At 55.1% G+C, this 55,062-nt stretch overlaps 2 protein-coding genes across 3 annotated transcripts; both read right to left on the bottom strand.

The window, feature by feature from the left end:
* Positions 1 to 5,126: 5,126 nt before the first annotated feature.
* LOC130031937 (general transcription factor IIF subunit 2-like) lies at positions 5,127 to 5,915 on the bottom strand. Its single transcript, XM_056123496.1, has one exon. It carries the CDS (start codon positions 5,913 to 5,915, stop codon positions 5,127 to 5,129), a length of 789 nt encoding a protein of 262 aa, XP_055979471.1.
* A 13,557-nt stretch (positions 5,916 to 19,472) lies between these two features.
* RIMS3 (regulating synaptic membrane exocytosis 3) lies at positions 19,473 to 53,994 on the bottom strand. Of its 2 annotated transcripts, XM_056123096.1 has the most exons (8): positions 53,689 to 53,993; positions 37,682 to 37,855; positions 31,765 to 32,012; positions 26,726 to 26,867; positions 24,207 to 24,319; positions 22,249 to 22,350; positions 21,842 to 21,981; positions 19,473 to 20,372 (listed from the first exon to the last, which is right to left on the bottom strand). In XM_056123096.1, the coding sequence occupies exons 3-8, from the start codon at positions 31,979 to 31,981 to the stop codon at positions 20,160 to 20,162; spliced, it is 927 nt and encodes a 308-aa protein (XP_055979071.1). In that variant the 5' UTR covers positions 31,982 to 32,012; positions 37,682 to 37,855; positions 53,689 to 53,993; the 3' UTR covers positions 19,473 to 20,159. The 2 variants fall into 2 exon arrangements, with proteins under 2 accessions (XP_055979071.1, XP_055979072.1); XM_056123097.1 differs by lacking the exon at positions 37,682 to 37,855 and having other exon boundaries at positions 53,689 to 53,994.
* Between the last annotated feature and the right edge of the window lie 1,068 nt (positions 53,995 to 55,062).

Raw genomic sequence — 55,062 nt, forward strand, 5'->3', positions numbered from 1 at the left:
CAGAAGCATTCATCTGCTCCCGGGAGCTATGCCAGGCATTCTGATGTACAAAGGCTGGTTTCCCCCCTCCCCCCAGATGCAATGCACCCCCTTCCACAAATTGTGAATTAGCCATAGTGGCCAGTACGATGTTGCTCATTGAAGCATTCTGGAACTACAAGAAGAGATATCAGTGAGGGATCTCTGACAAGATGATTTCTTTATTCACCTTCTTTGAATAATTAGAACACAACTTCCATGAAAGGCATTTAATAGGGCTGCCTTGGGAAAGTAGGTAGAAGTCTATGACTTGGACTGAAGAGAAGAGTTAAGGTGCTTGCCTTACATCGTGTCGACCCTGGTTTGAATCCCCAGAACCAAGCACTGAGCCAAGAACAGCCCCTTAGTATCACTGGGAGAACCACCTCCTTCCAAAATAAAATAGTCCGAGGAAGAGAAGTTTCAAAGCAGTGAACAGGAATCATGGGTTTGGTTTGGTTTGTTCACTGGTTGGCTTGTTCATAAGCAGTGCTTGGGGGTTGGAGGTCACTTGGGCCTCACTACAGAAGACACTCAGGGCCTCCACTTGCAAAGCAAGAGCTGCCCTCCAGCTCTTCATCTATCTCTCCAGGCTTTTTTTGTTTTTGGTTTTCTGTTTTGGTTTGGTTTGGGGGCTATACCTGGTGTGCTCAGGACTTACTCCTGGTTCTACACTCAGAGACTGCTCCTGGCATTGCTCAGAGGACCATACGGGGTGTCAGAGATCAAACCCTGGTTGGTCAACTGCAAGGCAAGAGCTGGACCTGCTGTATCATCGTGTTCAATTGTATTCAATTGTATTGGTCACGTCTGTTGGTGCTCTAGGGGAACATGATGACAGGGACCAAACTTGAGCTGGAGCCCAGGCCCCAGGAATCATGTTTTATACCAGTTTTTGGCGAAGGAGGGTAGAGGGTATAGTGGGTAGTGGGGGACACACTGGCAGTGGCGTTCAGGGCTTACTCCTAGCTCTGTGCTAAGGGATCACTCCTGGTGGTGCTCAGGAGTCTGTTTGGTGTCAGGAATCAAACCAGAACTGGCCATGTGCAAGACAAGCACCTTAGCCCTGTCCTGTCTCCCCAGCCCTACACCTGTCTTTCTAGCTAGTCCCTTTCTTCCTTCCTTGGTTGCTGATGTGTTGATCATGAGAGGTCATAGTGCTCACACATTTCCTGGAGTACTCCCCGTAGGTCGCACTGTGTTCAGTGGTGGTTCATGCACATACTCTGTTTGTAGTGCTCCCCAGGGTACCTGTGGTGTTCATGCAGGTGCTTAGCAGGGACCATACTTCCTGACTGTGTTCCTCACACACTTTTCTTTTTTTCATTATGGTGTTTTACCAGGGTTGCATCTCATTGTTCTGCTTATACATTGAGCATGGTGTGATTGGAAATCACTTGCCACTCTGAGTCCATGGACAGCAGAGCCTTCAGATTGTGCTCAGCACATGTGGTGGCATCAGAGACTGAACTCTTGGCTGTACGCTCTTAAGGCAAGTGTTCTGTGCCACAGGTCCTCTGAATCCTTTAAACAGGCTTTTTTTGGGGGCTGGGGGAGGGTGTGGTTGGGCTGAAGCAATAGCACAGCGGGAAGGGTGTTTGCCTTGCAGGCGGCCGACTTGGGTTCGATTCCCAGCATCCTATATGGTCCTCCGAGCACCGCCAGCAGAGCCAAGATTAACCCCTGTGCATTGCTGGGTGTGACCCAAAAAGCAAACAAATAAATAAATAAACAGGCTTTTTTTTTTGAAGGGGGCATTTGAGTATCACACCAGTTGGTACTCAGGGAATATTCCTGGTTCTGTGCTCAGGCATGACCCCTGGCAGTGCCCAGAGTACCATATGAGGTGCTAGAAATTTGAACCCAGTCAGCTATATCCAAGGCAAATGCTTGGACCCTGTACTCTCTCCAGCCCTATACCACATGGGCCACACCTGCAGTGTTCAAAGCTTACTACAGTCTCTGTGCTGAGGGGTCACTCCTGGCAGTGCTCAGGGGACTGTACACAGTGCCAGAGCTTGAACCAAGTTTGGCTTTATGAAAAACAAGAGCCTTATCCACTGTACTACCTCTTTGATCCCTACACCAAGCTTTACCCCAGGTGTGGAATAAATAAAATTAGGTTTTTTAGGTAGAAGTTTTGGCAGAACTATTAACAATATTTAGAAAGTAAGTGAACACTGCGGTTGCTAAGAAATTTAATATTTTATTCATGGAGTGATGGAGGCCTAGTTCTGCTGTTTTAGGCCTATTCTCTAAAAAAAGACTACAGAAAATAAGAAAGAAAATGATCGCAGCACATCCCTCACTTGTTTGACAAAGTTGCCTTGTTTTATTTTAAGAATCAGGCAATTAGAAAGGAAAATTCACTTCTTCCACCACCAAATCTACCAGCATGTCTGCACTACCAACTATACTAATCTTTCCTCTTCCTTTAAAAAAAAATAACACCCCAAAAAAGACTATGATCTGAGAAGATGCTCAGAGGTCAGAGGCGCATGCCTTGCATGAGTAAGGACTTGGGTTTGAACCATGGCACCACATACCCTACCCCAGCCCAACCAAGTATAACCCTGGTGGCCCCCAGCACCTCAACACCTCCAGACCTGAGCACCAATATATCGCTTGACCCACACAGTGCTCAGGAGTGGACCCCAAACCCCCGAGCACTGCTTGGAAAGACCCCCTTCAAGAAGATTTTATGTAGCTTTTATATATGCCAACTTCTGCATCCCAGGACCCAACCTAGGTCACCCTCAAGGATATTCCTGACTCTCCAGCTCATTCTTGTACAGTCGATTTTCCTGCTCTGACAGCATGCACTTGGCTTTTTCCTTTGGCAGGGCTGTGGGTGGAAGTCAGAGACATCTAGCAGGGCTAGGGCTGACTCTAGGCTCTGTGCTTGGGGATCACTCCTGGTGGGGCTCTGAGGACCATATGGGGTTCCAGCGATCAAACCCAGGTCAGCCGTATGCAAAGCAAACACACATCTGCTGTTCTCTCACTCTGGTCCCAGCATTAAAACAAGAACCAAAAAAGGGCCAAACTTCTCCCCCACCTCTGAGTGGCTCAGCAGCCTGTGCAGGATGGGGTTTCAGAGCAGGAGACGGACACACACTCTCTCTCTCTCTGGAAGACTGGAGCAGAAAAGGAGGTGGAATAAAGGACGTCCCATCAAAAACCAGCACCTGGCCTTGCAGCAAGCTTGGTAAGCACTGCCATGTTGCATTACTGTAAACTCCAACAGCAGTGCTTCGCTGCCCCGGAGTGGAGTCATTTACAAAGATATTCGGGGGGGCACAATTAGGAGTCCAACCTTAAGACTCAATGCACAAAACTCAACTGAAGTAAGGAAAGGCTGCCCAATTGAAAAGCTACTCCAGCCTTACCATCCCGATAAAAATACTGAATGCCCTGAACAAACAGCGTGACCTCTTAGCACCCGTGTTGCAAACCATAATGCACAAAAGGAAAAGGAGAGAGAGAGCAAGAAGGAAAGTGCCTCCCATAGAGGGAGGCTGCAGGTGGAGGGTGGGGTGTTGGGGGATGGTGGTGGGGAAATGGGGGACATTGGTGGTAGGAAATGTACCCTGGTGGAGGGATGGGTGCTGGATCATTGTATGACTGAAACCCAATTAGGAACAGCTTTGTAATGGTCTATCTCATGAATATCCAATTAAAAAAAAATTTTTTTAAAGTAATGTGGAGTTCATGCCCAATTCAATCAGCTTGATCAATGGCTGAATAAATAGCAGTACTCCTACGTTAAAAAAAAAAAAAGTAAGGAGGGCTGGAGAGATAGCACAGTGGGTAGAGTGTTTGCCTTGCATGCGGCCAACCCGGGTTCGATTCCCAGCATCCCATATAGTCCCCTGAGCACCGCCAGGAGTAACTCCTGAGTGCAGAGCCAGGAGTAACCCCTGTGCATGGCCAGGTGTGACCCAAAAAGAAAAAAAAAAAAGTACGGAGGGGGCTGGAGCAATAGCATAGCAGGTAGGGCGTTTGCTTTGCATGCGGCCAATCTAGGTTCGATTCCCAGCATCCCATATGGTCCCCTGAGCACTGCCATGGGTAATTCCTGAGTGCAGAGCCAGGAGTAAACCCTGTGCATTGCCAGGTGTGACCCAAAAAACAAAACAAAACAAAAAGTAAGGGAAGGCAAGTGTCAGGCAAGGCAGAGCCTGTCCCAACATGACTAGTGCAGTTCTATCACCCTGCCAAGCTTCTATGATCTCACGCTCTAACTCTTGACATTTTGTTCACTGACGCATCTACTTTAAAAAGACAACGTGTGAGCTGGGGAGATGGCTCAAGGGCTGGGGTGTGGGCTTCATGCGGGGCCCAGGTTCCGGTTCGATCCCTGGCACCACTTGGCTCCTCCAATCCCCAATCCCACCACCCCAAGACTGCTAGATCTGACCCCCAAACCAAATAAATAAACATGAACAAAGACAATGTGCTTTAAACACTTAAAATTTAAAAAAGTTATTTGGAACCACTCTTTGCTATGTGCAGGGGGACCCTATGTGGTGCTGGGGATTAAACCAGGGTTGGTCACATGCAAAACAAGTGCCTTCCCTCCACCTTCCCCATACCCCTCAATGTTATCTCTCCATTTTAGGCACAAATTTCAAACAGGTTAAAGGCAACTATATTGTTCTGTCATTTCAGATTGTTCTCCCAGTTCAGCCCCCAGAATGCCAGGGGCTTGTCTCTTTGTCTTGAGGGGTGCCACTTTTCCCTTTGGACTTTGCGGGTGGGGTATGTGACAAAAATGTACTTCCTAAAAAAATATTCTCTCTCTCTCTCTCTCTCTCTCTCATTTTTGGATCACACCCAATGGTGCTCAGGGATCATTCCTGACTGTGCTCAGGGGACCATATGGGATGCCAGGGATAGAACCCAGTGGGCCACGTGCAAGGCAAACACCCTCCCCGGTATACTCTCTCTCTCTCTCTCTCTCTCTCTCTCTCTCTGCCCTCCAAAATTTCTCATTTTACATCCTTTATCGTCTTTATTTTACAATCCAAACGTGAATCTTTGACAACCCCAAGGGCTGGAGCCCTCCGGCGCTATAGGAATACTCCCTGCCAGGCCTGCGGCCTCCCTCACTGCCCGCTGCCGTCTGGCTCAATCCTAGGAGCCGTCGGATAGTGCCGGTACTCAGGCTTCAGCTCCCACAGGCCTTTGTGGGGCCCCTTCATGTTCCGGATGCCTATTTCATTCAAGATTTCTTTCAGGTACACCACCGGCTGCAGAGTCAAGTTAACCAAGTCCTTGATGTTATAATACTGGTGTTTCTCGAAGGCAGCAAAGAGCACAGCCAAAACCTGCTCTTTGTCGGCCCTCACTCTCTTCCCCCTTTCTTTCTTCTTCTTCTCATGCTCAATGTTATGCTGATGGTCAGCAACAGGTCTGTAATTGGTGGTGACCACCTTATCCAGTTTCTGCGTGATTCTGGTGGGCTTGCAAGCCTCCTGGATCTGGACTCTCTTCAGTCTCAGGTAGTTGTCGCTTGCAGCTGCCCTACATTCCACCCGATGCACCACTGTCCCCTCCAAGGAGCACTTGTGGGCAGCATCCTCCGTGAGCACAGCCAGGAGCTGCCCTCTGACCCCCTCCAGGAAGAACTGGTGATCTCGGGGTGCGCTGACCCCAGTCGATTGTCCATGACTGCCCGGGGCATTTGTAAGTTCCTCACGCAAAGTAAATGATATTCTGGGCTTTTTTTGATTCTTGTCAATCTTTAGCCGCCCTACTTCAGTGCTGGAAGCTTCGGACCACAGCTGGGACAAGTACTTAGGGACCTTTACCAGCCACATCACCTGGTTCTTTTGGATGCCTTTCAAGTCCAGGTATGTGTGCTGGGTCTTGCGCCAGCTACTTCCAGAGGCCATGTGATCCTGGGCTGGGGGTGCAGAGGAAGAGGAGGAAGGAAGGAAGGAAAAAACAGGGCACCAGCTCAGGCCTGGGAAACTGGCCAAAGGAGGTGAAGCACATGTGATCTCAGAAACAGTCACCGTTAAAGATGAAATCATGCAACTTGCGGCAACCTGGGTAGAACAAGGGAAATAGCATGCTGAGTTGAGCCAGAGGAAGGACAAACACAGGCTGATCTCATTTATCTGTAGTATATAGAATACTGGGCTGGAATGATAGCACAGCGGCCAACCCAGGTTCGATTCCTCCATCCCTCTTGGAGACTTAGCAAGCTACCGAGAGTATCCCCCTCGCACTGCAGAGCCTGGCAAGCTCCCTGTGGCAATATTCAAAAACAGTAACAACAAGTCTCACAGTGGAGACATGCTGATGCCCATTCGAGCAAATTGATGAACAATGGGAGGACAGTGCTACAGTGCTATATAGAATACTGAATGGGGAACTGTCATGTAGTAAAGGAGGGGATACCTAGATCAGCTTTGACCCCAGAGTTTAGGAAGGACGAAGAAGGAAAGAAAGAAAGAGGTGAAGGAAGAAGAGAAAGGGACGTCATAGAGCTGGTTAAAGAAACTTTGGTACATTTACACAATGGAGTATTATGTAGCTGTTAGAAAAGATGAAGTTATGAAATTTACATACAAGTGGTACTACATGGAAAGTATCATGTTAAGCGAAATGAGTGAGAAAGAGCGGAATAGACACAAAGATTGCATTCATCTGGGGAACATAAAGCAACAAAAAGGGAGACTAACACCCAGGAATGGCTGAGATTAGTACCAGGAATTTTGCTCCATGACTGGAAGGCCAGCCACACGTGCTAGGTGAAAAGGAAGCTCAGATAGAGAAGAGAGCACCAAATAAAGGGTGTTGTGAAGACCCTCCCAGGGTGGGAGAGACATGCTAAAAGTAGTCTATAGACCAAACATGATTGCCACTCAATGCCTCTCTTGCAAAACACAGTACCCAAAAGAACAGAGAGAGAACAAGGGGGAATACCCTGCCACAGAGGCAGGATGGGAGGGGGGGGGGATGGGGGGTGGGGTGGATGCTGGGACCCGTGGTGATGGATGACGGGCACTGGTGGAGGGATGGGCACTTGATCATTGTATAACTGAAACCCAAGCACAAAATTTGTAAGCCTATAACTGTACCTCATGGTGTTTCACTAATAAAAAAAGAAAAAAAAAAGAAAGAGAAGGGACGTCATAGGGGAACAGGGGTCAGGGGCCTTAGTGGTATCAATGATGTGGGAGGGAGTGGTCGAGTTACACATCTAAAGCACAGACTCCACAACATTGAAAACACGAGATCTAAAGTACAGCCACAGAACTTTGAACTGTGCTTATCAAGTTGGTGGGGTTGGCGGGTGGGGGAGCATGGGAACGCTAGTTGGGAGGGTAGTTGACACCATTGGTAGGATTATTATCAGAATATTGTATGCCAAAAACCCAGTCATCAGTAACTTCACAAATCACATTTCTTTAATTAAATAAACATTTAAAAAAATTAAAAGAAATGGTCACTGTTAGGCTACGTCAGAACTTCCTAAACTTCTTCCTCCAGAGACCCCTTTTCACCTTGAGAACGTTTTTATATGACCCAGGATGTGAAAGAAAATAAAATCGAACATTTACTAACAAAGAAATTTACTTTAGGGGCTGGAGTGATAGCACAGCGGGTAGGACGTTTGCCTTGCACGCGGCCGACCCGGGTTCAATTCCCAGCATCCCATATGGTCCCCTGAGCACCGCCAGGAGTAATTCCTGAGTGCAGAGCCAGGAGGAACCCCTGTGCATGGCCAGGTGTGACCCAAAAAGAAAAAAAAAAGAAAAAAGAAATTTACTTTAGAGGTAAATCGATGGCTCAATGATCTGGTTCAAATCCTGGCATTGGGGGGTGCCCTGAATTATATCTGGAGTAACACACTGCCCCTGCCACAACCTAGCACGCAGCTGGGAGAATCCCCTAAACACTGCTGGGTGTGGTCCCAAAACAACAAAATATATTTTAAAACAAATTAAGCTATGATCTCTTGAGGGGTTGTGACCCTCAGTTTAAAAAAAACTAGGATTAGGGGCTGGAACAATTGCACAGCAGATAGGGCACTTGCCTTGCATGCAGCCGACCCGGGTTCAATCCCCAGTCTCCCACCTGGTCCCCTAAATCCTGCCAGGAATGATCCCTGAGCATAAAGGCAGTAATGAACCCTGAGCACAGCCAGGTGTAGTCCCGCCCAAGCTTTTTAATTAAAACAATTTTTAAATATAAAAATCTAGGGTCTGAGAGTACTGTTCAACAACTGCCAGATAATTCATAATTAATGAGGAGAATTTGGAAATCAACTGTGGTCCAAAAACAAAACGAAACAATAAATTAAGCGCTCAAATGTGGTCCATGTGTATACGTCCCGGTGTAAGTAAGGGGAGGTTCAGACCTCCCAGGGCAAGTTTTCTCAGCGATAAGAGCTTCGGGTTTTTACTTTCAAGCAGAGGCTGTTCTTCCCCATGGTCCCTTGACCTGATCTAATCTTAAATATTTTATGTATTCTTTGTCTTACAATCAACATAAAATATGTTTTTTTTTTATGTTCTATAGTCAACATAAAAATTCCCAGTTCTGTCTATTTTGATTGATTCTCCCATCTTCCCTGTCAGGATGAAAGGACTGTGTTGTGCTAGACTGTTACTTAGTGTTCTTTGCATTCAGTAAATTGATTCTTTTTCTTATCTCTTTTTTTTTATAAGAAATGAAAGATTTTATGTAAATTTTTTTTTCATGAATAGAGGAGACAAGGAAGGAAATTGGGGGGAGAGAGAGAAGGGACAGGTAAGGAGGACCAGCTGGGGTCTCACCACTAGCACATCACTGGGTTCTCAGGTACCCCTATCTCCAAACTCGGGTCCACTCAGGTCCACTTGAGTCCTTGCCCTCACGGGGAAAAGAAAACTACCACAAGAAAAGACAAGAGGCACAGGGTACGAATGGGGTTGTAGGTATAGAGGCACACATCAACCTGAGCCTAGGGGAGGGTCGGGGAGACACCAGCCACTGATGGCCCCGCAGGCCCCCAAGGTTAGTTGGCAGATTCTAGGTTTTAGGGGACATGCTGCAGACCTCTGCAAGGCACTTGCCAGCAAAGTAATTGTTCCAGCCCCTAAAACCTCTTGAAGGCTCCTAAGGCTGTTGATGAAGCCGTTCAAATTAGCAGTTGAACAGTTTGGGGTGACATGTCGGGGGCAGAGTGGGGTAGGGAACTCCCAAGCAGCACCTCAAGGGGTTGGGGGTTACTCTAAGCAGTACCTAGCCAACCCCGCTGATGTGGGGCGGTGTGTTCAGTAGGGGCCTCCCGGCAGGGGTGCCCAGCTTCCAGCTCCCCCATAGCTATTTCCTGGGTCAGCAATATTTCTTTTTTAAATTTTGTCTTGGGGCCCACCCGGCGGTGCTCAGGACTTATCCCTGGCGGGGTCGGGGTACGAACGCAGGCCAGCCCGCGAGCGAGGCAAACGCCCTACCCGCTGTACTATAGCTCCAGCCCCAGCAATGATATCTCTCAAGGCTCCCAAGACACCGTTTCGGGCCCTCCCACACCTAAGGCAGAGCACATACCTGCAGAGCCAGCCGGGTTTTACAAGGGACGCCAGCGGGCAGGAGAGGCAGCCGCCTCGCTGGACTGAACGCTCAGCCCTGCCCGCTCTATTTATTTGCGGCCTGGGAGGAATTCTGGGGCTGGCAGGTGTTCCCACCCTGCCCTGCTGATCCAATCCGGGCTGAGACGCGCCAACGCTCGGTTCTGAGTGCTCGTTTTCCGTGAGCCCCGGCGCAGGCGGGCTCCCGCCCCAGGGACCAGGTTGAGGCTGCCTTAGAGGAGTGACCAAAGGATGCGGGTCGTGGAGATCAGACCGCCGCCCACCTGAGCTCAGCTCAACTCTGGGGAAACCTAGAGTTCTTGCCCCTAGAGGCCACTTCACTGGCGGGAGGCTTGGCAATCACCAGTACCCCCTCAAGCCCCCTCCTGACCTTGAGCACTGGGCCAGGAGGAGCCCCTAGCATTGCCAGGTGTGCCTCCCCTCAACCGAAAAAAAAAAAAAAGTCTTTTTATTTTGTTAACCTCTCTGCTCTCTTCCTTGGTTTTCAGCACCCTTTTGGCTTCCTCAGATTCCTTACCTCTAAATTGCTCATTTCCAGTTATTCTTTTCTTGGGGTGTGTGTGTGTGTGTGTGTGTGTGTGTGTGTGTGTGTGTGTGTGTGTGTGTGTGTTTTCCTTAGGCTACCTCGGGTCATAAATGAAGTCCTCAGTCCTGACTTTCTTCCTTTTTTTTTCCCCCTGGTGTTGCTCAGGGTTTTCTCCTGGCTCTGCGCTCAGGGATCACTCCTGGTAGGACTCAGGCACCATATGGGGTGCTGGGAATTAAACTCAGGTGAACCATGTGCAAGGCAAGTGATTTTATCCGCTGTGCTATCTATCCAGCTTTCTCTTTCCTTCTTTTTTCCTTCTCTCTCTCTCTCTCTCTCTCTCTCTCTCTCTCTCTCTCTCTCTCTCTCTCTCCCCCCCCCCCTTGTTTTGGGGCCATAGTCAGCCATGCTGAGGGCTTACTCCTGGCCCTGCACTCAAGAGCTCACTCCTGATGAAGTTAGGAGACCATACGTGGTTTGGGGGATCGAATGCAGGTCACTCATGGGCAAGGCAAGTGTCCTACCCACTGTACTATTGATCCAGCTCATTTCTCACTTTTTTGGGGGGGGCCACACCCAGCGATGCACAGGGGTTACTCCTGGCTCTTCACTCAGGAATTACTCCTGGCAGTGCTTGGGGGATCATATGGGATGCTGGGAATCGAACCCGGGTCGGCCGTGTACAAGGCAAACGCCCTACCCGTTGTGCTATCCTCCAGCCCCCTCATTTCTCACTTCTTACACCTTTTGGAGATGTATTCTCTCAGAACACCGGCCACAGTTCATCTCTATCTCCAGAGCTTCCCTCAAACAAGCCCAAAGTCAGTCCCCAAACACACCTGGTTCCTTTTAGTCATCTGGCGCCCCTCACCTTCCTGTGCCTCCCCCTCACACAAGCCTGCTTTCCTGCTGTTCCCCTTCCATGCTGTTCCCTATGCCAGGACCCCTTAAGACCAGTTAAACTAGCGTTTTCCTTCTAGCTCACTTCCAATCCAAAAGAGCCAACAGTTCTACCCGTTCTCAAACGTTCCCCCCTCAAACTCCATTCCCTGGGCCACTTGAGTCAGGCCAAGCCTTTTCTTTCCTGAATCAGGGCTTTCACTGCTGGGGTTTGTTTTGTTTTGTTTTGTTTTGGGGACCACACCCAACATTGCTCCAGGGCTACTCCTGGTCCTTTGCCCAGTGCTCCCGCATGCCCAGTGCTCCAGTCCTTTGAACTATCTCCCAGGCCCCAGGGCGAGAACTTCTTAACTGGAGGCCTACTTCCTCCTTCATATATTGCACCACTGAAGGCAGAACTGTTGCTAAAACTTGAGGCTAAGCGCAGCCTCCAGGGTTGCCCAGCTCACAGAATGCAGGATTTTCTTTATGACATGGCAGGCATCCAATGCCTGTCCACAGGAGACTGTCTGGGTCTTCAGCATCCTTCCTCTCTTGCAGAAACTCCCTAAAATTCCTCCTATGAGTTTAGCCCAGTTAAATCCCCATTTAATTGTCTCCTGCTTCCAGGCTTTTCTTGGTGTTGCAAATTCCCTTTAGTTCATGTAGTTCTCACTTCCTCTTCTTTCTTTCCTTCTAAATGTTCAGACCTGTGCTTTTAAAATTCTCTAGAAATACCATAAATTTCTCGGCTACAAAGTAAGAGTCATGAGAAATCAGCAAAAATCAACAACCCGAGTTTATTAATGAGATCATATCTGTGTCAACTACAGAACTGTACGTAAGTTTTTTTCTTGGGTTCCACACCTGATGAAGCTCAAGGTTACTTGTGACTCTGCACAAAGGAATCATTCCTGACAGTGCTCAGGAGATCGTGTTGGATGCCAAGGATCAAACCTGATGGGCTGAATGCACAGCAAGTGCCTTACCTACTGTATTATCTCTCTGGCCCCAAACTGTATATCCTTTTTTTTTTTCAGGTTTAGACAGAATATCCCAATAAGCTATCTATTCTAATCCAAAAATATTAAATTCATCTCTTCTAAAATCTTCTTAATTTCCAGGAGATGTCTTGAATTTTTATTTTTGAGGGTCGAGGTGCATTCAGGGTGGTATGGCTGTAGACTACAGTAACAAGTCTCACAATGGAGACGTTACTGTTGCCTGCTCGAGCAAATCGATGAACAATGGGAGGACAGTGCTACAGAGCTATTTTTGAGGGGGAATCCCAAAAGCTGCTCGAGAGGTGTGGGGGGCCCACTGGCAGTTCTCAGCCAGCAGGGTTAGAGGTTCAAAGCAAGAGCCAAGGATACCTTAGGCTCCGGCCCTGCAGTGAGGGGGTTACCTAGGTCACCCTGGAGGTGCTGGAGGCCTCCAGGACTGTACCTGATTCAGGGGTGCAGCCCTGGAGGGGACCACGTGGTGCCAGAAACTGAACCTGGGTTTAGGCATGTGCCCTACACTCATACTCTCTTTCATTTCTGAAGTATCTTTATTTTATTTTATTGGCTTTTTTGGTCATATCCAGCAGTGCTCAAAGCTCTGTGCTCAGGGCTTACTTCTGGCTCTGCACTCAAGCTCTGGGGACCACGAGGGATTCCAGACATCCAACCCAGGTAAGAGTCAGCCTGTTCATTCCTTTATTCATTTATCCACTGAAATGTTTCTTTTTGACTTGATTTATAGGAACTTCCTTTTATATTCCAGCTATTAATCCCTTGCTTCTTTTTAAAACTATTTTTATTGAGGTACCAGGGTTTACAACACCTGTGAATCATTCTTGTCACGCATGCATCATTTCAATACCACACCCATCGCCAGCGAGCCGCTTACCTCCACAGCAGGCCATATTTGTTTGCTTTTGTTTGGAGCCATACCTGACTGTGTCGGGGTTTACTCCTGCCTCTAGACTCAAGGATCACTCCTGGCAGGACTCGGAAGACCATATATGGTGCTGGGGATCGAACTCAGCTTTGGCTGCGTGCAAGTTAAGTCCCTAACCCACTGTACTATCTCTCTGGCCCCACTTGCTTCTTCTCATTTTGCTTTGTTTTGAGATCACACTTGGCGGTTCCCAGGGATTACTCCTGAGTCTTTGCTCAGAGATCACTCCTAGGAGGGCTTGGAGGGCCTTATGAGGTGCGAGGGATTGAACTGGGATCAGTCAAATGTAAGGCAAGTGCCCTACCTGCTGTACTGAGTTCTCTAGGCCCTCTGCTTCTTTTTGACATAACACCTTTCTATTAATGAGTTTGTGTCCAGGGTGTCATTCACTAAATACAAGTTCTGATTTTTAATGTACTCACATTACAAAGTTTTATTGAATATGTTTTTCTTCCTTGTCTTCACACACACAAAAATTTCTTCCCATGGGGCTGGAGAGATAGCACAGCGGGTAGGGCGTTTGCCTTGCACGCAGCCGACCTGGGTTTGATTCGCAGCATCCCATATGGTCCCCTGAGCACCGCCAGGAGTGACTCCTGAGTGCAGAGCCAGGAGAAACCCCTGTGCATCACCAGGTGTGACCCAAAAAGCAAAAAAAAAAAAAATTTCTTCCCTATTATTTAATAAGGTAAAGGTAAAGGTAAAGGCCCTCCCGTTGATCGTCGATTTGCTCGAGCGGGCCCAGTAACGTCTCCATTGGAGACTTTGTTGTTACTGTGTTTGGCATATCGAATACTCTCGGTAGCTTGCTGGGCTCTCCGAGAGGGGCAGAGGAATTATTGCTTTACATTTTACCTTTCAATCTGGGGTCCATTAAGTCATCTTGTTTTTGCATTTTGCTTTAGGTAGGGATACTTTTGGTGTAGAGAAAAACCCGAGTTCCTAGTTCGTATTTTATTCATTCTCATTTTCAGGCCACATCTGGTGGTGCTCATGGCTTACTCCTGGTTCTACTCACAGAGGTCACTCCTGGCAGGGCTTGAAAGTTGCCATTATGGGGTGCTGAAATCGAAACTGTGCAAACCTAGCACTTTACCCAGTGTACTATGGCTCCAGCCCCTCCTGATGCATATTTGATTTGGTTTTTTGTTCGTTTTTGTTTTATTTGCTTTTTGGGTCACACCCAGCGATGCTCAGGGATTACTCCTGGCTCTGCACTCAGGAATTACTCCTGGCAGTGCTTGGGGGACTGTATGGGATGCCGGGAATTGAACCCAGGTCGGCTGCGTGCAAGGCAAACACCCTACCTGCTGTACTATCACTCCATTCCCTGACACATATTTCAAACTAGTCATCTTCCCTGTTGTTTTAAGGTGCCCCTAAAATGACTGAAGTGATGTGTTAATTTCCCAGATACAAATGTCAGTCTTTGAATTCTTAGTTTTATTCCCCAACTTTATTATTTATTTTTTACTCCCTCGTCCCCCTTTGTTGATGATGTTGTGGTGGCCAGGGTTGCACACATGACTGACCATGGTCCTTCCACATATTTTAGCTGTGGCGTTGGCCGGGCTGTGGTTCTTGCACTTTGGGCTACATGCTCAGAGGTTTGTGCTCCTTTACTTGGGGGTGTTAGCACACATGCTTGGTAGAGGTCGCACTCTGAGGGGAGGCACACAGGTTACGGTTGTGGCGCTCACACATGTGCTCACCAAAGACCGGGCACTCTCACATCTTTTTAAACTGTAGTCCTGGCGGGGGGTGGGGAGTTCATATCCCCTTTTGTGGTGCAGCCAGAAGTCGTTTATGGGGCTGGGGGCTCACAGAGCAGAGCTGCCAGGATCATACCTACTATACTATCGCTCTGATCCCAAATTCCTAGCTAATTTGAACTATATTTATTGCTGTTAACTACGTGTTTATTCTTTTGTAACCCCACAAATTCAATTGATTTTTGTATGATGATCTTACTGAATAACCTCGTCCAGTTCTAATAATGGGGTCTTGTTGTTGTTGTTTTTGGAGGGGTGCACACCTAGTGACGCTCAGGACTTACTGCTGGTTCTGCGCCCTCTCAGGCCTTTCTCGGAGCAGTTCAGCGCTTCTGAGGCGGAGAGCTCTCGCCAGCCTCTCATGCTCCTGGTCAGGCGCCTGGAGCCCTGTGATCTTCCTTCTGGAGTTAAGAATCGTCTTCAGAGAGCCACACGAGAAATCGTTTTTCAAAGTGACTTTAATCATTTTTTTGCTGCCCAAATACTGTACATGCAGAAGCCACGTGAAGAATTTCCTCCTCAAGGGGATTGGCAAGAACGCGGTAACGAACGGCTGGTGGTCCTTCCCAGCTGTCCACCTGCCACCCAGGAGCCGTGAGTTTGGAAAGAGGCCGCACATAGAAAATGTCTAGAGCACAGATATAAAAGGCTAATCGCTTCTTATCTAAACAGTGTGCTTGTCAGTCCCTGTCAGCTATCCCTTTCTTTGCAGGATGCATTTGGAAAGTCTAAAAAAGGGGTTCCTGCCTCCTGTGAGTTTACATTCTAATGGAGTTGATAGAACAATCGGGCCAACTTTTCCTAAACAACAGCCAACTCTGCCTTCTGAGACGGCGTCTGGTAAAAGGCAATCTGGAGAGAGGAGCGGGTTTGGTTTTTTTTTTTTTTAAAGCAAAATACGTTGAAGGGAATTAAGTTCCCTCCCTTCCCCCTCCTCCCAGCAGAGCACATTTTCTGGAGACTTCTCAGAGCTTCCACTCTCCCACTGGTGTCTTTCTGGAAGCAGACAGGCAGGATGGCCACCTCCTCTGCTGGTGGGGGCCACAGGCTCGCGCAGGCAGCAGCTCAGGGGACGATCTCAGCAGCACCTTGAAAATCGCCCGCTGCAGACGATCCTTGGTCGCTTCGCATCGCTACACAGCGTCAAAGAGGGAGGACAGACCTCGAGGAGGTGAGACAGAGTCTGTTTGCGTTCCCAGTTCTCGTCAGAAGCAGCGTCAGGGTGGGGACGGGATGAGGAGCCGCAAGCAGCCGGGGCTGGAGGAGACCAACCCGCAGCCAGGTCTGGCCCAGCCTCACCACCCTCCTGGGCTCCGGCTCAGCCCTTTCACACCCGGAGGGAACGAAAGAACAACCAGCAAATGCTCTGACTGTGATTCTCCATGTGCGGCTGGCCCAGCCCTCGGCCATGGGGGCGGGCACTCAGCGGCCCCTGGAATCCCCACAGCCTATTTCTGTCATTCGGTCCCAGGGACACTTCCCTGGGGCAGTGTGGACGCCTTGGGAGGCCCCGGGCCCCTGTTCTTACTGTCCACTGTCCAGTCAGAGCACTGGGAGGGGTCCCCCAAGCGGCAGTGCTGGTGCCTTCCAGGGGGTGCCTACCCCAACCGGCAGGGGTGGGCCCCGAGGGAACTCCTTCTCACTCTGTTCCTCACAGGCACACACGCCCCAAGCTTGGGGGTTGGGGGGGAGGGGGGAGAGTTGCTTTGCTACATGGAAAGATTAAGCCCTTTGTCAGAGAACAAGGTCGCACCATCAGACACCAAGATTCGGCCCGTGGGTCAAGCTGGTGCCTGAGGAGGCCGAGTCGCTCTCTTTGGCATCACTGACATTGCTCTGAGATGCTCAGGCACACGTTCAAAAGAACCCTTTCAAAGCAAGACCAGGCCAGGCCCTTCCGGTCTCACTTGAGTTTGGGGGGGAGGGGGGTGTCCCCAGCCCTTCAGTCATGGTGATTTGGTTTTGTCCCAATCTCTTCTGAGAGAAGACAGGGAGGCATCCCCCTGGCCCCCTCCTCCCCCATCATGCGGTGAAAGATAATCCAGCACGGGAAGTAGCATCTCACAGAACCTCTATACATGTGGGGATCTGGGAGCGGGGTTGTAGCCCCTTCCGCTCCCTGCTGGCAGCGGGACCAGCTCCTGCTTCCGAAGGAGGTGCCATCGCTGTCCTCCGAGTGGGGGACAACTGGTCCGGCGGCTGAGCTAGGCAGTGATGTCTCGCCAGGACGGGATCAGAGAAACCAACGGGCTGCCCTTCCCAGAGTCCTGCTTCATTGGGGGCCAAAGAAGATGGGGCCATGTAGGGATTAGGAGACGGGGAGCCCCCGTGGGAGGGGAGGGGTCTCAGCACATCAGGGGCAGCAGGGCCTGGAGGTCCCCGGCAGTGTGCCAGGGCTCCTGAAAGCACAATCCCAGGCTGTGCCACCTTCCCAGGGAAGTGCCCTTCCTTGGAGGTCGCTACCATCCTTCAAAGGGGTGGAGGGGCTTGTGCCCTCCTCCGGGCTGGCAGTGGAGAAGAGCTCGGGCAGGGTGTCCTGGGGAACTGGCCTGCCGTCAGCGCTCTCACTGCAGTGACCCTGTGAGTGACCCCACAGGCCATGTGGGCTGCCTCTGGGGCACGCGTGTCATCTGAAGTCTCGCCCTCAGCTCCTGGTTCCGTCTCAGCCCTCCCCTTCCGTCTCACTGCCTGGCACACCCAGGATCCACCCTACCACCCCCATCCCTTCCCCAGGAGAGTGGGAGATTCTGACGGGGGGGGGGGTCCTTCGGGGGATGGCTGTTCCCAGGGTTGAGTCCCCCCTTGTCAAACCAAAGCCTGGTTCCGATGACTGGAGCCCAGTTCCTGCATGTCCCCGTGGGTTGGGCTCTGGGAGCGCAGCGGGGCAGGCGGACAGAGCAGAAACGTGCCCACGTGTGCTCTGAACCTCCCGCGTGGTGGTCCCCACTGCGTTGCCCAGGGCCAGCCTTCCACACCCCCCCCAGCTGAGCAGAGGAAAGAACAAGAGAGTGCCACCGCGCCAGGGCCAGCGGGCATGAGAAGCCAGGGTGCGGCAGCTGGGCCTCGAGCTAGGAGTCGGGGTCCTTCCTGCTCTGCGACTCCTCTTCAGATGACACGTGTGCCCCAGCAGGGGAGGCCAGCAGGCGGCCTCCTCTCCTGAGACTGGGTCCGCAGACAAGCCATCACTAGCCATTACGGGGATGCGTCGGGAGCACAGGGCTGCAGCCCAGAGAAGAAACCAGGAGATCTGCGGCAAAGGGCCCAAGAGCATGAGCCCCCAGAGTCCACTCAAGGGTCACTTCCTGGGCAGCTCAGCTGGATAAGCCCCCTGACACCCCTCCTGGCCCCAGTTTCCCCTGTGCCCACACTCCCAGGATGGCCCTTTCCTGCGCCCCCTCTCCACTGGCAGCTCCGGCCGTCCCTCCCCCCACTCCCTGTGGGTGGCCGCATAGTCCGGGGCCACCTCAGCGGATGCGGACGCCCTCCTAGACACCCACCCTCCATCTCTCCGCAGAAGACTCGCGCTATCCTGAGCAGATTCCGCAGACAGGACATGAAATGACGCTTTGGATATGCACCCTCGCCTCCCTCGCCGCACCCCATGTCAGAGGACCGAGCCCTCCCTGCCTGAGCCAGCTCTCCCTGGGCCCTGGGCTCCCTTCTGAGGGAGGCTGCAGGCTCTGACGTCAGCCCAGGGGGGGGCACTCTCAGGAAAATGAGGTCACTTGAGTAGAAATGACGGCAGCTCCTCCGTCCTCCCTCAGAACCCATCTCGTCCCCCTCTAGCTTTGGTTAAATGGGTCTGAGCACTGGGGCTGAGACAGCTGATGCTGCCTCCAGGCCAGTCACCGTTACCTCTGGGGGTGATGTCGGGGAAGAGGCAGAGAAACAGCCTCGCTTCTCTCCACTAGACACGGACCCAAGGACAGCTGAGGCCCAACCTTTCACCCTTGACCCGGGGAGGGAGAGGGGGCCAACTGGAGTACTTCTGAACCCGTCTTCAGGATTCCCAGCAGACACCAGGGTCAGTCGAGACTGATTCCCACCACCACGGCCCAGCTGCCTGCCAAGTCGGGGTTCGCGTGGCTTGGTCCAGGTCAGGGAGGAAAGCAGTAGAGGTGGGTGAAGGCCGGGGCAGGCCTGGCCACTCTAGGGGGCAGTGGCGGGTGCAAGAAGGCAGGCGGGCGAGGGGAGTATTGCTTGTACAGCGCTGGTGACGGCAGTGGTCTGGGGTCCAGAGCCAGGTGTCTGTGGAGCCAGGAGGCCGAGACCAAGCGCATCCGAGCTCCCAGACAGGAACCCTGGTCTGAAAATGAGCAAACACAAAAAAAAAAAAACCCACTGACAAAACAGAACAGAGCCCCAAATGATCAGCGTCCTGCAACTAGGCCCGGAAGCGGGGACCAGAGCCATGTGACTCCCAGAGAATCTACCCTCCTCACCCGGGGCCTGCAGCACCTCCTCAGCCTGAGCCCCGGGGTAACAGGACAGGGACGGGCACCTTCGGGGCCTCCAGGAACTGACTGCTTTGGCAGATGTGTCCTCTTAGCAGACAGGCCCTCCATCTCTCCTGGGGCCCGCGGGCACCCCTTTGGCATACGGGAGCTCGGTGGGAGAGGGGCCAAGAACAGTGCTCCAGGAAGCACCTCCTTCCCTCTGTGCCCCTGCCCGCCAGCCTGGCCATCTCAGACCTCACGAGCTGGTAGGACTGAGGTGGCCAGGCTCCTGGGGGAAAGCTCTCTGCATGCGCTCAGCTTCTCCAGGGCCCCAAGGCCCCCACAGGACGCCGGACGAGCACGGAGCATGGCGCATGCCGCAGTGCGCTGGAGGAAGGGGTAGCCTCGGCAGGGGGCGGGGGTGTTGGGGTTCCCAGAGGCCTCAGAGTGGTCAGCTGTGGTGGACACTACATTCCTCAAAAAGAGCAGCAATGCTGGGAGAGGCAAGGGCGGGGGGGAGGGACAAAGGACAATACAGAAAAGTCAGCAGAACCCACCAAGAAGGGACCAGGGGTGGGAGGCACAAAGGCCCTGTCCAGGGCTCCGCGCCAGGCCACACAGATGCGTCTCTCTGGGCCCCCACTTCCGGCCCTGCACACGGGGGAGACCTGCACACCTTGGGTTTCTTTTCAACGAGACACAGACGGGACTGCAGCCCACGGAGCCACGGAGACGGACGAGGCCCAGACACATGGACAGCTAGAACATGGGAGACACGCACGCACACGGAGACACACAGGCACGCACGCCACCGTCTCCACTGCCAGCTGGGACGAGCCCAGGAGCCACCAGGCATGCAGCGGGGGGAGGGAGTCCAGAAAGACGCGAAGACTATGTACAGGGAAGGAGACGGGGGCGGGGCGGCGTGGGGGGAGCGATGGGGAGGGGGCTGCAGGCGCCCCTTGCCCACTGCACATCCTTCCTCTTCCTGAGGTGCTCAGGAGCACGACGGGCTGGTGGCACTCTCCAGGGAGGACTGGGACAGGCGCCTGGTGAGCGAGCCAAGAGTCGAGTCTGCCACCGAGGATGTGGGGAAGAGTTTGTACCAGCCGGTGACCGCGGCGCTCAGGTCCAGCTCGTCCAGCATGATCTGGGCCATGCCCATGAAGCACTTGTGGTCCATGCGGCCGTAGTCTCCCCACACGATCACCTGTGGGACCGGGGAGGTGGCAGGTGGCGACTGAGCAATGAGCCCACGCTGGTTTCGGGAACCAGCTCCTGAGCATGGGTAAAAGGTGCCAGGAACATCTGGCAGGTTTTTTAGCCATTGTCGCTGCTACTAGGAAGAGCTGCTGGGCCTTCCTGTCACAGCGAGGAAAGGGAAGCTCCGAAAGGTCAGTGAACACTGACACAGCTGGGACTGGAGCCGAGGTCTGACTTCCGGGGCCTCCCAGAATCCCTAAGGACAGCTATCTCCAGGAAGGGGCAGCCCGGGAACCCCAGTCCCGAGCCCCAGCTCCGCCCTGGACCGGTCCTCTGCAGGGTTGGGTGAGCTCCAGGCCCTCACAGGACCATGCTCGCCCACAAACCTGGGAGAGGGGGAGCAACCAAACTGATATTTCCAATCAGTTGATACTCAGCCTCCAAAATGGTGCTATTACCCACAGATCCTTTCTCATGAGTATAAAGTGGGCAGTCCAGTGTGCCCAGTTCCCCCGGAATCAGGATCAGCAGGTCTTGGCAGTTTGCAACTCCAAGGCCAAAGCCGTGGGATCACCAGACCCCAGAGGAATGGCCCTAGGTAAGAAATTCGACTGTGTTTGGGGCCTGGAAAGAGCACAGGGGTAAGGGCACATGCTAGGCATGCTCCTGACCCAGGTTCTGTTCCCAGCACCAAACGGTCCCTTGAACATCCCTGGGGGCCCCCAGCACCACAGGGATCCCTGCTCCCACAGGCTAAGTTCTGGTTGGCTGAGAATTGGCTGAGCTTCTGAGCACTGCCTGGGAGCCTCCCACCCTTGTACTCCCCCGCCCCTCCCCCCCAATAAACCAGACAGCCCAAGGCTTCTATCACCAGCAAGGCCTCAGGCTTGGCGCATGGCCACCGACACCACAGTTGGATTTAGCAGGAAGCTGGCCACGCACCGGGCCTCCTGTCAGGTCTGCTACAAGCAGACCTCGAAGAACCTGCACCCCACCCCACCCACAGTGAACTCAGAGCCCCACCCCTGCAGTGCTGCCAAGCTCCACCTTGTGGGCACCAAGAGGGTGGCAGGTCTGGAAGCAGGGGAGGGTTCCTCCCTTCAGTGCTGGCAGGGAAGGAACTGACCTGTCCGCAGTTGGGGTGAGGATTGTCCTGTCCTGTGCTCCTCTGGGCTCTGCAAGTCGCTCAACAGAGCCTGGTCTGGGCCTCGTGCTGTCACTGTGCCCCAGCCCAGGGGGACCTGTGAGTACCGTCTCCCACACCCACCACATCAGCTCAAGGACGGAGTGAGACTCTGACTCAGAGACCCCAGGAAGGGTGACCGTCCCACCCCATCCTGTTACCTATGTTCCCCTCTGCTACCTGATGAGTCGCCTGGGGGTGGCCCACCTCTGCCCAGGGCTGACCCTGGTCCCAGGGGAGATCATTAAGGAAGCAAGTCTCAGGAGCACCCATCCCCCACACCCCTCACTCACCTGCAGCTCCTTGCCTTGGGGGCCCTCGTCAAACAGCAGAGCCTGCTGGTACAGGGGGTCGCAGGTCTTCTTGGCCACCTTTGTCTTCTTTTTGGCCAAGCAGGCCCCATTCTCGAGCAGGTAGACCTTGATATAGGTGGCTGAGGTGGGGGAGAAGGCAGAATGGGGTGTCTGAGGGAGACGGCCGGGGTCAGGAGAGCCAGGCACGCCTGGAGATGACTGGGATGCAGCCTTAGTCAAACCCGCCTCCTCCATTCTCCCCGCACTGCCTGTTCACCTGCTGTCCCGGCCACTGGGCCCTCAGGGCTGAGAACACTGACGGAGGCCCCAGGCCAGAGCTTAGCCACTGCTCTCCTGGCAGAAGCCAACTCGCCACCCTCCTTCCTCTCCCTGAAGCCCCGCCTCACCTGGGAGGGATTTGGAGCCTGGTTTGGGGGTCAGACCCCGAGCCTCGATCACTTCCACCTCCAGCTGGCCACTCCGATCCATGATGGCGACATGTACGTCCCCTGTGACCAAGAGGAGGAGTGAGGGGCCTCACCAGGCCCAGGAGTGGGTCACCTGTTGGACACGAGAACGCAGACAACTGCCTGCGCCCCACCTGCCCCTTCAACTCCACTCAGAACAGCTTCAACAAGAGGGGTAGGGAGGGATGGAGGCATGTTTAGGTACCCAAGGGTGACTGACCAGCTCCTGTCTGGGTAAGCCAGTGTCTGTGTAACTAGGGGGTCAGTCTGAGAACAGAACATCTATGTCAGGATGAGTAGAGGGAGGCCATGGTCTGGTCTTGGTGACTTCTTGCTTCCTGGACCGTGGCCCTCAGCCACTCCCTAAACACCGGCCTGACGCAGGTATACAGGACATGTGTCTACAAGGATGCTGAGACGGGCAGCTGCCCTTGACAGGACGTGCTCCCTGCTCCCTGGGAGCCAGGCTTGCCGATTCCCTGTCAGGGATAGAGGATGGCGGCAGACTCTTGGCTGGGAAAGGTCCTCTCTGTGGCGGCAGTTACTGGAACTCTCAGCTCAGGTGAGCAGGATGGGGGCTTGCGATCGACTCACTCGGATCAGACTTGGAAGGAGGTCAAGTCGTAAGACTGATGAGGAGAAACGGGGCCACACTTTGGGTTCAGACACCCAGTGGAGGTTCACTGAGTACACATCATGTGATCATGTGTTCTTGCATTTGTGGGGAGATGGGGATTTACATCTAGCAGATATCCAGTAACTCACTCCCCTTCCGGAGAAGGCAGTGGGGGGGTCTAATGCAACCCTGTCCCTCCCAATCATGGACACCAGGGGGCACCACCTGCAAATATTTCGGCTGTGATGGTGCATTAGCCTAGCGGAAGGGCTGACTGCTCACTGCCTTCCTCCAGCAGACTCCCCAGGCCATTAAGAGCCTGAAAGCAAGAACGGGAAATTAGCTAAATCCAACCCAAGGGCCAGATGAGAGCTGATATCCATCCTCTGAGAGCCCCTGCGGAGCCCTCCTCCAGCAGAGACGGACTGTGTGAGATGGAGGAGGACAAGGCTGGACCCTGAGGGCAGTGGAAGGAGCCCTGGCCTGGAATGCACCGCACGGTTAGCCGGGGAGGTTCTGTCTGCACCCGCGGTGAGGGCAAAGGCTGACCACTGATCAAACGCTGGCTGAGTGCAGGCGTCTGGTCAGACCATGGGGCGGGCGGGGAAGAGCCGCTGGGGGCCAGGGGAGGAGGGAAGGGGGGTTGGAGGAGGGAGCCAGAATTGCAAGTGGGGACATCAGGAATCCTCCCAAACGGCAGGGACAAGTGAAAAAGACTGAGCCGCTTCCAGGTGCCAGGCTCTGGTCTGGCAGAAGGGATGAGTAAGACAGTCCCCATGGCATACTTGAGACACAGCACACCAAGCAGGGGACAGGAACTCAACAAACACTTCAAACGCAGAACTAATACTGGGGGTGAGGGGGGGTCATTATTCCCATTGTACAGATGAGGACTCAGAGGCCCACAAAGGACCCTGACCTGCCCAGGTAGTACAGAGAATTGGAGAGAGCACAGACTCCCCATTACTAGTCAATTCAGTGACGATTTTTGTTTGCCTTTTTAAGCCAGGCACTCGGCACACATGGGACATGGCGGGGGTGGGAGGTGGGGCAGGGGGGGTGAGGGTTCTCTGTGGGGAGGTGGTGAAGTCCAGGAGGGACAGGATGTGAGACAGGCTGAGCCGGCTGCTGAGGCTGGCTGGACCTCCTTTGCCGGCTGATGAGAGAGCGGCTGACACTCATTCGCTGGTGGCACAAAGCCAGAGAAAGGGGCTGCCTTTTGCTTCCTGTGCCCATCAGACGTGCTCCCCCCGTACCACCACCGTTCCACGTGAAGACTCACCCATGGGGGGCGTCGCCAGTGTCTGCCGGCCCACGATCTGGGCTGGTCCCAGCCCATCCAGGAAATCACTGAACTGACTCTCAGCCCCGAGGCGGGTGGTGGGGAAGATGAACCTGGAGGAGGCAGAGCCGCATGTGAGGGCATCTGCCCTGGCACCACAGATCCTCCCGCATGCCTCAGTTTTCCCTCTCTGTGAGATGAGTCAACCGCTTAGCCAGGGACAAGGAGCTGTTTCTCTCCGCTCATCAGGGGAAACTGCATTGCTGTCATTTCAGAAAAGAGACTAAACACCGGGCTGAAGCAGGTAGGGTGTTTGCCTTGCACACAGCCTGTTGAGTTCCATCTGCGCCCCTGCGGTCCCCTGAGCCTCACCAGGAGTGATCCCTGAGCACACAGCCAGCCAGGAGTAAACCCTGAGCATCACTGGATGTGGCATCCACTCCCCCTCCAAAAAAGAAAACAGAAAAGAGAGAGACTGAAAACACTAACTTAATGATGATGTTTCACCCAAAGACAGTAGGCATTCCTACGGGGGGCCCTGAAAGACACGGGCGTTCTCCTGCTAAGAAACAGATACACAGGTCTGACACCGCTTTTGAGAACTGAGGTCAAGCCTCAGTGTATGGGGCTCTGGAGCAATAGCACAGTAGGTTTGGCGTTTGCCTTGCACACGGCCGACCTGGATTCGATTCCCAGCATCCCATATGGTCCCCTAAGCACCGCCAGGAGTAATTCCTGAGTGCATGAGCCAGGAGTAACCCCTGTGCAATATCGGGTGTGACCCAAAAAGAAAAAAACAAACACCTCAGTGTACGTCGGAAATCCAAGAACCAGAAAATAGAGCAGTACTCCAAACAGCCAAGGAGCCCAAAATCAGGATAGGGTTAATGGAAAAAGATATTGGGGGGGGGGGGGGGTGGTCTACGGCTGCAGGGTGTGGGGGAGGAGGACCGGAAATAGTAAGAAGAAAAAGTGACAGTGATTGAAAGTTGGCCAAGCCCCAACAGGGCACTAAGTGCTCCACACCCATGAATCATTAATCATTAATTCTCGCAAGCACTCTGTGTGGCAGGAACTATTATCCAATTTTACAGATGAGAAAACAGAGGCTCCAAAAGGCAAGCGATTTGCCTGTCCTGCAAAACAAGAGATAATGCCAGCCCACCGGGGTAAGTGGAGCAAAGTAGATGGTGCAAGAAAAGTTGCAGACAAACAGAAATTACTCAATCGGAGCTATTGTTGCTGTCGCCAGCACCCTGGGGAGAGCGTTCTTGCTCCATGTCCTCATGCCGAGTTGTTCTGGGTGTGGCTAGCAGAGGCTGGAGAGAAAGAGGGAGGCTGGCCCAGGTCAGCACAGGAGCTACAAGGGACTAGGAGAGCACTAAGACCTCCTCGAGGAGCCCAGGCTGCTGGCTAGAGAGAGCAAAGGTTTTCTAAGAACTAATGTCCTGTTGCACAGTCTGGCCCCACGGCCCCTTTGTCCAGGGAAGTCTGGGGGTAAATAGGCCTGGGTCTCTCCCCACTCCCAGGAAAGGGTCTTGGAGACCCACATTCGTTGGTCGCAGCCAGCCACAGTGCACTAGGGCATTCTTGGAGCAAATGGGTCTGGAAAGGTTCCGTGCAGGAAGTAAGCGCTTAGAGTCCTAGAGTTTCGGCACTTTAGGGTGGAGAATGTGGAGATGGTGAGCAAAGGCAGGGTAGTCCAATGGCCTCCATCCAAGCCCTGACTCCAGCCACTGAAGAGCCATGACCTTGGCAGAGGTCACCCTCCCGCTGTTTCTCCTCTTAGACAATGGAGCCAGTGGTCCTTCTGACATCCTGGGTCTGCTGAGTGTTCATTGAGACACTCTTTCTGAACTGACAGTGGACTGCTCTTGGCGCTTCACATTCATGGATGGTGGTAAAGCAACGGGGCGTGCGGTAATGAAATCTGAAGTCATAGAGATGAATAAGGACAAAATCCCAACACCCTCAGACCTGGGTAAGGCTAGGTGAGAAAACCTTAATCACCCAACAGTGCCGTCAATTTAGAAGAGATGAGAGACTCTCTAACCCAGAGCTAGAAGGTTCAAAGCTTTGGCGGCACCCGCAAGTAAAGGACAGAAATCCACAGAACACCACCGGGGAAAATTAAGTCCACCTCACTGTGGCGGGACTTCCTTTCTTGGTCTAACATGGGCTGCGACCACCCCACCACCCCAAATGAATGTGACTTCTTGACTGGGAGTCACTCCGCAGTTAGAGCACCATGCATTGAGTCCCATCTCCTTCCGGAATCTCCATGCAAGGCCACTTTGTGGGGACTGGGTTCACATGGGCGAAGCAGTCACTTGAGATTTAAAGGAACCTGGGGTCAGGCTTTCCTCCTGACCCCTCTCTCCTGGAGGAAGGGGCAGTGTTCAGGGGCTGGGAGGCAGGGGACCGAGGGAGGAGAGGCTGGGAGGCCACCCCCCTCTTCTCCGCCCCCCCCAACACCCGAGGGGGGTGGAGCACGGAGGAGGGGGCGGGGCTGCACGCACGTGCCCTCCGAGCTGTTGCTGTTGGTGCTGCCGTCCGTGGACTCGCGGCTGCCTTGGCGCGTGACCCGGCTCCGCATCTCCACCGCGATGCCCGTCTCCGTGCTCCGCCGGATGTTGCTGCGTAGCTTCTTCGTGGTCCCTTCTGTGACCCGCCCCAGAAGCACAGAGAGGAAACAAGGTCAGAGGGTGGAGGAAGCAGGTCTGGGGACAACAGGCGAGGTCACCTTCTCGGGAAGGGGGTCGGAGGCACGGTGGCCAAGGCGAGGCATGGCTGGGAGCACCTTGAGAGCCTGGCCCCCCTGCTCTGGGTGGGGACCCCCTGACACAGCCCACAGAGAGAAGCCTGAGATAGAGTCAGGATGTCGGGGCCACGGAAAGGGGGTCTTCAGGTGGAGCCCCAGACCAGCAGCCCCCCCACCACCCTGCCAACCCCATCTCCTTCCAGGCTAGATTTCTCTCGTCTGGAACCCAGGTCTGATTTCCCCTTGCACATCCAGACCTCACCTGGACAAGGAGAGGAACCCCAGGAGGGCCGGCCACTGACACAGCTTCGCCCAGCAGCTGGGATAGCCCTGCTGGCTCTCAGCACACCACTGGGCCAGACACTGGGGAAGGGAGGGACTATTTAAATTGGGCATATGGAGGGACCCCCGGGAAGCCTTGTCAGGGGCCAAGTAGAAGGACCCAGAAGTCGTGCTGTGATGGCACAGCTGTGGCTCTGTACCTGCTGTTCAGGGGGTCCTTTGCTCCCCTACCTGCGGGGAATATGGGGCACTTCCCCGCTCCAGCAGCACACCCTCCTGCCTGGGTTTCCATGGCAACCTCCTCAGCACTGCAGTGTGGTCCCTGTCCCTCTCCTCCAAGGAAGTGGGGGTGGGGGGCAGACACAGGTGCAAGGTTTATTGGGGCTCCTCCTGTGGAACTGCAGCTGTCTGAGGGCATGATGGCTGGGGGGGGGGGGCTGAAGGGGACGCTGCTGAAGGCACCTCTGCTGTCACCGGGTGGAGCCCAGGCAAAGTAAATGGGGATGGGAAAGGCGGCCCCCAGAGGGGAAGGAATGCGGTGTGGGTGACTCCCCCCTCCAATAGCCTCCCCCACCCACTCACAGTGGTGCATTGTGGCGGGGGGAGTGTCTACGGTCCAACCTGGAAATTGGGGGTCTTGATTCCTCCGCTCTACCCTATTGATCTTTTGAAAGTCCCACCGGGGGACGAAGGCCAAGTAGACAGGATGGGGCGGCTGGGAGCAGGTGTGGCAAACACACATCCTGCGAGGCGTTAGCCTGACACGTGCTTGCGACGTACCCCCATCTGCTCACAGCCTCCGTCCACATGAATCCGAACGGGAGGACGGGGGGGGGGGGGATTCATGGGTTCATAGCTGCTGTTCCCCCAACCCACTGAGGAGACAGGAGTCCCTAAGGTGGCCCTCCAAACTGCTCACCACACACACCCTGCCCTGAGAAGGAGGTCTCACCACCACGTGACCCTGGCTGCACGCCCTCTCCAAGGGCCTGGGAAAGCTTCCGCTCACTTCCGCTCATCTGGGAGGAAATTCACCTCCCAGCAGGTCTGATCACACATTCAAACCCTGAGTCAGGAAGTCCCAGACCCTGAAATAACAGAGGTACCTTGGTGTGCTCCTCACTTTGCCGATTCATAGCTGGGAAGTCTTAGCAGGCACTCTAAGGCGGCTGCACCTCACACTCACTGACTCTGAGAAGCAGAGCAAACCCTCCCCCGCCCCCATCAGTTCCACGTGGGCTGGAGATGGGATTCAGGAGAGATTACATTCCAGGGGTCTGAGTTGGGGAGAAAAAAAGCTCCAGTACAGTGGGTAAAGAGCTTGCTTTGCATGCAGCCAACCCAAGTTCGATCCCCGCCTGGCACCCCCTGTGGTCCTCCAAGCCCTACCAGGAGTGATCCCTGAGCACAGAGTCAAGAGTAAGCTCTGAGCACTGCCAGGGGTGGCTCAAAACAAAAATTCTTTCAATATCACAGAAGATGATTCTACATGTAACTACATTGCCTGCCTACCTGTCTCTCTCTCTCTCTCTCTCTGTCTCTCTCTCTCTCTCTCTCTCTCTCTCTCTCTCTCTCTGTCTCTGTCTCTCTCTCTCTCCCCTCGCTCTCTCTTTCTGTTTTCTAGGTTCCAGCCAATAAGAATGTCTTTTTCCTTCCTGGTAGTTAAAACAACCTTTTGTGTAGGAGATATATCTGTGTAGGGAAACTGTCGTTACAGTACGCACAGTCCACCAGGAGTGATCCCTGAGCACAGAGCCAGGAGTAAGCCCTGAGCACTGCAGGTGTGCCCTGAAACAAACAAAATCCTTCCAATCTCACGGATGATCCTACATGTAACTACGTAACTGTGCAGTGTCTGTCTCTGTCTCTATCTCTATCTCTCTTCCTCTCTCTCTCTCTGTCTCCCTCCCTCCCTTCCTTTCTCTTCCCCTCCCTCCTTCCCTCCCTCCCTCCCTCTCTCTCTCGTCCCTGGAGACTAAATGACTCAGGAGCACCTCACATGCCCTGCCACAGATGCCAGGCACAGCCTCCAGCTTCTTCCCTCACGGGAACTGGTCCTAAGCATGTGGTCGGGACCCTGACCAGATCCCAGGAAGGCAGAAGCGCTGTCCCTGGTACTGAAACTGAAAACCAGGTTGTCCTCTGTATGAGTCCCACCAAAAGCCAGGCAGTACCCACCTGGGTCTCGGGACCCGAAAGCCCTGACTCTGTCTTTCCCGTTCCTTTCGTGACTTAGGGAACACACGTGCTAGAGGAAATCTGAGAATCCTTAGCACCTTAGTTTTACAGAAGGGGAAACTGAGACCCAGAGGAAGGGTGAATTCCCAACACCTCCTAGGGGAAGTAAGAGAATAAGCCTTGGACACTGCAGGGTGCGTTTTCAGAAGGGCTAAAGCAGCATGAGTCAGTGCCGGGATGGGAAATGCAGGACCTGAACTAGGCAGAGTGTGGAACAAGGGCAGGGTAAAGATGGGGCCTAAGCCAGTGCAGGAAGGAGGTACCCGGGAAGGGCAGACACAGAGCCAGGAGACCGGGTCCCCCCAGAGGTCCTCCCATGATGGGGAAGAGAACCATCCCACCGAGGGCAGCTAGATACCCCACAAGGATCTTTTCCCTAAATGTTTCCCATACATTCCTCAGGAAACTGATTTTCCCATCCAGGATGGGGTTCAAGAAAAAAAAAATGGGAGAAAAGTTTATAGATGGAAGAATATGCCAACAGCAATGGCCAGGGCTCTGGCGGCCAAAGAAATCACTTCTCTTAGGGTGCTGCTGTGTGCCGCAGTAATAATAGCATCACTCATTCACCATTGTGCTGGGGGGCAGGCACAAAGCTGGGCACCTTCACACACTCTCACCCGCTCAATCCCCTGGCCAGCTCTGAATGCATTATTGGCACGGATGAGAAAGGAGGCTGAGAGGTGAAGCAACTTGCCCCAGGCCACCCAGCTGGTACTAGGACAAGAGAGTGGTGCTGACAACCAACTTGAAATTGTCCCCCAGGAAAGTGCCTTGTCCCCTGCAGACACCGCAGGCCTGGATAGAGTGAGCCCACCAGAGGATCGCCAGGGGGCTCTTCCTGCCGACAGTGCTCGATGATTCACAGAGACCTTCGGTTACATGGGCATCTATGCAATGCTCCCAGCCCCATTGAGCCACATCCTTGTGTAGCAGAGACAAGGCCCCCCACATCCTCCTCATCATTCTTCTCTCCCCAGTGGGAAAAGGCTTCCTGGCATCTGCTCACAGCAACACCTGCTGACTCTGGGCGCCAGGGAGGTGACAGTCCCAAGCAGATCTCTGGGATTTCTCTCCAGTGACCTGGACCCAGCCTGGGCCTTGGAAAGCTGACCTGCCAGTCAGTCTGGGCGTATAGCTCTGGGCTCTGCCACTGGATCCTTCTGGTTCCTGAAGCCAGACATCTGCAATCCAACATCTCCACAACTTCTTCCTCTTCATCCCCGATTCTGATGGGCCCTTTGCTCCAAGCTCCGGCTCCCCCAAAGCCTCATCTCGCACTCAGAGACCCCTGCTAACCTCAGGCCCCCTCCTCAGCTGTGTTTCCCCAAGCCAGCCACCACATCACAGCCAGATCACTGGAAAAGACCATCCCACATGCTCCTGTGGAGGGCTTTGTAAAAATCTATTTTAAGGCCTGGAGAAGTCCCCCACCCCCAGTCCCAACTGGGATTCGGCTGAGCGCCCTCCCTGGATCCTCCGGGCCCCCGCCCCCTCACCACCCCCACCCAGCTGCCTATTTGAAGGTTTCTTGGGGAAGTTGTTACTCGGAGCAAAATAAGCAGGAAGAGATTTTAAAACAAAACCAGCTGGTGTCTGGGCTGATGCCACAAAGGGAGGAGGTGGAGGGGAGGGGAGGGGAGGTGCTGGCTCCTCTGTGATGTGGGGTCCAGGTGTGCCTGTGCGGGATTGGGGAGATCACCTGCCAGTCCGTGCGGGATTTCGTAACGAGGTGTCTGAGAAGCAGCAGAATATATTTAGCCGGAGCTCAGCGTGTGTGTTTGCGTGTCGTTGTGAAATGTGTGGAGACACGTGACCCATTTCTGAGTCCAGGGACCAATGTGAGTGTGTGGTGGGTGCCCGCAGGCGACTGTGCACGTGTGCTCTGAGGACCCGGCTGGTGTGCCCGGCACTGCTGTCCTGGTGGGTGACCTCCCCCAACCCCCTGACTCCAGATGGGTGCCTTCCTCAAGCCACCGTGCAAAGTATGTACTCAGCTCTCTCCTGTGACAACACAGATGCAATTCAGTAACGGTGTCTGTGGGGCTCTGTGTTCTCTGGCACCAAGCGGGGCTGGACCTGGGTGACATGACGTGGAGGCAGCAAAGTGCCAAGATGGGGAGCCAACCTGGGAGGTTAGTGCCAGGGTTTGAATCCCAACTGACCACTTGCGAGTGAACCAGATGAGTTGTGGGGGGAGGTTACTGCCCTACCCCCCCCCCGGCCCCATATCTGAGCACCAAAGGGGATGGCGGCACGGGTGGCCAAGGTGCTTACCCGGGGTGGGCAGGGGCAGCGCGCTCTTGCTCCACTGTGTCAGGCCCACGATGGCCACCATCTTGGCGCCCAGGCTGCTGCGCCGCTTCTTGGCCATGCTGTTCCCGGGCCCGCTGGCCGCCTGCTGGGCGCCACAGATCTCGCCGCTGATGCTGGAGCTCCGCACCACGTTCCTGGAGGCTGCGGCCGAGGCCGGCCCCGGCTCCCCGTTAAACATGGTCTGCCAAGAGGTCGGCTCTCAGGAAACTCTGCAAGGAGGCGGGAGAGACACGGGGTGCGAGTCAGATCAGGGAAGTGGGGCGCTCCACTGCTGTCCCTCCTGCGTCTTGAGTCACACGACCTGGAGCCAGCCGCGGTCTCGGCCTCCTGAGGCTGGGAGAGGGAACGGGGCACAAAGGTTCGGGGGGGGGGGATGTCTGGCTCAGGCAGCCCGAGGTCGACAGGGTGGGGGGCAGCAGTGGTGCCCAGTGGCCTGCATCCACCTTGGAACTCCACAACCTTCCCCAGAGCAGCTGTGTGGTCCTGTGACTGGTTATGCTGAGATTTCAGTGAAGGCCTCGGCAGGAGAAAGGCAGCATTTACCCCAGGCGATGGCTGTGTTTAGTCAGAAACTGCCTGGAGACGGGCCTGGGGCAGGGGCCGGAGTCATAGCACAGTGGGTAGGGTGTTTGCCTGCACACAACTGACCAGGGTTCCATCCCCAGCACCCCGTATTGTCCCCTGAGCTCTGCCAAGAGTGATCCCTGAGGATAGAGCCAGGAGTAAGAGCCTAGCACTGCTGATGTGGCCCAAATACCAACAATCAAGGTGGGGGGAGGGGAAGGTGGGAGCAATGTCCCGCATGGAGGAAATACCCCAGAGGTGTGTGTGTGATTTGTTTCACCTCCCAAACAAACACAGGAAAAAGGAACATGACTCCAGCCTGCCAGACTGCTGTAGACAGGGATTTTCCTTCTAGGCGCCCCGTGAGGTTCAGGACAGTGTAAAGACTCAGGCCCCTGAAGGGCCATGGAGAGCATCTCTCTGAACATTTTAACCCATTTCCTCCTGATGAAGCATTTAAAAAAAAAAAAAAAAGAATGAACTTCTGGGCCAGAGGTTGCTCCACAGGCTGGAGCATGGGCTTGGCGTACAGGAGGCTAGATTGGATCCCCAGCCTAGCACTGTCCTGCTGGTGGGGGGTGGGGGGGACCCCCGATCACAGAGCTGGGAATAGCTCTCCAGTCCTGCAGAGTGTGGCCCCAAACACACAAGATGAACTCGTGCCACAAATACAATATCACAGTCTGGTATTATTCTTATCACACGTAATCACCAATCCCATCAGCACACTGAATAAGTATCTTCACATCACCACAACACTGCACTATAAGGAGGAAGCAAACATACAAACGCTGCCCTCCCGTTGTTCATCGATTTGCTCCAGCGGGCCCAGTAACGTCTCCGTTTTTTTTTTGAGACTTGCTGCTACTGTGTTTGGCATATCGGATACGTCACGGGCAGCTTGCCAGGCTTTGCCATGCGGGCAAGATACTCTTGGTAGCTTGCCGGGCTCTCCGAGAGGGGCGGAGGAATCGGCCGAGCTGGCTGCACACAAGGCAAACGCCCTACCCGCTGTGCTATCGCTCCAGCCCAAGGAGGCAGCATAACAGACAAATATTTTAATTCATTACTTTTATGTGTTTGAGGATGTGTGTGTGGGGGGGGGGGGCGAGAAGTGGGTGTATACCCAGTGGTACTCAGGGGCTATTTCTGGCTCTGTGCTCAGGAGTGACCTCCGATGGTGCTTGGCAGACCATACGTAGTACTGGGGAACCTAGCAAGGTCAAGTACTTTACCCCCTGAACCCCCACGCCTCTCCCTCCCTCCCTGCCCCCACAGTTACTTCTTACAATAGGTCTTCCTCCTGGCCCTTGCTTGTCTTTGACACAAGTGTGAAAAGCATCTTTCTGTGCCCACATGACCTGCCCGCTTCCTCAGGACTGACTCCCAGAGATGGAGTAACAGAGCTAGAAGGTATGAATTCTTCTGATGGTCGCCCCACACCCATCTTCCTTCCTGTGCCTTGAGAAAAGGGTGGCTTCGTCCAGCTGTTCCCTCCCTATTTGAAAGGCACATCCCTTAGCTTACTAAGCAGTGAGTGGCACTCCCGTTGGTAATGCGTTCAAAGGTGTCCAGAGGTGGACACTTGGCTAAGGTGGCCCTACTTGACTTTAGGGGAAGATTCGGATTCAATGCTTACGAGACAGGTGGGAAGGTGATATCTCTCTCTTTCTCCTGTCTCTCCTCTCTCTCCCCTCCCTCAAGACCCCTCCTCTGAGAGAAGGCCCAGCTCCAGGATGAAGAAGCCACTATTGCAGATAAAACGAACCTCGGCTAGGCTCACACCTGGAATCTGCCTTCTCTGTCTTCCAGTTAGGGGAGAGAATGTGTTTTCCACTGCTTAAGCCAGTTTGAATCAGAGTTCTCTGTTACTTCCAGAAGTATGCTTCCGATACTGAGGGTATAATCATGTTTTTGACTCTTGGCATATAATGCCAAATTCCTTCCCAAAGCTGTATTCAAGAAATATTTCAGTCCCTAAAATTGCAAGGCCTGGACTGAGAAGAAGGGGTCGGGTTGGTCTGGTCCTGCCCTCCCCAAGCCTCCAGTCCAGGAGGAGAGACAGACAGTAAATAACTAATTAAGTGATTTATTTTTCATGAGGGCTCTGACAGTCTAGGGCCAGAGAGCTGCAGAAAGGGAGTCACTCAGGGAGGGGGACGTGGGCATCTCGGGCTGCACGGGAATGGAGTCTGAGCCTAGAGGAAAGCTCCAGGCAGAGGCTGAGCTCATGGGTTCGATCCCTGGCGCTGGTATGATCCCCTGAGCATGAATGGGAGTGACCCCGAGCACGGGGCCAGGAAAAGTCCCCAGGCATTACGAAGTGTGGTGGCAAACAACAAAATAAAAAATAAAAGTGGGTTTTTCTGCCATCAGCCTCCGCAGTGGGCAGGAAATCCTATACTACGGTCTGACTCCTGTGCTCAGGCAGAGGTTGGATTATAATAGGGAAGATCACGGCAACGCTGGCTCTGTTCTGGCCACAGTAATTCTTCCCATCCCAGGATCCGGGGTTCCCTGTCATCCTAAGAGACTTTGACTTTTCAAACAAATACGGGAAGCCAGAGAGATAGAATAGTGGGAAGGCACTTACCTGGCACACGGCCGACCGGGGTTCAATCCCTGACACCCCACATAACCCCCCAGCCCCCACCAGGAGTGAACCCTGAGCACTGCCGGGTGTGGCACAAAAGATGCAAAACAAAACAATAAAGAATACGGAAAGACAGGGTGTGGCTCGGTGGCAGGGCACAGGTTTGGCCTGTATGAGGCTCAGGGGCTTGATGCTTGGCACAAAACTAAACCCCCATACGAACCACAGTCGAATAGATCCAGAAAGGGGAAGGGAAACGGGGACAGGGAGGGGAAGGCAGCGCTCCAGCTGATGGGAGAGGCGGTCCCCAGACAGGGAGAAGAGCCGCCAGGCCTCGGGGTCAGCGCGGCTCCCGCCAGCCTGGCGGGTCTGGGTTGCCAGTGGGGATGAGTCAAAGCAGCGGTTTCTGCTTTCTCTGCGGCTGGTAGCACGGTTCTCACTCCCACTGCGACGCGCGCCGAGTCCCGGATTGTATTTCTCCATCCGTTCCCCCACCCACCCGGCAGCTAATGGAAAGTCCCCCCTGGACCCAGGCCTGGGGTGAGCTCTTCTTTTTCGTTTCCAGTCCTGGTGCCAGTTGGGGTGTGTGTTGGGGTATCCGTGCGGTCATTAAGAGGATGGCGGGAGACAGCTTCGCCGACACCGAGAGTCAGCTGCGGTGTAGGCCTCACTTGCCGTTTAAAGGATTTCCAGGGGGTGTGTAGCTATTTCTGTGTTGCAGATGAGAAGACTGAGTCTCAAAGAAGCCGAGGCTGGACCATTCGTGCTCAGCTCAGAAGTGGCAAGGCCTGGATGGAGCCGGATGTTTCCCGAAGGAGCAGACAGAGGCAGATGCTCCTGCCCCTCGCACCCAGAGCTCTCCCGGAGCTGTGGGCCCATCCCTCCTGCTCAGGCTTCATCCTGGGGCTCTGGGCTTTTGGAGGAAACTGCAAGGAGCATTTTCGTGGCTAGAAAAACACTTCACTGGCCTCGGTTTTCACAGCTGCTGTGAGTGTCTGAGGGGTAGCGGAGACCCCATTCAGACAACGGCGGGAGATGCAAAAGCCCCAAGGCCACTCAAGAACCACCCGCGGGATGGAGGGGAGGTAAGGGACAAGATTAAGGGACAAAATTCCCAACCCTGCCAACCCCAGGCTCATCTTTCCATGAATAATGAAGGGGATCTGACATCCAGGACTCTGCACCATCCTAGCCATGTTCTCATCTCCAACCACCTGGGATCACCTGAATGGCTGATAAACATCTGGTGGGGAGGGGGCACTTCAGAGGGCAGGCCATGTCCAAGGAGACAGGAGGAGGCTGAGCCAACACTCCAGAGCCAAGGTCAGGGGGCTCGGGAGTCCTGGGAGGGCAGCCCGGAGGGTTCTGAGTCAGGAGGTGGGGCTGAAAGGTCTACTGGCTCCTCCTGACTGTGTCCCTGGGCCTTCCTTTCTGGTCACTGTGTCCAGCTAAAGGGCTGGGGTCCGGGGTGTCTGAAAGTCCTTTTGACTTGGAGAGCGGAATCTGAATATTGCAGTGGCAAGCTCAGAATTAGGATGCTAGAAGCTTCTCTAGTATCTGGTGTAGCTCAGGAAGGGTGAGACTGACGGGGAGAGCCAACCACCGAGGCCCCATGAGAAGAGAGGGCCCATGTCCACAGCAGCTAGGAGGTCTCAGTGGGCTAGGCTGGAATAGGGCTGCAGGCAGAGATGGGAGGCAGGAGGCGAAGGGCCAGCAGGACATAAAACCCAGTTCCTTGCCTGCAGGTGGTTCTGAAAGATCCTTTGCACAAAAGTCACCAGGCAGGGCTGTCCTTCCCCAGTGTCCCGGAAGGAACACTGTTGGGCACCAAGGCCCCGGTCTGATGCCCTCCCTGCCGAGTTTGTCTGCCCCTAGAACACAGATCTCCCCTGCAGGGAGCAGAGCTATGGCCCCTACAGCCCAAACTGCACGGCGGCAGCTTCCTGCCAAGCGGCCCAGCAATATAATTGCTGCCTTTCTAGCTCTCCATGGTGGGTCTCAACTCCAGAATTCCAGGGCCTTAAGGGCTCCCCAAAACCTCTCTGGAATCCTTAAAACACCAGAACCCTCTGCTCTGTCAGACCACCCGAGGCTCCCTGGCCTCCCTGGCCATGTGTATAGCCTAAAAAAGAGACTTTTTGAGAATTAATGAGCCCAACCTTTCAATCTAGTCCCCCACCCTAGACCAACGGGGTCCGTCACATGCGGGGAAGGACTAGTGGGCTTGCAGGTAAGGCAATGACCGATGCCCACAGCCTCATGCTGGCAGATGTCGCTAATCCAGCTCTCTTTCCCATCAAGTTCACATCTAAACTCTGAATTCCTGTCCACTCAGCATCTCAGCACTCATGAGTGAGAACTGATCTGAAAGGCCAGAGAGATAATACAGGGGTCAAGGCACTTGCCTTGCATGCGCTGACCCCGGGTCTAATGCCCAGTACCACACACGATTCTTGGAGTCACACTCCCACCAGGAGTAAGCACTGAGCACCACTGGGTGTGACCCCAAACAAAAAACAACCAAACTATGAGTTGCAATCCATCTTTAAGTCTGAGTCTTTCATTTGGAAGAGAAGGAAATCGAGGTCCAGACTGGAAAGAGAGGACCAGGTGACAGAAAAAATGGGATGGCAACGCCAGAGTTCCAACTCAAGTCCCCACTTGCAAGCCCCACCTCTGTCAGATGCTTCCTCCCCATCCCCGGGCTCAAAGCAAACTCACCAAACTGATGAATCTGCTCGTGGGGTGCTGCATCCCAGGGGGCTCACCCCTCCCTATAGCTTGCCTCTCGGGCGTGCACTCAAGTCTTCAACTGGCTGCTGCCAAGATTCCAGCTTCCCAGAAAGGATGTGAAGGCAATCAGGGCAGCTCCCTGTAGGAGGTTATGTGATAAGTCTGGAAGGAAAGACGGGAACTCAGAGGAAGGACTAGAGAAGATGTTTGCCCCAGGACTTCCAGTTGCTTGTGGAGGAATGAAAGACTTTGAAGCGAGCTGTGTGACCTCAAGGAATCATGTAAGGCTTTGAGACTCTGGTTTTTCTTTTGCAAAATCATCCCAAGTGGGGCCGGAGAGAGAACACAGCAGTTAAGGCACTTGCCTTGCATGTGGTCTACCTGGGTTCGATCCCCAGCATCCCACAGGGTCCCTTGAGTACCACTAGGAGTCAACCCTGAACACACCAGGAGTAAGCCTTGAGCATAGCTGGGTATTCCCAACCCTCCAAGTCATCGAAACATCTGGACCCCTCATCCTGTCTTTTGACACTATTTTATTTGGCTTTATTTTTATTTGGGGGACCTCCCAAGCTACACCACCCACAGTGGTGCTTGGCCCAGCGGTTCAATGCTGAGACTCAGCCAGGTTGGCAGCCTGAAGGCTCACATGCCCAGCAAGCATCCCAGCTCTCTGAGGCCCAGTCCCTGCCTTTAGGAACTTGAATGGCAACTGCTGGTGCTGAAGTCCCACCCAACATTTTAAGACTTAACCTAGAAGGGTCTTGTCAAGGTCTAATTGCTAAGGAGCTCTAGCAATTATCCTAGATTATTCCAGTCCTATCCTTCCTTCCTCTGTCCTTTTCCTGACTAATGGGGGTATCTGGGTCCCTCCCCAGAACATTCTGTGACATGCCCAGGAGTCGAGGGACCAGAGATGGGGGGAGCTCCTGGCTCTGCTTCCAGCCCTGACCCTGAGCAGGTCATTCAGCTTCTCCGAGCCACCATTCACTCTTCTACGAAGGAGTCTGTGACCCCAGCCCAACTGCCCCAGCTGCATGGAGGAGGGATGAGGAGCAGGAAGTCCGTGAGGGACACAGCACAGCTCTGCAGGCAGCGACTCAGCTCAACGCCCGAGAGCTGCCACTTCTGAGCCTATGACGCAGGACAGTTTCCTTAACAAACCCCCTGAGCCGAGTGCCCCTCCTCTCTAAGCGGGGATAATGATGCCTGCCTTAGGATTTGTAGATGAAATATTACAAAGTAAGGATCGGTACGTGCCAAATGCTCAGTTGGGCAATTACATGGCTTCTGCTCATCACGGCGCCTTTGTAAACAGTGACGGCCTGGGCAGGTGTTCGTGCCCGGAGGACTGCAAGCAAGACAGGTGCAACCACTTGATGGGGGGAAGCGGGGTGCCAAACAGCAGCACCACCAACTCCCACCCGGGGGGCTCCCCCAGAGCCCAGGGGGCATGGAGAATTGGGGTTCCTGCACCCCAGTTGTGGCTGGAGCTAGTCTAGGAGGCTGGACTCTTCCCTTCCAGCACTTCTGCTCCTGGCCCCTTGAGGATGCTCAGTCTCGCATCTCGGACTCCCACCCCCCACTCCCACCCAGCTCCAAGGCCATTCTGTCCCTGTGAGCCACGTCAGAGGCCAGGGCTGCCGCCACCGACACAGGACAGGCTCCCTGGGAACAAGCTTTCCCTTCCTCACAGAGCGAGGGAGGTGGGTGGCCAGGCTGCGTGTGCCAGGAGAGGTGGGCTGAGTTGGGGGGGCACACCCAGCCCCAGCAGGGAGCACGGCACCAGCTGTCACACAACCTTTTTGCCCCCGCTCCCCTGCAAAGGCTCGGATGTGCAGAGCCCCGGGGCACACGAGCATTCACCCTGCTCACACACCAACCACACCACACAGCTGACACACTCAAACACACTCCCATGAGCAGTTATAAATAAGCACCCTCACCCCTCGGATATTCATCTTCAGAGGTACCTTGAGTGGCCACGCTGATGCCCACATGCATATAACACACACACACACACACACACACCATACCCATACCACACACACACAACACACCCACACCACACATACTACACCCCACACCCTCACACACACACCAACACACACATACATACACACCCTGCCCTTGGCCAGAGGCAGGAAGAACCCATCCCTTCCTTAGGCAGGGAAGTAGAGAGTGTCTTACCCAAATCTGTGGGTTCCCTGGCTCAGGCACACACACCATCAGCACTCGGAACAGGTGCTTATGTGAGCTTGAACACGCACGTGCACGCACGCACACACACCCAGGGATGCTCCAGCCCCCATCCCAGCCCCACGGGCCTCATCGCTGCAGGCTGGACAAAGGAGCTCAGGGGTGAGGCTGGTGGCGAGGAGATGAGGCTGGCAGGGAGCAGCTGCTGTCACCATGGCGACCGAGCTGACCCATTTCTCCACCCAGATCAGGCAATGGGGGTGAGGCAGCTTTGGGCAGGGAGAGACCCTCTCCCCGACCCTACAGCGATGGGGTGGTCCTAGAGGGTGAGCTGGTGACCAGAGAGGCCCTCCCCAGTCCTCTCCCGAGGGCCCCTGTGAGGCCTGGCCTTGTCCAGCATTGGAGGCTGGTCTGGAGGCTGCAGCAGCCCTGCACATTCTCTGGAAGCAAAACCCATGGCAGGGAAGGGAGCGGGGCGGCCAGGTCCACACCTGTGTCCCCAGACTCCAAGGACACAGGTCACCCAAAGTCAGTGAGGCAGAGCGGGGGGAGGCCCATCTCCTGATTCAAACCAGCTGGGGGACAGAACTTGCCCCACTCTCAGACTGGGGGCTGCTGGCCTGCCGTGCCTGCCTCCTGGGCAGTGTGTGTGTGTGTGTGTGTGTGTGTGTGTGTGTATGTGTGTGCACGTGCACACACGCACACGGGAGTGGGGGCTAGCATGTGTCTGCTGACAGCCAGGGGGCTCCTGAGGACAAGGCCATGCAGTTTCCCCCTGAACTGGGGACACAGAGGAACAGCACAGCCTTCAGACACTGAGTCTGGGAGGAGACAGCTCACAAAGCCGGATGAATCACCACACGCCAGCCTCCCAGAGCGCCCCATTTCCCCCAGGAACAACAAACTGCCCTGGCCAAGGCAAGCCAGGCGACCCTGTCACCCTGTGCTTGCGCTGTCCCCTGGCTCCTCAGAGGCACCCCCATGCCGTGCCGGGAGCCCCCCTCCAGCTGGCCCTGTCCTCATTGCCTGTGCCAGACAAAACCACATTAAAATGTCACTTTAAATGTCACTTCCTCGGAGCCCTCCCAGAAGACACGGGTCACCCGGTCTGTTCCCCCAAACTCAAGGCCCGAGTTGTATGCCCCCGTGAACATATGCTGGAGTTTTACCCTCCTACACCCATTAGAGACCCCTTGCTGGGCCATATATCCTGGCAGATGTGACTGATGGAGCTCATTCTGGAACAGGGTGGGTGCCTCCAACACAATGAACATTCTCAGGAAACCAAGGCAGGAGTCCTGGTAGCCCTGAGCCCCTCCTGCTGCGGCCTATGCCAGCTCAAACCTGACATCTTTGCTCTCTCAGATCCTCGGCACCCGGTGTGTGCCAGCCCCACAGCAAAAGTGGGTGGCGCCCCCAGCAGGCACCACGATGAGAAATGATGCATGAGCACTGAGGCAGGGGGAGTCCCCAGGCAAGTGCAGGGTGAACACCCCAACCAGGGCGTCCTCAAGCACCACAAGGAAAGGCTGGTGAGCGTCACGGGCATGTGTGCGGGCACGGCCACCACCATGCACCCCCTCTCACCCCCCACCACCACAGCCAGGCACGGGTGTGGGCCCTGGTCACGGCATCAGCATCCACCAAGGGGGCCAGGTGGAAAAAGTAGAAAAAAACAAAGGTCACGTGAAGGCAGGACACAGCGGGAGAAGCCAGGAGAGGTGGGGTGAGGCGGCACCAAGCCACACCAAGGGGCCCGGGGGATCACAGAAGCCACTCCCGCAGGAACTGATGTGCTGACACCTTGATTTTTTTTTCTTTTTGGGGTGACACCCAGCGATGCTCGGGGGTTACTCCTGGCTCTGCACTCAGAAATTACTCCTGGCAGTGCTTGGGGGACCATACGGGATGCTGGGAATCAAACCCGAGTGGGCCACGCGCAAGGCAAACGCCCTACCCGCTGTGCTGTCGCTCTAGCCCAACACCTTGATTTTGAACTCGAGTCTTAAGAGTCATCAGCAAATCAGTTCTGATTGTCTTCAGCCTCGTCCCCGCCCTGCGCTGTGAGAACGGCTGTTCCTCATTAGTAGGGTTCTCCACTCACATCCAACCCACCCGCCCCCACCCCCACTCCTGCCAAACAGGAGTCACTGCGAATTCATCACTCCCCAGTGTCCTGCCCAACACAGGTCTGGCACCCAGCAGGGCTCTGTAAATATTTGTTGACTGAATGAACAAAAATTTAAATAAACATTACGTTATTTATAGCTGGATAGTAGAATTGTGAGTCATTTTTCTTTTCTTCGTGGGACAGATTGTGTTTTCTAAAGTTGCCACTCCACTAACTGGATTCATGTTATAATAAAAAAAAAAACAATTTAAAAAAAATTTTTTTTTACTTTTCAATTCGTAAATTCAAGGCGTGTATTCTGTGAAGAGGGAAAACTTCTGCCAGATGCTCCCTTGCTGCCGGTTTTGATTGATCCATCGATCCTGCCTCGTGTCATGAGAGTGCTTTTCTGGAGTCAGAATGACAGAATGTGAGAGCCAGGGCCTTGCGGCTGACATTCCGGGAGGGGAGGCAGAGATGGCGCCAGCAGCCTCACGCACTCCAGCACCTGGGACCCAACCAGAGGTGGGTGCTCACCTCCACTTGAGAAGCCCACCAGCCCAGGGCCCACAGCAGCCTCCAAACAGAAGCCAGAGGCTGTCCTGCATGAATGCACTGGCCGGTGTTTCTCAAACCAAAATGGCACCCTGAATTCCAGGGGCCTTGCTGAAATGCCAGCTCCCAGAGGTGGCCCTGGTTTCTGCATTTCCTAGGGGAGCTCCTAGGCGAGGTCCCTGTGGCGTGGCTGGTTTGCGGGTCGACGGGGGAAATATCAAATGCCCCGGTTATTTTTGTGGAAGGAACAGATCCTTTGTGATGGACAGACCAGAGACACATCAAGAGAAGTATGTTGCACAGTATCTCAAGAGTAAGTGAGATTTGGCGAGGCTGAGGTGGTGGGGAAAGGGGGCAGCTGGGGCTGAGGGTGCGGCTCGGTGGTGGAGCACCTGCCTTGCAGGTGTGAGGCTCTGGATTCCATTCCTGGTAACACCACCACCCCCAGAAAAGATGGGCAAGTCGCTGAGAAGGTTCCGATAGGATGATGATGATGATGTGAGCACTGCGGCTGGAGACTGGCGGGGCAGCCCTGGAAGCCCGAGTGGATGGCAGGACTAACCCGCACCCTGCGGGCAGAGATATGAGCCGGACAGGAGCTGCCCAGGTCAGGCTGACACCAACCAGCAGAGTCCGAAGGCAGCAGGACAGGGGTGGGGAAGAAGGGCTGCAACCACCTCAGGAGGGATGGGATGAAGAGGGGTGTCCATGGGTCTGGAGGGGATCGGAGGCTGCCAGAGGTTAGTCACGGGACAAAGTCATGGAGGGGGTGGGGATGTACAGGATGGTGGCGGCTGAGAGGTGCCAGCATCAATGTGCTGAGGGTGCTGGGGCAGAGGGTGGCTGAGTCTGCGAGGACAGTGGGGTGAGTCAGTGCGTGGAAGAAGAGGGCAGCTCCCAAGGGGGGGCGGCAGGCAGGTGAGCAGCACCCCCAAGTGGGCAGTTACCCAGAGAAAGCGAGGGGAGAGAAGGGCAGGAAAAGGGGCCAGTCAGGAAGAGGGAGGAGCAGGTAGTGAGGTAATCCACAGTGAGGGAGGAGGGAAGCAGATACATGGGCGTGGGGAAAGCGCAGGGGCCAGGGAGATAGCACAGTGGTTAGAGTCCATATAAAACATGCCAGCGACCCTGGGTGAACCCCTGGCAGCACATGACCCACCCCAGCCTCACCTGCACCCTCCAGCCAGGTTGACTGAGAACTGCTCGGAGTGACTCCCAAGCTCTCCAAATGCAGGTGAGAGCACCCCCTAGAAAGCAAGGAAACTCTGAAGTGTCAGAAGTACAGAGACAGCCCACCTGATGCCCTGCCTAGCCTGCCACACAGGACCCAGGAAGCCTAGGCAGAGCAGGGTGCCAGCGTGGGGGGAAGGGAAAAGCCCGAGAGAAAGAACACGGGGCTGAATAGAGCAGAGTTCACATGGATAGGAAACGGGGTCAGAGCTGCAGGGAAGCTGGGCCCCCAAGGCCCCAGGCTCCCGGTCACTTATTACAGCTCATTCCTGGCTGCCGAAATAAGTTGGAGGCCCCTGTAGGATGCAGGGTTTGGCGCCCCGGCAGGCTGCAGAGGCCCAGGGCAGAGCAGAGAAGGCTGGGGAGGAGGTGTTTGGAGTCACACCTGATCGCCCGTGAGCCTCTACCTGGTCATCCAAGCGAGCTGTGAGAGCCAGCAGGGACCCCAGGCCATCACATAACAAAGGACCCCTGCAAACCCAGCCCTGGATCCTCACAAAATACTCCCCGGAGCTCCTAGCCTCGCCTCCTGTGTGGGGCGCCACATGCCGCAGAGGCAGGCTCACCTTCGGAGGCAGGGGCCCAGCCCAGGGTGCGGGGATGGACGCCCCCCACACACCCCGCCAGCCCTACCCCGCCCAGCCTGCGCCCACACCCCGCCCCGGAGACGCGGCAGCACCACGGACAGCGCCGCCCGCCTGCCCCGGGCGATCAATATTTCAAGCCCAGGGAAGGGGCTCGGGTTACCAGGCCCGTAGCCAAGCCGGAAGGCGCCGCCCCTCCCAGCCCCCCCACCCCGAACCCCTTCCTCGCCAAGCAGCACTGCAGCCTTCAGATGCCGCGCCTTCCCGGCACACCCTTCCCCTCCCCTTTCTGGAGCACAAAGACACACATGCACGCCGCACACCTTCACCCAGCCACTCAGACACACCCCGCGGCCAGACACGCGCGGTGCAAAGGCCCGAGACACACAGCACACCACGCCCAGGCCAGCGACAGAAGAGCCACGGCGCACACATGCGCGCGCACCATATGCCTCCGCGGCACGTGGGGCCGCCTTCATACAGACAGACACACATGCTCAGGGCGCGCAGTCACAGCAGACACCCACCTGCACAGAACCTCAGGCAGCGCTTGGAGGCACTGTGATCACACAAGCATGGGCGCGCATACACACACACACACACACACACACACAATGTCCTCAGCAGATACATCACTCAGAACTGCATATGCATATACATACAAATCTAAACTCTCCCTTCCTCTCACCCACACACACCCTCAGACTTGTACCAGGATTACACCAGGCCCTACCACCCAACCTCCGCCATCCTGGAGCTCAGGCTGGCCTGTCCACTGTCCCGCCAGGGGCAGGAGGGGCCTGTCCTTGCATAAATCCACTGTGACAAATCCCAGGGGCAGTAGGTCAGCAGCACAGAAGGCTGGGGAGAGGGGACTTGGGAGACCCCCTCTAACCTCCTGATTTTACCATTCCCTGAGCCTCAGGTTCTGGGGTGAGGTCTTGCCTTTCTTTGGGACTTCCCCAGGTTCTGTGGGTGCTGCTGTGTATGGAAACCAGAACTAGAATCTGCAGCTCCTACTCCTTTCAGGAGGTGCCCAGTCCCGTCTCCGAGCTTGGGAGGCACCGTCCTCCCCCACCCCCACCATCTAGATCCCCAACAGACGGGGGTCCATGGCCCAAGTTCTCTGCAGTACAACCATGGCAGGACTCCCTGGGAGTTGAGAGAGAGGAGCAGGCCGACACAAGACAGGACCCACACACAGTTTCCAGGCAGGTGAAAGAGGCACTCCCGGTTACCCAGGCCAACAGTTCACATCTCTCATCTCTGGGACCCCATAGCGCTTCCCAGCTTGACATTACCCCCATAACAATGTGGGCCCCCTTGAAGATTTCTGCTAAATATGCACTGCGGTCGTTTAGTCACTCTCCAGGACGACACTTTGAACTTACCTACATTGATTTAATAGAATGTTGGTGGTACAACTATGAACGGGCACCAATTCGCTTTTAATCAAAGGGAAATGACGAAAACATGAATGAGCCGAACTCGACAGGCTGACCTCGTCACAGGGCACTTCACTCAAGTGCTCTTGGGAGATCCTTTGTCTTCACCAGCACAGGACTGTGGCAGAAGTGGACGACTCACTAAACACGCTGATCATAGTACTTTTGAGTATCAAGCATTTTTAACTAAGGTGTTTTACGTTTTTATTCTTTTGGGGGGTAGGGTACTCAGCAGTGCTGGGGGTTTACGCCAGCGTTTGCACTCAGGGATCACTCCTGGCAGGCTCAGGGTACCATATGGGGTGCCAGGGATCTAATCCAGGCTGGTTGGGGGCAAGGCAAATGCCCTACCCACTGTACTATCGCTTCGGCCCAAATATTTTGTTCCTTGAATAACCTACCACACTTCATAGACCAGAGTACAGTAGAAGAATAACTTATATGGGACGGAGAGCCACAGAATCCCTGTGACTTGCTTGATTGCAACATTCGTCTGTTGCCAACAATGAAGCCTGCAGTCTCTCCAAGGTGTGCTGGATCATGAAGAATCAGCTCTATGGAGTTGTCAGCCAAGAACCCTTTGCTAGAAGGCGAGGGTGGCGAGCACTGGAAAGTTAGACACACTAGCATTGCTCTCACACGCTTCCAGGGACAAGCCTGAGCTTGACAGAGATGAAAAAGTACCAATTTTCTTACTATGGGAGCTAATGCCGGGAAATGGCCAGAAATGACACTGGGTCTCCCTGATGGTCCCATGCCTGGTGCTGGGACACTCTAGGCTTATCTACCTCCCACAGGAGCTTGGGCACAGCCACCAGCTGGCGCCCCAATTCCACACTTCACTCTGGTAATGACGACTATAAATTGCTCCGTTTCCTCCTATTCGAGATCTACCCACCATGAAATATAAGCCTCACTGACAGGCAGGAGGCTGTATAGGGAGGATGGTGATCTGGTATCAGTTCTTAAGGCCCATTTTTGAGTTTGGTTCGGTTTGGGTTTTTGAGCCACCCCCGGCAATGCTCAGGGGTTACTCCTAGCTCTGTGCTCAGGAATTACTCCTTGGCAGAACCATGTGGAAATGTCAGAACAATGTGGGATCGAACACCAGTTGGCTGTGTGCAAGACAAAGAGCCTACCTATGGTATTACCTTTCCAGCCTCCTTATGATCTTTTTTATTCCCCCAAAGGAAAATGACGAGTTAGAAGTTGAGGTTTAAGAGTTATGGTATGTGTCCCTAGCCTGAAAACGGGACCTTTCTGAACCCATTTTCTTGTCTGTAAAATGGGGGATCATGGAAAGCTATTTTGGAGGGTGTGAGGGTTAAATGACATAATATATGTATGTGCATAGTGGCTGATAAGTACTCCAAAAATGTCTTCTACTAGGGAAGTAGAAAGTAAAAAAAGCAATATTGGTTAAAAAACAAAAAAGATGAACTGGGGGCCAGGGGGAGGAGAAATCATGGCATGGTTGTTTATTGAGAAAAGGAAATGAGGTCAGCTTTAGAGAATTAATAAAATGCTGGTAGGAAAATGGTCCTGACTGTTCCCCTCCTCCTCTCCCCTCTCGCGCCTTTCTAAAGAGAAGAGAGAAAACTCAGTGTCTCATCTCTACCTCTCTGCTTGAGCCTCTGAATGAACATCTGACGGGTTCTTCAGAACCAGCCCTGCCTCCCCTTTATGCCACAGTGCCCGGTCTGTTTTCTCACATAGAGCACTGGCGGTCAGTCTCCCACCACACCCACCCCTGGCGCTCGAAGATTCTCGAAGATGCCTTTTAACATCGTTTTGCTCAGACACCAAAGACCCCTTTCTTCGAGGTCAAGAGCCTGTCTGCCAGTCCTCTCTGTGACCCTTCCCAACAGTTGTGAGGGAAAGGGTGGGCCCCTGACCCACTGAGAGCCAATCAGATCCTCCCCTGAGAGTTTGGATTAGATCTACCATGCCCAGCACGCTATCTCGGAACTTGCTGGAACCAAACGAGAGGATGCCGGAAGCGTAGGAAGGTCCGTGTCCAGAAAAGCAGAGAGGCTGAGTTGGTGGGGACACAGAGGTTCATAGGAACAGCTGGGCCCAGACACCTGCTCCTTCCATTCCTCCTGCCCTTCCAAGATTTAGCTCCTGGAGATTGATAAGCTTTCTGTCCCTCAGTTCCCAGGAATCCCTCGGTCCCCCCAAATAAACCCTTATTTTTTTTTTATGACGAAGCTGGCTTGAATGGGTATCTGTATACCAGCGAAGGCCTAATTTAGGAAGTGGAGCGCAGAGATGAATACTCAAGGGCTGCATCACGGCTGAGGCTGTCCTGGTCTCTCTACTGCTGGGGAGACTGGAGGAGGAGAGGAAGGCAGCAGGGGAGTGGCCGAGGGAGTGCTCCAGGAGGGTGGGAGGGCTGAGCCTGGGCTTCACCGGCGAAGGTGGAATGTCTCCAGGGAGAGAGAGGTGAGCTGGACAGGGGACAGCGAGGGCAGAGGCCCAGGGCCCTCCTGTGGGAGAGGAAGTGCTGTGAGTTCAAAGTGTGGTGGGCCAGCAGGGAGAAGAGGCTGGCGAGTGCTTGGGCACAGATCACAGAGGGCTTTGAAGACCATGCTCAGAGGCACAGGCCTCTTCCTGTTGGCCGTGGGGCGCAACTGAAGTATTTTAAGTAGCTGCGGGTGACAGGGTCAGTTCTGTATTTTAGAAAGATCACAGAACCCAGGAAGGGCTGGGGTAAGCAGGACTTGGCCACTCTGGGGTGACGTGCCTGAGGAAGAAGTACAAGGTCCTAGGAAGGAGTTAGTTGGCTTTGGCTTCCGGTTTTCGGGCTTGCTACAGAAATGACACTGCACAGAGCTGGTGTCTCTGTGAAGGAGAAGTCCCAAGTGGCTTCCAAGAGGAGGAGACAACTTGGGGGAAAGGAAGCCCTGAGGTCCAGGATGAGGGAGCTTGTTATGAAATGCAACACAAGGGCTGGAGAGAGTGGACAACAGCAGGTAGGACACTTGCCTTGCATGCGGCAAACCCGGGTTCAATCTCTGGCATCCCCTATGGCCTCCCGAGCACCACCAGGAGCGATTCCCGAGTGCAGAGCCGCCAGTAACCCGTGAGCATCATCAGCGGGTGTGGCCCCCAAAACTTTTTTTAAAAAATGCAACACAAAAAGGTGCGCAAGGACTGGCTTGGCTGGGGAGGCTATCCTGCAGGCCAGCTCTGATTCCAAAAACTACTGGACAGTGTGAAGCTGCACATCCACATTTTCATCTTTCGAAGAACACGGGCTGCAGTGAGTACCAGCAAGCAAAGGGGGGGAGGGGCAAAGCAGCAAGGCAAGGAGAAGAGTTGCCGAGGCCCCGCGAGGAGTGAGGAGAGAGCTCACCGCGAGGGGCAGTGGGAGCGGGAGACAGAGAGGCTGGGGGCAGGGGGGCCAGTGGACAAAGAGGGGGAGGCTCGGGCGCCACGGAGCTGGGCTGCAGGCTGTGGGGGTGCGGGAGGGGGAGGAGGTGTCCAGGAGAACTCGCAGCGTTCCAGCTTGAGCAAGTGGGCGGCTGGTGGCAGAGATGAGCCAGGGACGCTGGCGGCAGCGCAGGTGCCAGCGGCAGAGCGGGGATCTGGACCCAGGCCGGCTGTGAGGCATCTAAAAGTGGGCCCGGAAGCAGTGCGCCCTGCAGCCACGTGCCCAGAAGGGCGAAGGTTGCGAGTGGGATCAGCCCTGGGGAGGGGGCAGGAGACGGGGAGCACCAGGGCCTGAGGGCAGGATGACTCCAGGCTCTGGGCTTGGGAAAGCAGAACCCTGAAACTCAGGCTCGTCCCAGCCAAGCAGCCTCTGGCTTTGGCTCCACCTCCCCTGGCCTGGCACCCTGTAGGGCATTACCCAGGTGAGGAGTCACTCCCCCTCCCCGCCCCAGCCCCTTGGCCAGGACCCGTCTCTTCATCCTCCGGGGCACCACGTCTTCCTTCAGACCAGCTCCAGGGCCACTCTTAGAGGAGGCGTCCGCACTGCGGCCAGTTGGGGTTTGAATTCCAGAGCTATTTGATAGCTCTAAGACTTTGGCCAAGAAACGGAACGACACTCTCCTCCCCTCAGCAGCGGAAATCCTATGAGTGCCTCCCTCCTTGGTCTGTTTGAAGATGCGCCTGCCTGCAAATTGCGGTGCACACAGTCAGCGCTGAATAAATGTTCCTATTATTAACAAGCCGTCCACCTGGGACAGTCAGTCATGCCCTCCTCCTTAGTCCTTCTCCACTTGAGGACTGTCTGCAGGTGTCTTTTCTTCACCTTCCGACCCTGACCCATTTTGGGGGGCCATATACAAGGTAGGATCCAGTGCTAAATGAAAACGTGGGGTCTCTTGTGGAAAATGAATCAGAATTACAAGGTGTTGAGAGAAGAATGTCACATCAAGCAGGGGTCCTGATTGAGGCCGCCCCAACACAGAGGAAACCAGCCCTGGGTCTGGCTTCAGGCAGAGTAGGTGTCAGCCCTGAGGCCACCGTCAAAATGCCAGCTGATGGGAGCTTGGGGCTTGGTGATTTCCATCTGGCATTTCCTTTGATCCTCGCTACAGAGATGACATCACCCCATTTTACAGCCCAGGACATGAAGGGCCAGAGGAGGGCCAGAGTGACTTGGGAGTGGGATGACCTGGGGTCACCCACCTCAGGAACTGTCCAGCAGGGGTGAGAACTCAGGCCAGCCTGATGCCAGATCTCTGCCTCTTGCTCTCTGGCTCCCCAGGGAGGCAGGGAGAGTTTGGCCCCTAGGGACGAGCTGTGTCAACAAGGCACAGCCCAGAGAGAGAGAGAGAGCAGCGGATGGGGACCAGCCCCTCCCTCTGGGACGAGCCACATAAACAACTGGCTCCCAGGGACCAGACTGCTGCACAGGGAAGGGTGGGACCGGAGGGCAAAAGGTCACTCCTGAGAAGGCTCTGCCCGAGGGCCACACAATCCAGTCATGTGGCAATCCCATGCGTCTTGGGAGCTGCCCTGGGTCTCCGGCAAGCTCCCACGTCTTATGTGTCCGGCTGCCACCTGCCCACCCTGCCCTCGTCCCAGACCAGGCCTGACCCCATACCAAGGCCTTAGCACCTCCTTCCCCTTCCTTTGTATTCCCCACTCCTGACAGCCCAGGGTCCCTGAATCTTTCCCTTCAATAATATAATGACCTGTTCTGGCTTTCTGCAGGCTGGAAGGGGGCTCCCTGGGCTGGAGCAGTTTGGTCACAGGGCTATACCCACCGGGATCTGGGAGACCGAGGCATCTTCTGAAATGGGGGCGGGAGGGATTCCCACCCCTCCCATCTCTGCCCTTTACCCTGTCTCCAGTGGCAGAGCTCTGGGTATGAGACTCCTGCAAGGAGAAGTGTGACCACATAGAATATACCCTCCAGCTGCTAGCCCCGGGCTGGGCACTGAACGTCCAGTTACTACCTTTAATCCCCAAGCACCTTCCAGAAGGCGTGCCAATGTTTCCAGTTTTCCAGAGGGGTCTGCGGCATGGGAGTTGGGGTCACCTGTCTGAGGTGGTAACAGAGTCCAGAAGGGGAGCATGTGTTATCTCAGCCCAGGTTTTGCTGATGCCCAAGTACCAGGTGGCCTCGGCGTCCAGAGAGTCTCCCTTCCCAGACAGCTGCCTTGCTCGGAAACCCAAACCCACTCCCCCATGGAGGAGGCAGCTCCTCTGTCAGGGAGAGGCCTGAGAAGTCGCCTCTCCCCAGGGCACCAAAATGCCAGGGCGGGAGAACTCCACCCCCAGACACCCCCACTGTCAGCAAAACGCTGCGACCACGGCTCCTCCTGAACCCCAAGTCCACACAAGGTCGGTGTGAGAGCTACCCTGCCCCACCTCGGCCCGTTCCATGGGCTGGGGGCACACGGGTGCGGTCAGACTCCTCCAGGGCAGTGCTCCCGGGTGGGGTGGGAGAGTCACTGGGCCTTTGCTGCAGCCTGGGGGAGGCGGCTGCGGCTGGGGAGTGGGGCAGACTGGGGTGAGAGTTCTCACATGGCACTAATGAAATCAACCACCAGCTTGCCCCCCCTCCCCAGGGACCCTCCAGGCTCCAGCTGATGCAATGCCCAGGCCAGATAATTGTTTTCTTCCCTCCTTAAAGGGCCAGCGGCTCTGGCAGCTGCAGACACCACCCCGACCCCGACCCCGACAGACCCCCGCAGGGCTTAGCTCCGGGTTAGGGATAGAGGGAGCCAGAAAGTAGCAGCTCAAGCCTGGGTTCCAGAGTTAAATCCATGCTGTCCAGGGACCAGAAGTGCCCGTGAGCAAGGCGGGAGGGAGACACGCTAGTTAAGTAAGACACAGACGGTACTTGCGGGCCCACAGAGACCACGGGCCCCAGGGAAGGAACCTTGGTCCCGACTGGGTCCTCAGCCTGGCTCCTGCCTGCTGTCCCATCAGGCCCCGGGCACAGAGGTTGCTCCTGTGCTCAGCAGTTATCAGCTCCCCTGAGTGCGAGGCCTCGCCTTCAGAAGCACCATTTCATTCACTTGTCACCACAAACCCAGCTGGATCTGTTTCACGGAAGGAGGCTCAGAGAGAGCAAGTGATTTCTGTAATACACACAGCCAGAAAGTGGTAGGGCCTGGCCTGGGAGCTAAGTTTGCTGAACTCCGGGCTTCATCTCCTGGCAGATAGTGGATAGGTGTGGAACCTCAGGCCTGGAGGTCCCCAAGTCAGCAGCCTGGCATGAAGACAAGGGAAGGGGGGGCTCTAAAGGCCCCTGAAAATTAGCTCTGAAAGACATGGTGCTTGGCTTAAGCACAGGCTTCACAAACCCCTTCCCCAACACCCCCCTACAGAGAATGTCCCATTAGGCTGCCCACATGCCCCTAGGGACAGTTGGCAACTGCCTGATTACAGACTAATTGGTAGCTGGCAGTAACAGTGGGGCTGCCTAGTTAACCCTTTGGTGACCAAGCAGAGCCCAGAATGGCCCTTTCTTTACCACCTCAGCCCCAACCCATGAATCATGAAGTCATCAAGGGCAGAGGACAGCCCCGAGGGGACAGCAGCCCTCCCCCCTGCCCCATGCCCAGAATGACCCTGAGGAGCAACAGTAGAGACATTCACTAGGGCTCCCTGGCACTAAAGAGACATGTCCAAATAGACCCAGGGCAGGGCAGCAATGCCACCAGCATAGAGTCCGGGTCTTGGGTCTGGCACAGCCCACCCTATCAGAGTGCATAGGGGTCTGTCTGCCTTGTGTTCGCAGGCCTGAGACTGGGACGAAACCCCCTGCCCTGGGCTGGGTGCCCCAAGAAAGGGACAGGAGCTGGGCTTAGGCGACTGGCAGTCAGCCTCCTCCTGAATGGGGGGGTGGCAGGCTGCCCAGGAGGGGTATGCCAAGCCTCCCCGAGCCCACCCTCCCCAGCCCAGCAGGCCCCCTCCCATGCCCGGGCTGGAGTGAGCACCACCCAGTCTGCATCACGGTGGGCCGCCTTGGGCACCACAATGGTGTCTGATTGGGAGAAGAGTGGCAGCTTCTCACCCCGGGCTCAGGCAGGAGAGAGCAAGGCGGGCTGGCTTCCAGCTCCCTTTCCAGGAGGCATCTGAAGCACTTTCCAAAAATGCCACGCGAGACAGGGCTGCTGGGGCTCAGGGCCCCAGGTGCTCGGAGCATCAGCAAAGAACTCACGACTCGGAGGTTCCCCGGCCCCATTCTCCAGGCGTCCAAATGTCCCAGGTCCCCCTCTCGTCCCTCACCCCCCACCGGGAGCATCGCATCAACACCGCCCGTGCAGCCCCGCCGGCCCCCGCCCCAGCACCCCGCAGACCCTACGTGGCGCCTCACGTCCAGAGCCCCCTCCCCCTTCCCGCGGTCCCCGGGCCTCCGCAGCCCCCTCCTCACGTCCACTCCCAGCCCAGCCAGGCCTGCAGACTTACCCCGAGGTGAGGCCGGGGTCCAGGCCGGGAGGGTTCTCCGCCCGCCCGGGCGGCTCCTCAAGGCGGGGCAGGTGCTGCCCCAGGACCCCGCCCCGCGGACCCGGCGGTAGGCGCGGCCGGCCCGGGGCCAGGCGGGCGGCGGACTCCGAGGGGGTAGGGGCGCGGGGCGGGGAGGGGCGGCGAGAGAGGCTCACGGGGGCATCACCCGCCACCGGGCCGGGCAGCTCCGCTCCGCCCGCCGGCGCTGCCCGCTCCGCAGCCGCCACCGCTCTCGGCCGCCGCCGGGTGCAAAGCCCGAGCCCCGGCCGGCGGGAGGCGAGGAGGGAGGCGGGGCCAGCCGGGGGCGGGGCCTTGGGGGCGGGGCCTCGGCCGGGAAGGCGCCGCGGGGCGGGGCCTCTGGCGGTGGGCGGGGCCTGGGGAGAGGGCGAGACGGGGTTAGCCGGGCTGGCGGTCGCTTATGCTAATAAGGTCCCGAGGGGGCGGGGTCTAAGATGACTCCGGCTCCAGCAGGTCCCAGGAGAAGCAGCTCGGGTCTCTGGCCTGGGGGGCCCCGCCTCTCCATCACTACCGTCGTCGGTTCTTTTTCAATCCTTCCTAACTCTTTGGGTCCCCTCCCAGCGCCTCACTGACACCCTGGTTCACTCTCATCCTGAACCACATCCCAAACCCTCAGATGATGAGAGAAGAAGGAAAGGATTTCCAAACGTCAAATCCCGCTTACAGATGGGAAAAAACTGAAGCCCTAAGCAGAGAGAAAACACTTGCCCAAATGCCTGCTGTGGAGGGAAAGACTTTGTGGTAGAGAAATGCCCATCGGGTCCTGCCCTGATTTAACCTCCTGCCCTGACCGCCCCACTTCTCCCAGTAGGGCAGTTTTCAACTTGAAGGTGTTTTTGCTCCCCACCTACACCGCTCAAACGTTTGACAGTGTCTAGAGATATGTTTGATGCTCACACTAGAGGCTGCTAGTGAGAAGAGATCAAGAATGTAACCAATAATGCACACCTCGCAATGCACAGGACAGGCCTCACCCCAGCAGAATGAAGACATCCAAAATGAAAGTGATGTCAAGGTTGAGAGATCCTACAGTAGACCTGGCATGGGATAAGCACTCTGGATTCCTGGGCAGCCTGAGCCTTAAGGAGGAGGTTGTCTTAAATCTCTCCTAGAATAATGCCAGTCTTGTTGTGGCTAGCCTTACTTAGCTGCTCAGCTCCACTATGGGGTCCCAGTACTCTTAACTTCACTCATCTACAGAGGGCTCAATATTAATATTTGCCTTCTCAGTGTCAGGAGAGGTAGTATAGGGGTTTAGGTGCTTACTTGCATAAGGCCATCTCTGATTTGGTCCCCTGCTGGGAGTGAACACAGGGC

Source organism: Sorex fumeus, unplaced genomic scaffold (genome assembly GCF_029834395.1).
Source record: "Sorex fumeus unplaced genomic scaffold, SorFum_2.1 ptg000047l, whole genome shotgun sequence".
NCBI classification, from domain to species: Eukaryota; Metazoa; Chordata; class Mammalia; order Eulipotyphla; family Soricidae; genus Sorex; species Sorex fumeus.

Excerpts from the sequence above, each read along its gene's own strand:
- LOC130031937 (XM_056123496.1), bottom strand. The coding sequence starts at position 5,915 with ATGGCCTCTGGAAGTAGCTGGCGCAAGACCCAGCACACATACCTGGAC.
- RIMS3 (XM_056123097.1), bottom strand. The coding sequence starts at position 31,981 with ATGTTTAACGGGGAGCCGGGGCCGGCCTCGGCCGCAGCCTCCAGGAAC. Across the intron at positions 24,320-26,725 it reads AGCAACAGCTCGGAGGGCAC|GTTCATCTTCCCCACCACCC; the intron begins GTGCGTGCAGCC and ends TGCCTCCTCCAG. Across the intron at positions 20,373-21,841 it reads CCCAAGGCAAGGAGCTGCAG|GTGATCGTGTGGGGAGACTA; the intron begins GTGAGTGAGGGG and ends CCGGTCCCACAG.